At 30.0% G+C, this 60948-nt stretch overlaps 5 protein-coding genes across 11 annotated transcripts; 2 read left to right on the top strand and 3 right to left on the bottom strand.

The window, feature by feature from the left end:
• Positions 1–864: 864 nt before the first annotated feature.
• Positions 865–2352, bottom strand: LOC110609593 (ankyrin repeat-containing protein BDA1). Its single transcript, XM_021749287.2, has 2 exons — positions 1766–2352; positions 865–1684 (listed from the first exon to the last, which is right to left on the bottom strand). The coding sequence occupies exons 1-2, from the start codon at positions 2330–2332 to the stop codon at positions 914–916; spliced, it is 1338 nt and encodes a 445-aa protein (XP_021604979.1). The 5' UTR covers positions 2333–2352; the 3' UTR covers positions 865–913.
• Positions 2353–4513: 2161 nt separating this feature from the next.
• LOC110629672 (ATP-dependent Clp protease proteolytic subunit-related protein 4, chloroplastic) lies at positions 4514–11561 on the top strand. 2 transcript variants are annotated; one of them, XM_021776759.2, is made up of 8 exons: positions 4514–4864; positions 5498–5701; positions 5824–5879; positions 6620–6746; positions 6874–6951; positions 9961–10074; positions 10149–10260; positions 11307–11561. In XM_021776759.2, exons 1-7 carry the CDS (start codon positions 4589–4591, stop codon positions 10218–10220), a joined length of 927 nt encoding a protein of 308 aa, XP_021632451.1. In that variant the 5' UTR covers positions 4514–4588; the 3' UTR covers positions 10221–10260; positions 11307–11561. The 2 variants fall into 2 exon arrangements, with proteins under 2 accessions (XP_021632451.1, XP_021632460.1); XM_021776768.2 differs by having other exon boundaries at positions 10149–10265.
• Positions 11562–14219: 2658 nt separating this feature from the next.
• LOC110627041 (expansin-like B1) lies at positions 14220–15708 on the top strand. The gene is made up of 4 exons (XM_021773265.2): positions 14220–14413; positions 14522–14628; positions 14963–15274; positions 15365–15708. The coding sequence occupies exons 1-4, from the start codon at positions 14287–14289 to the stop codon at positions 15554–15556; spliced, it is 738 nt and encodes a 245-aa protein (XP_021628957.1). The 5' UTR covers positions 14220–14286; the 3' UTR covers positions 15557–15708.
• Positions 15709–16831: 1123 nt separating this feature from the next.
• LOC110629614 lies at positions 16832–24671 on the bottom strand. 6 transcript variants are annotated; one of them, XM_043956610.1, is made up of 5 exons: positions 24223–24671; positions 23750–23964; positions 23328–23451; positions 19481–22680; positions 16832–17044 (listed from the first exon to the last, which is right to left on the bottom strand). In XM_043956610.1, the coding sequence occupies exon 4, from the start codon at positions 22637–22639 to the stop codon at positions 19532–19534; it is 3108 nt and encodes a 1035-aa protein (XP_043812545.1). In that variant the 5' UTR covers positions 22640–22680; positions 23328–23451; positions 23750–23964; positions 24223–24671; the 3' UTR covers positions 16832–17044; positions 19481–19531. The 6 variants fall into 6 exon arrangements, with proteins under 6 accessions (XP_043812545.1, XP_043812543.1, XP_021632390.1 ...); XM_043956608.1 differs by having other exon boundaries at positions 19481–23451; XM_021776698.2 differs by lacking the exon at positions 23328–23451.
• Positions 24672–34696: 10025 nt separating this feature from the next.
• LOC110629577 (GATA transcription factor 26) lies at positions 34697–41771 on the bottom strand. Its single transcript, XM_021776612.2, has 8 exons — positions 41189–41771; positions 38891–39262; positions 37700–38138; positions 37196–37268; positions 36766–36869; positions 36157–36343; positions 35929–36043; positions 34697–35260 (listed from the first exon to the last, which is right to left on the bottom strand). Exons 1-8 carry the CDS (start codon positions 41226–41228, stop codon positions 34956–34958), a joined length of 1635 nt encoding a protein of 544 aa, XP_021632304.1. The 5' UTR covers positions 41229–41771; the 3' UTR covers positions 34697–34955.
• Positions 41772–60948: the final 19177 nt, after the last annotated feature.

Genomic DNA, 60948 nt, shown 5'->3' with positions numbered 1-60948 from the left:
ATAGTTGCTTTTATATAATTAATTATGTTTGTGTTGAGATAATAAATATTATTAATGCAATAGCGTTATGAATATATATAATTAATTAAGTTTGTGTACAGGTGTTGAAATCATGAATATTATTAATTATAATTGATATGTTTGTGTTGAGATCATGAATATTATTAATGTACACGTGTAGCGTTATGAAAAATAAGAATGTGATGAAAAAATAAATGGTGCTATATATAGCTGAATTTCTATATCCACTAACAGATTACCAATAGACTATCCGTTGGTATCAATAACAGAAAAAATTTGTTATACATCTAATTAATTGTTGTACTCTACTGTAACGGAATAATGATAGAAATTCTGTTAGTATCTGTAACGGAATAATGATGAATATTTCATTAGTATATATGACAGAATAGAATTTCAATTAATAATATTTTAAAATTATTTAGCAAGAATGACTGCGATGAACAACAAATTAGTCATCCATTTTAATAACTAATGGAACTTTCCGTTGGTGATCTGTTTAGGCACCAGCAGATTTTAAAATGCCGTTAGAAATAAAATTACCAACAAAGTTTTTTATAACAGATAAATTTCATTAATAATCCGTTGGTAACTCGAATCAATAACAGAATTGTATTCTTCATTATATGAATTTTTGCAGTCCACATTATAATAAATTAAATTCTACAAGTTATTTAGAAAAAAAACTAACCACTAAAAAAATTTATAAATAAATATTTACATGTATAAAGAATTAAAGAATTTATGTTTGTAATTAAATTTACAAATGGACGAAATATATTAGTCAAAACTCAGTAGTATTACTCTAACCAAACAATAAAATATAAATCATTTCTCATAAAATATTCATAAATTACTAGGAAAACAAATTGACAGGTGATACAAAACAAATTTACAAAGGAGGACATTCTAAAGAAGCTGGTGAAGGTTTAAGGAGAAATCTCCAAAGAAAAGAAAAGAACTTAGACGAATTATCACGCATTTGAACAGGATTTATAGAAAACACTTGATACTTCCATTGATATTTTCCCACCTTGCGTTGTTGTCGCTTACGCCGATGAGCCTCAAATGCCAGCAGATGAACACAACCCAACACCAACCCAATTAACAGAAGCAGGGACAGTGTGGTCTTGTCTAAAGATGGGAAGGTGTTAAGCAGTGAAACAAAATAGGAACATGAGATGAAGAGAGTAGAGGATTCAAGAAAGAAAGAAAAAGGAAGCCCCATAACAAGAACAATGATTGTGCACACAGATGCACAGAAGGCTGAACTGTTAAGAAGTGCAAAATAAGAACTCTCAAAGTCGCTCATGATTATTTTCCCAGCTTGATGTTCGTCGACGTTATCCTGCCAATATCCGCCAGGAGGGCTGAGTACGGCTTGGTAGGTAGCTGTTGCGATCAGTACAGCTACAACAAGTATTATGCTGCGAGTGTCGACGGTGAAAATTTCTAGGCCTTGTGAAGCAACTGTGAAGCCCAAGTATTGGTCTCGTTTTCTGATGAGTGAATTCAGAAAGCTTGAAACGAGAGACGCACGACGGAGGATATCTCCCATTTCGCCATTTTGAGATTTGGATTGGCGTCTGAAGATGTCCATAGCGGTCATATCGTTGCCATTTTTAGCGTGGTTATCAACGTTATTGATTAACAACTCCACAGCCTTGGTTTAATCACAAGATATAATTAGCAGATTAATTAAAATTAATCAAACATTTGAACAAGCTGTGTGGATTGTTTATACCTTTAGGTCATTTTTGAGAACTCCGATATGCAATACAGTGTTCCCTTCCTCATCCTTCCAATTTAGGACATCTTCCATATTTTTCCGGTGAAGCCATCCAAAAAGAAACTTAAGAGCTTGCAAGCTTTGGTGTTTGACAGCAACATGAACAGCAGTCTCTCGGCGAACTGTCAAATCTTCAATGGCTGATGGACAAGCAAGTAGAAATTCTTCCAAGAGATCAATGTCTCCTATTTCCGCTACAAGGTGCAACGAAGTAATTCTGTCCTTCCCTTTCACCCTGATGAGGTTGCTGTCCACTGTTGCAAGGCCTCTCGCAGTTCCATTGTGCCCATTTCTCAAAGCCAAGTGCATGGGGCTAAGGCCATCTTCATTTAGTTTGCAAGCAAGTGATGGCTTTAGGCTTGCAACTTCCATAGCAAAATGATTTTTGCCAGCCCTTGCAGCTACGTGTAGAGGAGTATCAGCTATGAGTATGGTGTCTAGATCCTTCAGAAGATGTGGATCTTGTGCAAGCAACTTATATAGCACGTCGACACGTCCACTTTTAGCAGCCTTCTTCAACATTTTTTTCTAGTCGATTACAGTCTTTCAAGATTGGCAAAGATAATGGTTATGCAAAGAGCGATTGAATATAAATTAACAAATTAAGAATTGATAGATGACATGATCAGCCTCGAAAATTTCACAAGACAATTACGCAGGCTATGAAATAAACGGTAAAATATATAAATAAAATATATTCATATCTAATACTGCACTTTAGTTTTTATTAAGTTTAAATGAATTAAATACTCGCAGAAAATAATTAGTTTGGTGTGAATAAAATTTAATCTCGACTAATAAATTTAAAAATACACTTAATTATAAAAAAATCTCAATAAATAAATAAATTAATTTTAATTCACAGATATTGAAATTATTTTTAGTATTAATAAGTTTCTAATTCAAGTTCAGTTATACTAAAATGATTTAAAAAAAAATAGCGAGATTAGCTTTGAACCGGATATCATTACGAATGAATTACGTCAACTCACAATCATTTGATTTTTTTAACAAAAAAAAGAAAAAAAAAAACTTTAAGACAAGAAGCATATTCCTCTAAACACAAAAGAAAAAAAGTCTATCAGGTATCGACCAAAAAAATTGTTTAATTAACCTTAAAGATGATAATGAAACAGATTCTACTTCTTTAACAGCTGTAAGAATCATTAATTTATAATAATTTAATTTCAATTAATTTTTTTAAATAAAACAGGTATGATATTGTTTTAAAATAAAAAATTTTAATTAAAAAAAACTTGTTTTTCATTCTAAATAAAAGAATTTATTTAAAATTTTCAAAATAAATTGTTTCAACCAAAGTTTAAAAAATAATTATAAAGTGAAAAAAAAAATATTAAGATGGGATGTATGTATAATTACGAAATCAGGTCATATTTAATTAACCAAAATTTTAAAATTTTATAAATATATTAAAACAATTAAAGAATCATTTTTGCCTCTGAAAATTAGAAAAAAAAATCTAATTAATTTTTAAGTTATGTATACATGTCTAAGTATATATTGCACAAAGACGATAAATATATTGGGAAGACCGAAGTATTGATAAAATAATTAACGCAGGACCAAGCTTTTAGTTAATTAAACAAGGTAATAAGTGGATATTGGATTGCTCGCTATAAGCATGCCAATGAGACATACATAATTGGATATTCCTTTTTCTCACTGTATAACCACGATTACAACAAAAAAGAAACCTAAGATTTTTTGTAATACTACACCTACCTGCAACATGGTAAGGGTATTGATGCCGCTCTAAATCTCGCCATCATCATTGGATATGAATTTATAAAATAAATCTCTCTAATATTTAAATTAATAATTAAATTTTTTTCCATTAAAATTCATTTTCATTCTAATTTTTAAAATTTTACTAGAAATTTTCTGGTCATTTTGAGGAGTTTAAATTTCACTAAAACTTGTTTACAAGAAACTCTCGAAAACATTCAAGATTGTAGTGAGTAAATTGATAAGATATTTGGAATGGGTAGCGCGTGCAGTATTCGGTTTAAACTGAAAAAATTGACCGAATCGAATTAATTTTAAATTTTAATTTGATTTTTTATTCAATTCAGTTCGGTTTGATTTTTAATTTTAAAATTTTCAGTTATTTCAATTCGGTTCGATTTTAATAAAAAAAAATCGAAAAAACCGAATTGAACCGATTAGTGATAATAATATGTTATTTCAATAATATAGAGAAATTAAATTATATTAAAATTAAAATATTTTAATTAAATTTTAAAATATTAAAAATAAAGTGTAAAAAATAAAAAAATTTTAAAAATCAAAATTGATCAAATCGAACCGAATCGAATCGAATTAGATCGATTCGGTTTGATTCGATTTCTGACCAAAATCGATTCGGTTCGATTTTCATAAATACTAAAATTTTGATTTTTAATTTATTTTATTCGATTCGATTTTAAATCAAACCGACCGAATGATCAGCTGAGGGATATTGTCTATCCCGTTGTCAAAACTTTTTTTTTTTTAATTTCAAATGGGAATAATTCTAAAACAAAATGAATTCTAATACTTTTGAAGATTCTTCAAAATAAATAAGTGAATAAACTCTCTGCTTATTTGTGAAGATATCGGGCTTCAAATTTGGGCTCTAAGACAGTAATATTGGGCTTTGATGATTGGGCAAATAGGTGATCCATTGACAAGCAAAAACCCATCGGCAGCCAATTATGTTTCTGCATCTTCTTTCATTTCAACCTCTTCTCCTCTCTTAGCACTCAGCGACTGCTGTCAATGGAGTTCGCAACCGCTACAGCATCGAGCCTCGCGCTCCACACGCGCATGATAGCATCTCCAGCGGCTTCATTACGAACCTCAAAGTCCAACCGAACCCTAGCTTACTCTTCCTCATCTTCTTCTCTCAGAACTTCTCTCTCAACAAGCTTCTTCTCCCCCTCCGCTGTCGGCGGAACTGCCATTAGTGACTTCTCCGGTATAAAAATTCGACCTGAATGTCTCAATCCGGCGTCAATTTCCAGTTCCAAAGGCAAAAGAAGCGTTGTCACTATGGTGAGTTCAATTTTTAGCTTCTTTATTCCTTTTCTATCCCTTTGTTATCCATTTTATCCCTTTCTTCTCTTCCCCTGATGAACAAATTCTTTGTTTTTTGGATTACTGCGTACTGTTTCTTCTACACTCCACCTAAAGACTTGGGAGATATTTTCCACTCTGAGAAGTTAAGATTATTAACCTCATTGTTAGGTTGCAGAGCTTGTATATGGTCACATAAAATAAGACTGCACTCGAAGTTGAGAAACATATGTATCTCAAAACATCGCATGCCAGAGCCTTGAAGGGGCTGAAAATTCATAAAAGTTCCTATAGGATTTTTGGGGGTCACTGTCCATCAAAGAAATAATTGGGTTTAGCATAGTGTTTTTACCTGTGATTGGACTGAACCTATTTACTTTCATTTTCTTATCTTCGTTGATCTCTGATTTGAACCTTATCTGAACAACTGAGTAAATCAGTACAGAAATGCTCTTGTAAGCTTGATAGGTCTTCTGTGCATTAATTCGTGATGTCAATTTTTTTTTCTGTATTCTATATTATATGGTGAATTGAGATCTTTCTTGTGCATGAAGTCTGAAAATTTTCCACTTTGCAAACATTTGTTTGTTTATTTGTCATTCATCTTGGCAGGTTATTCCTTATACTAGGGGAAGTGCGTGGGAGCAACCTCCTCCTGACTTAGCATCTTACCTGTACAAGAATAGGATTGTTTACTTGGGAATGTCCCTTGTGCCTTCTGTGACAGAATTAATACTTGCAGAATTTCTTTACCTTCAATATGAGGACGAAGAGAAACCCATTTACCTCTATATAAACTCCACTGGTACAACCAAGGTTGACCTTCTTCTTTTATTTAGCTTTCTTTTTTCTGGGGTGTGTGTGTGAGCCCCAGAGCTTGTTTTTTGAGCTAGTGTCTGTAATTGATTATAACATAACAAAAGCTTTTTGTTTTTCAGGGTGGTGAAAAGCTGGGTTATGAGACAGAGGCTTTTGCTATCTATGATGTTATGGGGTCATAAGCTTTATGCCCTTCCACAAAATGCAATTCTTTTATTTGAAATTCTGTTAAGCATTCATCCTTAACCCCAACCCCCCCCCCCCCCCCAAAAAAAAAAAAAAAAAAAAATCTCTGCATTTTTCTGTCTAAATCATGACGGGATCTCATGGTAGCATGGAGACGTCTGACCATGAAATATTATGTGGTTTGATTTGTCATTTTGTCTGATCTAAACTTTTGAAGGATATTTTACTTTAATGTAACACATGGTTATTCTCGCAATTAAGGATTGGAATGATTTATCCAAATCTAACTGGGATCCTGATAAGATTTGCCTTCAACACTAATTTAAGCTAAGTTGATGTGTATTAGATGAAGGACAACTTTGAATTAATATGTAATCATCTTCTTCCTATTAGTTGTGGCCATATGCATGTGACTTCACAGTCTATTCTCTCTCCCAAATTTTAGATACATGTGCATTAATATAATGCATCTTACATCATCGTACAGGGGCATATCATGAATTCTTTACTTATTTCAAACTGACAAATAGTGAAACAAAAAGACTTAGTTCTGATATTAGTAGGGAGTAGGACGTATATGTTGCAAGATATTTCTCATGACTCTGCGATAATTGTTTATTGATTCCCTTCATCTGTCTGTGCTCTATTCTATTTTGTTCAGTAAATTTACTGGAAAAATAAGGAGATATTGTAGTCTATTTTGCTTGTTGCTGACTTGTTTTGCTGCAGGTATGTCAAGCCACCTATATTTACTCTCTGTGTTGGTAATGCTTGGGGTGAAGCAGCTTTACTTCTGGCTGCTGGGTCAAAGGGAAATCGTTCTGCTCTTCCTTCATCGACTATCATGATAAAACAGGTCTTTTCTTGAATGGTGGTATTTGATGCTGCAATTTGTTCTTTTAATATGTTGCTACCAGATATTTCTTATACGAAAATCTCTCATTCTTTTTGCTTTTCTTTTCTCTTCTTCTGCCAATCTACAGCCAATAGGGAGGTTTCAAGGTCAAGCAACTGATGTCGACCTTGCAAGAAAGGAAGTCAAGAATGTGAAAGCAGAATTGGTAAAATTAATAATGGTTTTGGTGTTCCTGTCTAATTAAATAGTACTCATTTAATTATATATTTCAACCTCCAGAATACCACACTTGCTGAATGGTAGTTGTTTATGGGTAGGGTTTGGTCATAATTTCTAACCAGTCTGAATGATTACCATAAATAGATTATGCCACAATGTTCTTACATCAATATATGACAATGGAGAGAGATATTTTTGTTACATTATCTTTCTTCTTTCTACTACAGTTGAATGTCTTCAAGAAGAGCCAAGGCCTTTTTTTTGGGGCCTAATGAAGTGGGAGTAGGACTGGGACCGAAAAATGTGGGGTTAAGGCAGAGTGGGATTTCATCTCTATTTAGCCTGAGAGATACTTGTGCTGTGCTTGTTCAGAAGGAAGGAAGATGAAAGGAACTGTATTTTGACTCTATGAGTTGAGATACACTTTCTCCACTTTATGCATTTAGCTTATATTGTTGACTGGATTTCTTCCTTCTACCAAACACAGCCTAACTATCTTGATTATGTTGGTGGACTGGATCAGGAAGCGTGATTTTGCCACAAAGGGCTTTTTATCTATTAACCAAGATTAGTATTAAGATCATGTTAGAATGTGAGTTGTTTCTTCATGCCTATCCTGATCACTATTTAGGGGTTGTTTGGTTCAATTCTATGTCTTAAAATTTTTGTGGCGTTCAATTGAATTTCATGATTTGTGTATTGGTTTGAATAAAGGCTAGAATTCAATTTTGTGGAATTGGTTATAACTAAAATAAATGCCTATTAAATTTGATGGAATCTTAAATGAGTTTCATGATGTTTACATAAAAATATTTTTTAGACTAAAATATCATTATGAAAATATTTAATCTCAATAATTTGTCTCTTATATTTATTAGTTACATAACTTTTCAAATACTATTAATTAATTAAACAAGAAATTTATCTTATCTCTTCTTTTTTCAGCTTTTTACTAATTTTTTGTACTTGTTCACTTTCTACTTTATAAAATAAAAATTTACTTTACATTGTTTATGTTGTTATGTAAATCTCTTACATTTTGATATGTGAGTTTATTTTATGTTTATTAATATATCATTAATGAATTTATACATTTCTTAATTATTTATTATTATTTTATATTATTTATATATTTTATTATTATTTTGTATTATTTATATTAATATTATTTTTTATATTATAATTTATATAGTTTATTATTATTTTTTATTTATTTTAAAAAATTTTATACATAAGATTCTTTGGTAGAGTAAAAAATTATAATTTTTTAATTTTATTTGAGGATAGTTTAGAAAATGCAAACAAATGAATTTTTATTATGAAACTAAACCAAACATGAATTATATAGAATTCAGTTGTACTTTACAAAACTTTTATTCATGGAATTGAACCAAATACTATGTTATTGGTTGAGAAAAGCATAGATATTGGAATCACATCAGAAAGAAAAAAATAATAATAATATGGCAAGGAACTTTCAACCACATACAGCAATAGCCTATAACAATCTTTTACCTTTCAGTCAAACAGATATGTGATTAGTTCACTGCAATTCCCTAATTTTACATTTCTCGCTCATCGTCTGCATCTGGGTTGTGCATCGCAGGTTGCATTGATCTTTTTTAGGATCCAAATCACATGGTATGTGATGCAGATATCTCAATATTGTGAACCCATGTCTTGACATGAGAGAAAAAGAGGGTATTGAGAGAACAGCTTTAGGAAGGTGAAGTGATTGTAGGACTCAGACATGGCTTGATCTAAGATGAAATCACCATTTATATAAATAATGTCTGGCTTAGATAGTGAGATTACTGTTATATTGTTGGTCTTGTGTGGTTGGTGAAATTGCACAAGTTGTATGATAGAGGCCATGGTACTGCCAATGACATTGATGGCAGTCTGAACATTCTCAGAAAGGATAAGAATGCAAAAGGGAAAGATGAAAAGAGGAGACTGAGGAGATAGTGCCATTCTAGAGCCTAGCCTAGACCTGAATATAGCTAAGTTAGTGTCTGGGCTTGTTGACCAGGGCCTCCATGTTTTGTTGAGCGCATCTCTAATTGGAACTTTCATGATCTTTTTTTCTTTCCTTTTATTTAAGGAAAAAAAAACTCATTGGCCCTTGAATAATTTCAGTTAATTCAAGGGTTATGTAGTTCTATTCATTTAATTTCACATTTAAAGAAAAATTGAAGGATCTTGTTTAATACTGTCTTTTTATCCATTTCAAATGCAATTATGCATTCAATAATAATTTCATTATTGAAATTTAGACAAAATAAATGGAAATTTGTCTACTTCATTGGCTCTCTTACGAATGATAACCTAATAGTAGGACTAGGAGGCTCTATAACCAATATTAATAAGTGTAAACACATGTCATGATCCCAGTAAGTAGCCTAGCAACTAAGACCTACTAACTAAGACTTGCCATATATTAATTGATGTACCCCCTCCCTGTACAGTATAGAGAACACTGCATTCCCAGTGTGTGCCTTACATTAAAGCTTGGCCGGTATACTGCTTGTAATGCAAGTGCTTAAGCTATGTTTGTGTAAATCTAGAGAGATGAACAACTTGTATCATTACCTTTCCCTTTTAACTCCCAAACCTTACTGGTGGTTTACCTTAATTCAAGGACTTCAATTTGGAATTGGAACAGTTGTCTGTAGAAGATGTTGTCTAGGGCTAACCAAGCACCACAAGTACCTCAGATCAGATTGCAGCTAGAAACTATCCTAAAAATGCCATCTGCCGAGCTCACATTTGAAAATGATGCTGGAAATGTTCTGCTCAAAAAGCTTTTAAATGTCTGTACTCTGTAGCATTAATTTCATAGATTCTTTCTGTTTCCCAATTGAATAGCAAATTACCTTGGGACTTATATATATTATGTATAAAAATCTGCTATCACAGCACAATATATTTATTACATTTTATTAAACAAATTATCATACAGGTCTTTTTCTTTTAAAAAAAAATTGTCTTGCAGGTCAATCTCTTGGCAAAGCATATTGGAAAATCACCTGAACAGATTGAAGCAGACATCAGTCGCCCAAAATATTTTAATCCAGCTGAGGCAGTTGAATATGGCATCATAGACAAGGTTGGTCGATAAAGTTATTTGATTTTAGTTTGTTTTTAAATGCATCACTGTTTGCTTTTCCTTGTTTTCTGCAGGTAATATATAATGAAAGGAGCCCTGAAGACCGTGGAGTTGTTTCTGACCTTAAAAAGGCACAGCTTATATGATTGGCAGAAGTTTCAATTGGTGATGGTTGGGAGTAATCAGGTAAGGTACATCTCCAAGTCATTGTCTTTGGATCATGTGAAAATTCTTTAAGCAAAAGAAAAAAATTATTGTTGTATAATATTATGAATATTAGTTCATCAATTACATTCATCGCTTCCTTTCTTAAAACGAAGTGTATGAAAATTCTCTACTTTTTTCCTTAAGTCCTTTATGGCCTCTAGCTGGTGCAACATGTACACTACCAGTGAGCCGACCAGAATATTATAATGATCTACTGCCCCTGTTGAAGCTGCATCCGAGCAATCTTGTGGGGTATCTTTTAATTAGAACAAAAAGAAAAACCCCTAAACTTTGAATCTCAAAGCCCTAAAACTTTGTGAACCTAGTCCTTCAAATTCGAAAACCTAGAATTCATGAACTTAACACGTTCTTCTTTTTCTTATTCTTCATTTCCTCCTATAATTGCTGTTCTAAACCTGTTTCAAGTCCCTCTATTTGAAATCAAAAAGTAAAAAAATAAATAAATAAACTTTGCAGACCTAGAAACCCATATCAGCATAATTTACCGATTCTTCCTCCTTCAATCAACTCCCAACATAGTTCTTTCCTTTTCATTGTCGAGGCCTTATAGAACAGAAAAACTAATCGTTTCTTTTTCTTAGCAGATGTTTTATATTCTTGATATTCTTCCCTTTTTCCAAACAGATGTTTATAATGTTCTTAAATTTCTTTTTTTTTTCTTTTAATAAAAAAAATAATAAAATAATTCTTAATACTTATGAAAATCTTTTATTATTAAAAGTATAATATTTTACTATGATAGGATTAATTTACACATAAAAGCAAAGTTTAGGGGATTATTTGGCCAAAAAGCTAAAAATTGACTTGTATAAACCTCTTAAAATAGTGCAAGGGTGTATGTGATTTTTGTTCCGATTTGGAACTGCTCTCTCTCTATGTGTATGTGAATGTCATCATTGAATTTATCACGAATCAATAAGCTCATTCTTGTTCAGCATGTCAACTGTAATTTTGTATTTCTGTTATTACAATTTTTTTTTCCAACTCTTCTGGAATGTTGTTAGGTTATATGTTAATTTGCATTTGGCTGAAGCCAATCATGTCGAATTGATGGGAACACAAGGGAGCCGAGAAATGGAATAATTAATGAGAGCAAAGTTGTGGATAAGCTTTTTTAGCTATGGGATCATGCTGTTTCAGTGGTTAATCAATACGTACAACGAGCATCGATTGTAACAGGATGGATTGCAAAAACTATGAATGTTGGACGCGTCTAATTTCATGTAGATCCAATTTAATTGTAGCTACTTAGTTTGTTCCTTCTCTCTTTTTGGTGAATGGCTGAAGCTTATAATATTTGGATAGCTTTGCACCATAATTTTGATTCGAGAATGGAAAGCAAGGGGTTTAAACCCACCTTGGATTTTTTTTTTTTTTTTTTTAATCAAAGGTAATATTTCATCGATTGGAAGAGAAGAGTACAGCACTTGTGGCCTGTTGATTACATGTAAACAAAGGACTAAGGCTCAAGCAACACAAGACAACAGAGGAAAGCCCACTTAAACCCTAGAAACTGCAGAAACTACTTGACCGAACCAAGGATTTGGGTTGACCATGAAACTGCGTCGCATCCCCTCTGTGTGCTCTGGTTGCCTGAAGAGTCGAACCAAGATGACCAGGACCAGGTGGAATTCCATCAACTGCAGCCCCTAATGCTCATTGAAGACCAAGCGATAACCACTAGCTCGCATGAAAAAGGCCCATAATTTGAGGTCGAAAAAGCAACTCAAATCTAGTTTTCAATAAAAGAAGTTACCAATATAACAGATGAGATAGACCTCCAAATTGACACAACCATCTACCCATGGTCAAGAGGACAGGAGAATGGATGATGCGCTAGCCCGCATTTTAACGCTTATTTGGGATCGTAGGCATTTAATTTAAATGCTTTCAAACGAAATTAACTTTAAAAATTAAATATGAAGTATCTAATTAATTAAGGTTATATAAACAAACAATAAAATTAACAGATAACATTCATTTAGAAGTTTTCTAGTAGGCATAAAAACAAAAAATAAGAATCGAACATAAAAATTAATGAATAAATTATTTATTTTTTTACAGAGATAAAATAGTAGTTATATATTATTATCAAATTATAATATTTTTCACCATCTTTATAAATAGAGTGATGGTTTATTGAGTAAAAGCACAATTTTCATAGGTTTACGATAGTCAATTAGCCAAAACTACGTAGATTTGAAAATTCATAAATTTTATATTGTAAATTAACAATTAAGACCATAAGAGTTATATATCATTATTATATATAGTTAACTAGAGTTAAAAGTATATTTAGATGAATTTAAAAGAGTAAATAAATAATACCCCACATAATATATGACTAATTTAAAACTAATTAAAATTATTTTAAGAGTTTGGCTGAAATTGTAATAAAGATAAAAGATTAGGTATGAATTTAAAATGTTTTGTCATAATCGTGATTATATAAAAATTTAGACTTTTATTTTTAACAAGCCTTAAACCCATGCAGTAGTGTAGTTAAAAAATATGGAGAGAAAATATGTCTTAAAAGAAAGGATAAGGCAAAAATAAATATTTGCGAGATAAAATTGACATGATGAATAATTTTTCTTTTGTTCAATTATACGATCCCATAATATACGATTTAGAAATAAAAATCTGTAAAATGAAAATAATAGTGTTATGGGTCTATAAAGATGCCTTCGATGGAAACTTTTTAACTTTGTATACTTTATAAAAAAATAATAAATATAATTATTTAAAAATTAAAAATTTATAAAAATAATATTTTGAAGAGAAGGGTAGCTCGTAACATAAAATTGACATATAGTGTTATTTTAATATTAACTATAGCTATAAAAAAATGTTAAAAAGTAAATTTTATTATCCAATTTATAGATTTCTTCAGAAGAGAAAAAAAACAACTTGGTAAGATATGTTCAAAGTGGTGGCACCCCAAATTTGCCCCGTCTTATCCAAAGGATTGACACGAGGGACGGCTACTACTTATATATATATTTCTGGTACAGTGTAAAACTGTCTACATAGTATAACGATTGAGTCGTATAATTTTTCCCTCCTTTAGTGGTTTCTTACCAAACAGAGAAATGGGTTAGTGGCGTCAAAATCCAATTGGTTATAGCCCACTGCTTTAATCCAATGAGCTTCAATGGAAATGGCTTTCTGTGGATCTTCCAATTGCATTTTGCCCCGCATCCAATTTCTACTTTTTACAGCAATTATTGCTCATCTCTTTCCAGGAAGAAGCTGAAGATATTATTCAAGAATTTTTTGTTTTTTTTGAAAGTCATGGTTGCTAGCCCACTCTACTACAGCAACCTAAGCAATTTATCTTATCAAGCATGTCTACAAATCATTTCCATATAAATCAAGACTAGATTTTTATATTTGTTTTCATTTTTGCTCATGATTCTTATGTTAATTAATTATTTATCCCATTTAAATATGTGATGTAAGAGAATTTTAAAAATTAGGCCAAATATATCTTGTAGCTGCTAATTTTTTTTTAAGAAAAAATAATTATTCTTACTTTTTTAATTAATATTTAACATCCCATTTTTGTAAAGCATAACTATTTAATTATTAAAATAACTAATTGAACCATATCCACTCTTAGCATAAACCCTAATTACAACAAGTGCGTTCAAAGAAATCCGATTTTAAATAGAAAAAGTTATAATATAAAAATTAAATAAGAAGTTGGCAGATTTTTGGGCAATGTATCTATCCACTTGCTGATACCCTAATAATACCATGGTCAATTGCAGGAGCCTACATGTATTGAACACATCACTAATCACAGTCTTCTCTCCTACTAAGCTTAATTATAAAAATTTAAAAAAATATAAATTTCCTTCTAAAGCAGCCTCAGTTTCTCACCTATAAATAAGGGATTGTAATTCCATAGCTTCCCATCTCATAACCTTTTCTTCTTCTTATTCTTCATAGCTTAATTTGCTGCTGCTTCCCTTTTAAGCTATGGGGTCTAAATATGGCTACTGCCTTGTTTGTTTGATGGTGTTTCTGCCTGCAATGTGTTACTCCCAAGATTTCACATACTCTAGGGCAACTTATTATGGTAGCCCTGATTGCTTAGGGACACCAAGTATGTAACTTAATCCTTGCCTTGCCTGCATATTCAATTGTTGATTTTAAAAAATTTTATATCAAATTCTATGATGCTAATTTATTGAAATTTGCATGTGTAATTTAGCTGGAGCTTGTGGGTTTGGAGAATATGGAAGGAAGGTCAATGATGCTAATGTAGCTGGAGTTTCCAAGCTCTACAAGAATGGCACTGGCTGTGGCGCTTGCTACCAGGTACAAAATTTAAACATCCCAAATCTTTTTAAAGCAAAATACATCAAAATCACTTCACCACTAGATTTATATAACAATATCATAACAGTAATTACAAAATTATTGTATTAATACTACTAAAATAACAGTTTGACATAGTTTAAAATTATTATAAAGAATATTTAAATTTATTATATATATTAATATATTTTAATAAATAATTTACTTTATATTAAATAATATTAATTAAGGAAATAGTTATTTTACGGACATTATCTTATATTAGCTACACTAAAATAATTAACAATTCAACATTGGTGTTGATAATGATGGTTTCTATTTAATAATTATTCAGGTTAGGTGCAAAGCACCAGAGCTTTGCAGTGACGAGGGAGTGAACGTAGTGGTGACGGACTACGGCGAAGGAGACAATACTGATTTCATTCTCAGCACACGAGCTTATACAAGACTTGCACGTCCAAACATGGCCTCAGAATTATTAGCATATGGTGTTGTCAACGTAGAATACCGGAGGATTTCTTGTCGGTACGCCGGTTACAACATCTTGTTCAAAATCCATGAGTATAGCAGATATCCTGACTACTTGGCCATTGTCATCATGTATCAAGGAGGCCAAAATGATATTGTAGCCCTAGAAATATGGAAGGTACGTTCATCCGATATTCAAATTCTAGACTTCACAGTTATAAAAATAATTAATGGGTTAAAAATTTTTATTATGATGGGGGTGGTGCAGGAGGATTCCAAGGAATGGGTAGCCATGAGAAGGGCCTTTGGAGCAGTGTTCGACATGGCGAACCCACCAAAGGGTCGGCTAACATTGAGGTTCAAAGTGAGTGCAGGGCAGACATGGGCAGAGGCAAGAAATGTGATCCCAAATGATTGGAAAGCTGGGGTTGCATATGATTCAACAATTCAGCTCACCTAAATTTTGGTGTCAGCTTGTTTTAGTAAGAGCGTTGGTTGTTTCTCATTAGTTGTCATGTAAGCCAATAAGAGCACTGTTTGCCATGTGTTTTTTCAAGGGGTTGATGTACTTTTTTATTAATTTCTGATATGAATGAATCAGCGTACTTATCATACTTGTGCAATATCTTCTTAATTATTCTTTTAAAATATCATTAATTTTAATATTAATCAAAATAATTTAATACTCTTCTCATAATTTTTATTATTTTTTTATCATAAAATTATTTTTTATTTTCTTTTTTTATATTATAATAACATATAAATTAACTATTATAATTTTATCTTATTTCAAAAACAACTTTTCATTAATTATTATTTTTTTAAATGAATATTCAAAACATCTCTTAATATTTAATAAAATTTATTATTTTAAAATAGATAAAATTAAAAGTTAATAAAAAATTATTTTTTTAATATGTGAAAAAAATAAAATGTACAAAAACTTACTAGAATAAAATATATTTTAAATTTAAAACGATTAAATTCTTTAAAAGGTATATTCTTTTATTAAATTACTTCTTTGATGTAAACTGCATATTTAAAAGTAAATATATTCTATAATAAATATAAGATAACACTATTACTACACTATTTTAATAATTAGCAATAATTTGTTATATAATCATTCCATATATCATAAGATGAAGAGATAAATAATTTTCAATGAATATATATTTTTACATAAATATAAGAGATTTATTAATTTAAATTATGTTATTTATTGACTGCATGAAATTTATTTCATAATTATAATATTAGTTTTTAATCGCGAGTCCAACGAGATGCTTTTAAATTATTGGAATTTTCTTTGTTTTAGAATTATTGTGATTGAGATGTTAAGTTTAATTTTAAATTAATTTTTAATATATTTTAATCAATATTTTATAATCTATATATGATATAATAAATATATTATAGTAAATATAAAATAAATTTATATATTAAAAAGCATTTTATCATTTTTTATAAAATTAACGATAATTTAAAAGAACAATTGAATGAAAGCAATAAAAAATAAGAATTAATTTTTTCCTTAACGATAAAAAATATATTAGATTAATTCAATTCAAATCAATTTCTCCGCTCAATTGAAGTTTTTAAATTTTCAATTCAATTTTTACAAAAATTTAAAGTTAGATTGTCAGTTTATTCGGACCTGAACTCGGTGCAGAGTGCTCTTGCATATTCCAGAGTAGATAAAAAAAATTAAAAATTAACTTTCAGAAAATCAAAATGGGTAGGCAAAGCTCTGGAGCTTCTTTCTATTAAAGATGACAACGTATATACAACACCCACTAACAACAAACAACACTTGACCTTTGCAGAGAGACTAAAGGCTACATTAGTACCTACCAGCAAATGATCTTCTGAACCACTAATTTAATTGGCCACAACACATGACAACTAAATGGAGTTGCGGTTTGTTGGTCTGCAAACATGAGAATCCCTGCACAAATTTAAGCACCAGCATAGTAAATATAATATGCACAAACTAATTCCAGCATGAAGACACTGCATACATGAAATCACATACAATCCCAACACAAGAAACACAATCAAGAAGATTTAGGCCCCACTAATGCGTGGATGGAGACCCTTCTGCAAGAGAGTCCCTTTCCAATTTGACGTCAGCAGATGATTTTCATTAATACTTTGATTATTAGTAGGACTAGGAATGCCATAATGCTTGAATATAGTAAAAAGTACAATATCCTTGGTCAAAACTTGGCTAACACCAACCCTAGTCATTAGTAATAGCTTACTAAGGCCTATATATATAAATCAAATCAATAGTTCCTTTCTGATGAGGCCATGAGGGTCATTAATTTAGTTCACTAAGGCTCATATCAAGTCAATAATCTCATTTGGATGAGGGACTTGGGTATCAAGATGTTCGATACACACACACAGGAAATGCATATAGACATACATCTTATATCAAAAGGGAATTACTCGTAAAAAGAAATGCATATAGACATACATCTTATATCAAAAGGGAATTACTCGTAAAAAGAAATGCTTCAAAAATACACACTATAAGAGATACATATATACAGACAAACAGCCAAGCACACTGTTACATGGTAGACTTGCAATTCCCTTTGAAACAGGGAAATAGGCAGAGAAAGAGAGAGAAGTAGAATAGGCTGAGAAAAGAAATAGAAAGTGGAGAAGTAATAGAGAGAATTAGAGAAGAGGAAAGAGAAGTAGAGAGAAAGAGTTTATCTTTGATTCCTAATGATTTTGAGTATCTTTATCTTTATAAGTTTGTTTCAATTTATACTACTTTAGAAGCCACAACTACTTTCTAAAATTACAACTGAATGCAGAGACTAATCCAATACTTCTTTATTCCTTACTCATAACATTCCCCGCCCCTTGAAATCATTCTTGTCCTAAGAATGAAGAAAATGCTGAAAATTGAAATGAATTTCTATTGCTTCTTTCCTCAGACTTGGTCTGTGAAAATCCCACATAGCAGCTTTTGCTGGTCAGTTAATCCCCTGAATTTAGAACCCCAAATGTTAAATTACAGCACGTGCTTTAGCTGAAATGTTCTAGAAAGTTGGACTAAAATTGTGGGTGATTTTATACTCTTTATTGACGAGGATTTTTTTTTTTCCTTTTTTCTTCTTCAGCTGAAATGACCCATAAAGCTTAGCTGAAGGTGCTAAACTTTCTTCCTTTTCCCTCTCCAAATTTCCCATGCTTGTCCCTTCAAGATCACAATAGAATTTTATGTCATATCCTTCTTCCTTTCTCTTCTTGCTATTTCCCATTTATCTTCCATAAAAATTCCACGATAATAATCGCTATACTCACCATCTTGGCTCCAAAAATACAGCCACATGTTTCCAACACCCACAACTTTTGTAATACCTTTATCTTTCTTTTCTCCAAGAACATTTTCAAGAATTTTAGTAGCAAAAAACTCAGTTTTGGGACTGAATTGTGCAAACATTTCAGATTCAACTAATATTGTCCTCATTTCAGACTCTATTTGCCCATCATCACCATCTTCGTCATTTTTCTCCTCATTGATCTCACTTTATACATTATACATGTCAACAAAAAGCTCCAGCTCACCTCAATGGCTTTGTCTTTCTTAGAAGTTTCACATGAGACATCTTGTTTTTCACTAGGCTTTTCAAAAATTTGATCTTCATTAATCAAGACTGCAATCTTTTCCCTTGTCACTTGAATTGATTGCTCAAATCTTTCCATTTTCTCATCTAAACTTTCTATTTTCTGAATCAATTTTTCAAATTTTTGTTCCAATTGCTCCTTTTGTTCTTCTAATCTTCTATCTAGAATTTCTTGAACTCTATCAAGAAAAATTTATGCCAAAGGGAAAAGAAAAACTGGAGAAATTTCAGGTAAAAGAAGGTAAGAAAACTCAGGGAAAGAAAGAAGAGAAACAGAGGAAAGAGGGGAAGAAGGAAGAAGAAAATCAGATAGGAGAAGAAGAAGAAGAAGAATAGAGAAATAGTATAGGAAAGAACCTGGAATTGAGGCCTCCAAATCATTGGCTCTCATACCATTTGCCACATGGAAGACTTGCAATTCCCTTTGAAACAGAGAAATAGGGAGAGAAAGAGAGAAGTAGAATGGGCTGAGAAAAGAAATAGAAAGGGGAGAAGTAATAGGGAGAATTAGAGAAGAGGAAAGAGAAGAAGTAGAGAGAGCGTTATCTTTGATTGCTAATGATCTTGGATATCTTTATCTTTACAAGTAATTTCCTATTACTACTATTTTGGGTGCCACAACTACTTTCTACATTCTATAGTTACAGAGACTAATCCAACACTTCTTTATTCCTTACTCGTAACACACACATATTTAAATGGATAAGTACTTATTTCTAAATCATAGAGCAACTTACTTCAGAGTAAAACACAGCTGCTTCCAATCCAACTCTTTTTGCTAGACAGCCTCAATACATCCTCCCAGTGCATTCTGAAGAACCACAGTAACAACTCTTCTTCTTTATATTGCCATCAGAATCAAGAACCTGATCTATTGTGTAATTGTAATGATATGTTAGCTCTTGCAAGGGAGGAATATTCTCAGCAGCAAACAGCATTATGTGAGGAAATCTCTTGTCCTCGTGATCATAGAGAACATTTTGCGCATAGAGATTAGGGGAACAACTATGATTGATGAATCTCCCCACGTTGCCATACTTTGCTGCATCAATGGTGAAGCTGCTTTCCTCCATAACTTCACAAGAACTTGGTCGCGTCCCAGACAGGAGGTTTGAAAGTCCGTCCCAGAGAGAACTGTCACCACTGTTATTTCCAATATCAAATAAATACTCATCATTGCCAGTTCTTTGCTCAGCTTCCTTCTCTTCAAGAATCTCTCCAGCATACTCACAGATAAAACTTCCTGAAGGGATTGAATTTAAAGATCTCACACCCCATCCCCTTGATTCAGTTTTGAATATTTCAAGCTGGAACTTGATACCATTCTGGCTGACTCTATTGTAGCAAGAAGGAGGACACTTACAAGAAGGACCACACTCATAGACCAAAGGTTTTGCTTCAACAATGGCCCCATTATGGTTGTATGGGATCTCTCCTCCATTTTTTGCCACACAAGAACATTTCCCAGTTTCAGAGCAGCCATTAGTACAATCACAGCCCCTGGGAGGAATAGGGGAGCACCAATTACGGTATATGACATGAGTGATGTATTCAAACAATGGAGGCTTCTCATTGTCTGTGGTGTTCACAGCACAAATGGGAATTAACTCTTTACCATTTGAGATATCATCTACACAGAGACCCTCTCGTACTTTAAATTTTTTGGATTTCTTCACCACTTTCCAAGCAAGCTCTGGTTGACCTGGTATTCGATCCAACCTAAACTTGAAGACAAGTTTGCCATGTGGCCCCATTTCCTGCCAACACTTCTTCACCAAATATAGTCCATCATAGACGTATGTCCTAGTCCTTGCACTGGACGATTCAGAAACTCTTGTTTGACCACGAATGACCCTCACAGGATTCTTTGCAACCATACTGTTCTTCAAAGCAAGATTACCTCGTTCAAGCTTCTGATCTTCAGGTTCCTTATCTCCACCCTTTGCAATCCCTCCTGAACCCGTATATATCAAAACATCTGAGTCATCCATATCATCATCGTAGCCCCCTGATGCCACAATACTTGTTGCAAGGACAGTTTTACCCTCCTTCACATAATCTATACCTCCTTGAATTTGGCGATGAAGACCAATGACATTAAGCTCCACCCTATACTGAAACTCATCCCCAACTTCAACACCTGGAACAGAGCCAATGATTTTCTTGTTTGTGTTTACAAATTTCCCATTATTTTTAAGAACAGTAGCTGCAACTAAATCAGGCCTCTTAATATTCTTCATCTTAGACTCATCTTCCTTAACAAGTTTCCTATAGACAACTTGGAATAATCGCAATGTTTCCCTAACTTTGTTTCTGGTGACAAACACATCATTACCATTGCCTTTACCGCTCAAACTGCTGGGGCAGGAAGGAGGAAGTGTCACGTCAAAATTATGAGAACTCCCAACTGATTGAAAATCATCAGGTTCATCTTTTGTTTCCCATACAACCATCTGATCAATACCTTGATAAGCCTTGCCACTAGGAGATGAAATCTTATTCTTCTTCATATGTTCCACTCCAAAATTATCAACACTGTCCTTTGTCCTGACAGCAGATCCAGATATTTGTAGCACTGTGCAATCATTTTTCTTCCCTTTGCCTTCATTTGTATCACCTACAAAGTTTTTAGGTTTATGGGCCATTTTTCCCTGTCTCCAAGGATCATTCCCTGAAGCCATAAGACCCTGTACAACAACCCTCTGCAACGGAAACTCTAAACCCTCAATATCCTCCTTTAACCTTGTATTTGTACAGCCAGACAAGCTTAAAAGCTCTCTCCCAGAGATTTTCTTCTCCATCTTAAAACCAAAATCCATCTCTAAGTTATCCTCGAGACCTTGAATACTCCTCTTTCCTGTTTCAGGGACTGCCTCAGATTTCAAGTCACACTGATTTTGAATGTTTCCTCTAGGAGATTTGATGCTTTCCTCTAGTGAATCCTTCTGGATCTTCTTCATCTCACAAGAAGCTCCATACTCGTCTTGATTTGTCATATCTATAGCAGTAGGTCCTTCAGATTTGACTTGAGTACTATCCGATCCAAAACTAGAAACATCCCTGGCCAATCTGTGCTTTTCGGCACCTCCATTTTGAACATTTTCTCCCACTTTCTTCACATCTGTCTTCACTGCACAATTAGTGAGCTCTTCTTCAACACAAGACTTCTCTTTACCAATATTCTTTTTCTCAATAGAAGCAAATATAATATTTCCACTCTCTTTGATAAGTCGTGGAGAATTTCTTCCACAAAATGGAGGGAAGTCTCTGACAGCTGAAATTCTCCTCCGAGGAGGATAATTTGGTGGGACCAGAGATTCCACTGGACCAGAAACATCTACTTTAAGCATATCCTTTTGCACATCAACCTTTGCATGTTCTAAAGATTTTAGTGTTTCAATATTTCCTGCATCATTCAAGGTGTCCGGAGCCCCTGGTGATGGCATCTTATCAGGTTTTATATTTACTGAATTAAGCCCACCCCTTGGATCAGATGATACTACAGGTGCTTCTGGCTTGGATTCTTCGTGATTTGTTTGCCTAGGCATCACAGGAAGATCCAAATTTTCCAGTACTATGGGAGATTGGGACTCAAGCCTAGTTCCATCCCCAGATGCATCACCACTCCTCCCCTGGTCTACTGAATTCTCAGCTAGACCAATACAAATGGCTTCTGTATTCGGTCTCGGAGAAATTCGCAGGTCAAACCGTCCACACCCAGGGGGAAAGTCCCTAACGGCTGAAACTCTGCGCCGCTTATACTTAGATAAACCAGCACGAGAATCAGAATGACCATTTTCCATTAACAGTCTTCCCGATTTTCCCTCAGAATGACTGCAGTTGCTTAGTGATACCACACTTGTTGACTCTATTTGCAGTGTATCAGCAAAACCCATTCCAACTCAAGAAACAAATTGATGAAGTGCCCAGAAACAGCCTAAGACAAAACAATCATCAATAGTACAAAGTTAATTGCAGGAATTTATTCGACCTGAAACTAAACCTCTGTTTGTGACAAAGGAAACCAAGAAAAAGGATGAGCATTTATTCTCCGTAATCTTAAGAAGTAATCAGAAAGAAGGCCTCATGTGAAATCCCATGCTCAAGTCCCACTGGGATGGAATGAACTACATTTGTTATTATGTAGCCCAAGGCCAAATCGGCCCTCAAATTGAACCAAGGGAATAACAAAAAGAAAATGATAAACATGTTAAAAATGTGTGACTTGGCACATAATCAAACTGTATTAATTTTTCAGGTAAAACCCAATTTTGTAATGCACTGTGATTGGATGGAGTGTAAGGAGATGTAAAGTTATTAAAACATCTCCAAACACAGATTTGATGGGTTGAAAAAGAAAGAGCTGCGAAGGTTTGAACTTTCCCTTGTTAAAAAATTTTGCTCCCAAATAAAACCATTACTTCACAAAGCCATACCTAGGGATGTAAACGGATAGAGTACCCGCGAAATTGAGGGTACCCAAATCTGAACCCGATTATATGTAAAATTCCCAAATCTGTTTAGTATTTTAATTTTTACTACCTATACCTGCTCCAAATCCATTTAAGGATACCCGCATGATACCTGAACCCGAACGAATGGGTGAACTACTGGCGGGTTGAGTGGCTGAAGAAGGTTGAGAAACAGTAGTAGCTTTACAATTCACTACAGCTTCGGATAACTATTAAACGTTGACATTTTAAATATCCTAAATATGAAGAACAATAACATGTATTAGCAAACAATATATATCCACAAGAAAAAATAACATATAGTAACTTAATCAACAAATAAATTTATTTAAGTCAATACATAACCACAAACTAAAATAATCACACCAGTTCACCTAGTTAATTCTAAACCATGCTAAAATTATAATTCAACCAGCATTAAAAGAAAAGGATAAAAGCTTTATCAAAGAACTAATAAATATGAACTAAAGCGCATGGAAGGACATAAAAAATTTTCAATGCAGCCTAATCTATAGCAGGCGCAGCATTTCCTACCTTGATGGTGCATGGCACTAGTTTCTTCTATTCTTGTAAGGTTGTGCTATTAAACAATATAATTGGTGCCCAGTCTTGGTTATTGGTAAAACAGATGAAATCATTGATCCATCCATGGAAGGGATGCCTCCATCTATGAATAAGGCATCAGATACAAAATTTGATGATTCTGGTGCTTCTAGTGAGGTGATAGAGACAGAAGATGGGACTGAAGTCTGGTAACCAAAATTTATCACAGAAGGTAATAGAAATTCTATGATAAATGGCAAATTTACAATGACAATATTTCATACAACAAAACAAAAAATCTTGATGATTACTTAAAAAATCTTTAACAGCAACTAAAAATTTTTTAACAGTAACTAAATAATCAGATTAATAGTCCATATATTCTAAAGATCTTTACTAGCAACTAACAGATCTTTAACAACGCGCAGTTAAAAAATCTTGATTATCAAATTCTGATTACAAACCTGAAGAGAGTTACAGTCAAATCTTGATTACTAGAATAACCATTCAACGAAAGAAAGAAACGCCGACTGGGGAGAGAAGGAAAGGATTTGTCGCCGACTGGGGAGATAGGGAAAGGATTTGTCGCCGACTGGAGAGAGGGAAAGGAGTTGTCGCCGATTGGGGAGAGGAAAAGAGATGTCGCCGACTGGGGAGAGAAAAGGGGATGTCGCTGACTGGGGAGAGGGAAGAGTTGTCCTCGACTGAGGAGAGAAAAGGAGATGTCGCCGACGCCGACAGGAGAGAGGGAAGGGTTGTCTCCGACTGGCTGCCGGCAGTCTCGGCACTCGGCAGTGAAGTTGGGGAGAGAGGCGTCGACTGGGAAGTGGGAAGGGAATCAGAGATGGATGGCAGCTGTATCTCTGTGGAAGTAAAATTGAAAAGGAATTAGGATTGGTTTGGGCTTTGGGTGGGTTGGTTAGTATAGACATTTTTTTAAATATTAACTTATTAGAATAATCATTTATAATTTAAATTACTGATTTGATAATTACAAGTTTACAACTTAGTGTATATATATTGAATATATATATATATCTTAAAAGTAATTATTTGATAAAACTAAAAATACTAATTAATTTTAATATTTATAAATTAAAATTAATTATTATTATTAATTTTTTTTAAAATAGAGATAAAAAATTATGAGAGTAAAATCTAAAATCTCTCATATTTACTCAAATATATTTACTATTAAATATATTTACTATCAAATTAAATCTGTGAGTCAAATTATTATATTAGTTATAATTTGAATATTAAACATAATCAATATATTTAATCGTTATTATAATCTATTAAAGAGTTAAGCAATAATCACCCATTGATTATAAATATATATTATTATTTATTAATTAATCTAGATATATAAATAGAGTTGTATACTCATTTAATGTTTATAAATTAAGATGAATTATTATTATTAGTAATAATTTAAAAACTCAAATTTATTTTAATAAAAAATTTTATTTTTTTGGGAAAGAAAAAGAATATGAAAGTGCAAGCGGAATTATAATTTATAAATACAGTGAAAAATGCTTTCTCGATGCATGATAGATAACAACTAAATGCAACAATAATCCCTTATTAAAAAAATAAAGTAGATATAAATGTGCATCTCAATGTTTGGCTTCTTAGAAAGTTCGTCCAACAAATAAGATTTGACAAAAAATCAAAAATCTAATATGAAATTATAAAAGCAAAAAAGAATTGATACATCGGATGATCACTTACCGAGTAATTAACAGCGTTGCTGGCTTAATTTTTACAAAATCCATGACCGGAAAAGATACAATCAGAGGAAGACAGAGAAAGAAGAGTGCAGGTTTTAGGCTGCGGATGAGGAGGCAGGAGTTGCAAATGCCCAGGGAGAGAGCCGTATTGTTTGGGTTTTGATGCAGCTCTACGCTGCTGGAAAGAGTGTCGTTGCAGCGACTGCGCCTGTAATGGAAGGACTACTCTGGCACCAGCTATAATTTTTGCTTTTGATCGGAAGAATTCTGCACTCGTTGATAATAATCTCCACAGCGATTTTTTGGATAAATACAATTTACCTCTCATAATTTAATTAAAATTATAATTTACTCCCTGTATTTTTAAAATTTACTTATTATATCCTTAACATTTAAAGTTCATGACATTACAATCACTGTGTTAAGTTTTAGTTAATTCTTTTGAAAATAACCAAAAAGCCTATTACTATATTTTCAATATCAAACAACTAAGTCCTTTAGACTTATTATATCTACTATTTGGTCTCTAATTTATTTTTTTTATCATTTATCTTATTATTTTTATAAATTAATTTCTAAAATATTATAATTATTTATAAATAAACACCTACAATTTACAATTTTTTTAAAAAAATTACAATTTAAACTCTAAAAATTATACTTATCTACAAATAAGACCATTTTTATAAATTAATCTCTAAATATTAGAACTAGTTATAAATAAATCCTTTAATTTCTGGATAAACCCTTTATAAATGTACACGTGTCATTTAAAATTTTATCGACCAATTTTTAATTAAAGTAAATTATATTTTAATTTTAGTAAAATATATAATATAATTTATATATTTATAAATTTAGTTGTAAATTTTTTATTTTTATTAATAAAATAGATCCTTTAATTATATTTATTCCTATATTTTTTATAAATTGATTTTTAAATATTGTATTTGCTTACAAAAATTACTTAAATTTTAAAACTAATCTCTCATGTTTTTTTTTTAATTTTAGGATTTTATATTTCACAGTAAAATAATATAATAAAGTTAAATCAAGAATCTTAACATATTATGTATCCAAATTCAAGTCTTCAATACTCTTTTCAGTCTAATTTTTACATTTTTAATCATTTTTTTATTTAATTAGGGAAAAAATTACAGATTTTTTATTTAATTTTTTCTTTATGGTCTATCACCTATAAGATATTAAATTTTAATAAATAAAAAAATTAATTTGTAAATATAAGAAATTATAAATAACTATTATATTTAGGAATCAATTTGTAAAAATATAGAGATTAATTTGAAGTGAAAATATAAAGTTTAAATTAAGAGATGATCTTATTAATCAAATAGAAATTTAAAGGCTAAATTTAAAAATTCATGGATTAATTCATAGATTTTACTAAATATTAATAATTAAATTGTAATTACTAGTGATATATAATGGTGTTAGAAAAAAAAATATAGAGAATAATGAGGTAATGAGACTATAGACTCAGATAGGCAAAGCTCAATGAATCTCAAAGAAAAATCTCTCCTCATGCAAAGAGAAAAAACAAGTTTAAATGTTGTCATAGTTGTGTCACAGTTAAATATCGAAATAAATTAATAATAACATCTCTTTCTTAAACTATGTCTTAAAAAAATCGTCATAGATTTGAAAATTTTAATTTAAATGAGAATCACTCTCCCCAATATACCATAAGTTCATAATTTTTTTTAGGAAATATCTTTTTTTTTTACTGTGGAATCAACTAATGGTATAAGGTTACATTCTCTTAATTTTATCTTTTTTTTTTCTAAAAAGGAACTACTGATATTTAATGAATGGAAAAAATTTAAATCCGCAATCTCTCGAATTTTCAATTACAATTTCTGTTTGGTATAATAAAAATTAGAAGATAAAATATTGATTAAAGTGTCATATGCGATTTTATATAAAAATAAATTTTGTAACCGTTGGTTAAATAAATAGTATATAAATTAAACATAGATATTAACTATAAAAACCGAATTCAACATTAATTTTCACTATTTGCTAATTTATAGTTGATGCATGAAAGAATTTGTATGTGGCTATTTTTAAAGGAAGTTTTTTCACATTTCCCATGTATGATGAGCATAACCTTTTGTGTTTTCTCAAAAAGACATGGAGAGCTTGCAAACTAAGACTCAATCAATTTAAGAGTATTATGTGAATTGACATGTAAATTCACTCTAATCTTGATGGGGAGAGACTCTCTCTTGAGTTGTTTTGTTACTTTTCGCATTTTCTTCATCACTTTCATGCACTTTCACTTGCTTTTTTTGGACAGGACAATCGGTCTTTCTCCTTTGTCTAGAGTATAGATTTTCCCTATCCATCTCTAAGATACGGTTTGTGAATAAATAAAATATGATTTTTTTTTCTCTTTAATAGATTTAAACTTAAATCGAAATATTTCTTTTGGATTTATATTTATTTTCCCTTTTTTATGTTTATTGATAGTGTGGTTTGTTTTCTTGTAAGCATACGGAACTTAAATGGTTTTATTAAGCGATCTCATTTACATGGTCTAAAAAAACAGTATATCATTCCCTATGAAACTTTACATTCTCAAGTGTTTTCACCTTATTCGTCGTTTGCGCTTTAAATGATATTTTTTTATATTTCAGTCACGGAAGAGTATTTATCTTTTTTGTGATGCTTAGATTTTCAAAAATTTTACTTCATCTTCTTATTTTGGATGATCAATCTTTTAGGTATGATAATGGCCAACGAGCTCTTTTTTACACTTATTTTTATGGTTTGGACAAAAAATTGGTTTTGTCCTTTGATGTTTTTTTTTTTCTTCCCGATATTTGGGTTCCTTTTAAGTCTCTAGTTGTGTGTGTTTCATTAGTTTTCTTTGTATCTTTCTAGAGCGATTTCTTATACCAACGGTGATAGACTCCAAAAATCTATCAATTTCTCTATAAACTAAATATTTTAGGTTTTGGCATGAGTTTTTTCATTGTAAGCTTTGGGTCGTGAGTTATAAGACTAGACTCTTTCATTTTTTTAGCTTATTTTCTTTAGCTATGAAAACATCACATATAAGCTTAAGCCCTGTTTTTAAGTCTTAATACAACCTCTTCTTTTAGTAAAATTAAAATAAGTGAATTGTCCATTCTCCTATAAATTTCGCTAATTGTAATAATAATCCTTTTAGTATTAGAAGGGAAGATTTGAAATCACATTCTCCGGTTATCACAATAACTAAACGAACTAACTATATAATATAATAAAATTTTCTTCTACACTTCCATTTGGTTAATCTTCTGGGATAAAAAAAATTATTTCATTTAATTTCCAAAAAAAAATTCTATTTAATAATAATTACTTATTGAAAAACAAAATGATATTTATAGACTTTCAATAGATAATAATAGTTGTATTAAAAAACTAATTTAATGAAATATTGAATTCTCGTTGTCATCTTAATAAAAATGCCTAGTTTTGAACCTTCCATGCAAAATTAAATTTTCTTTCAACGTGTAAAATTGAGTGTATCCATTTCATATGAAAATTAAATTAAAATTTTTCAAAATATTTTTTTATTAGATATTCTTATTTGGTTTTACTGTTCACATAAAATTAATTTTTTAGAATTTATGGCGATAACTTTTTACCATGATATTTATAAAGATCGAATCTAAATTTATCATTTGGACACATTGTATAATTTAAATCGATTATTATATTTATATCGCATAAATTAAAAATAAAGAACATTGATGCAAAAGGCTGAAGAAACAATTATATCAATAAGAAACCATAAATGCAATTCCATTGATTCGTCTTAATGCCTCTGAATCAGCACAAAGTCTCAAATTTTATGGTAATAAATTAAAAATTCATGAAAATAATGAAAATTAATTTTATAACCACGCAATCAATTTCATTTGCATAGGTTATTTAGAGAAATTAAATTCCAAAAATCAAATAAACATAAATCAATAAACAAGGCAAATATACGTCCCTCTTCATCGAAGTACGGAGGGCACCATTGTCATTCACTTCATTTGTTATGTTTTTCACGCCATTAACAGCGTTTTCAGCTGTGTTTTTGGTGTTGTCAATGGTATCCGTTGATGCCTGAGCAGCATTTTCTGCATGATTCTTAGCGTCATTGACGGCGGATGCCGATTCTTGAATGACATTTTCCGCGCTCTCGGAACCACTTTTGACAATGCTTCCCGCTTGGTCAGAGGCATTCCCCACAAGATCCGAATCAGATGAGACATTGATGAAGGAACAAAAGATGGTGAAAACAAAGGAGAGAAAGAAAATATAGAATGAAAATTTCATTGAGGCATCCATGTCTGGTGGCTTCTAAATCAAATTTCGTAAACCAAGGGAAAAGGGATAGAGTTTATATACGAAGGGAATGGATCTTGTAATCAAAACTTTAACTGCCATTATTATATATATATAATTATAAGGAGCTTTATAGTTAATTATGGATTTTACGAGATTTATGTTCCTTGTGGACAAGGAAAAAGAAAAATTTATTATTAATTACGATGAAATTTATATAAAATTTTATTATAACTAATTATTTATAATATATAAAATCAGAACATATGAAAAATATATTATTTAAAAAAAAATGGAGATGGGTGCACCATAACCAACAATATCAAGGTTCCATCTTTACGAATAATTCAACAAATCTGTTTCTCCAATTTTCTTTTCCTGCCATGAAAGTAAATTAAGTCTTCATATTTATTGGTTAAGATGACGGTGGCTTTTAGAATTATTTTCATTAAAAATAAAATAAAATTTATGAAAATGATGATATGACATTTAGAAAAAGTAAAATTTTATTATATGTATTGAGTGGTTCACATCGATTATTTAATTCGTACTGATAGAGTTATGATGTAATTGGCTCTGTTCTCATAAATCCATCACATTTAGTGAGTTAAATTTCTTTTTGATGAGTTCGGACTCTAATTTATTCGATTGACTTGAATATAATTTGAATTATATGCTAATAATAAATCGGCTTGCATAGTTAATTCCAGTGGATTTTATCAACTGCAGTGCAATAGTCATAAGAAACTTTGTGAAAAAACTTCCTAAAAAATATAAAAAAGTGACATTTTATAAAAATATAAAAATTGCAGATTTTTTATAAGTAAAATAATAAAATAATATTTTAATTAATAATTATTATTATTTTATTATTTAAATAAAAAAAGTAAACTGATTGTTATTAGTTCAATATTTTTGTTATATTGATTGATAAGAAATATTTACTGATATATTTTCAGATGTCATTATTCAACATTAGCCTAATAAGATTAGGGTGCGCCCAATGGCCCAAGCCCAAAAAAGAGGAGAGGAAAAATACGACATATCGTTTCAAGGAAATAATATAAATAAATGTAAATGGAACGGCTTTCCACCGTCTATTTCATCACTACCGTTCATGACAAAAAAGGGCGGGAAATCCAAACGATCATTAGAAAAAAAAAAAAAAACCAAATCAGAAATCCCCAACCCTAGAAAATAAAAAGCGCGGGCGCGCGCAAAAATTCTGCACTCTTTCCATCTCTCGAACTCAAAACCCAACCTAATTTTCACAAAGATGGAGGCCAACGATCCTTTTGCTTCGATGGCAGCGCTCTGCCACATTTCTTCCTCTCAAGAAGAACACTTAAGTCGTTGCCGGTTTGCAGGTGAACCGGAGGATGAATCATTTTTCAGCGACGAGTTCGGCGATATCCCCGTTGCCTCCACTGGAATTATGATTGTTTCTCCTCCGGAATCTCTTGAGGAGAATCGAAATGAAGATAATGTCTCCCGCGACAACGACGTTTTCATTACGCCGCCCGAAGAGTCCACTTTGGCAGCCTCCCAGGAAGAGCAGCAGCAAACGGTCGCCATCAATAATCGTGACAATCGGGTGGTCGAGGGAGTAGCAAACAACGAGGAAACTGCGACCGTGGATGGTAATTATGCGGATGATTTGAGAGCAGTTGATTTGGGAAGGGATACGGATCTAGGGTTTTCCACAGAGATGGAAATGACGGAGAGGATTACAATCGATTCAGGTTCGCTTTCATCTCCTGGTGCTGATCGAGATCATGAGAATGAGGTAACTCGCTGCGAATCCATGAACACTGGGATTATGAAAAGAGAATTAGCTTCAAATGATGGTTTATTTGAGTCTCTAATGATAACACGAAAATCTGGGGATAAATCTGAAACGGAGAAAACCTTAGCCAGAGTAGAGAAATCTATTGATAAATTGGAGTCTTCATTGAAAAAATCTAAAATTTTGGATGAAAATTTGGTATTGGATACTTCAAAAAATACTTTAGGCACAGAAACAGAGAATTTGGGGGAAACTGTTGACATTTCAGATTTAGAGGGCTTTAGTCCTAGCAGCTGCTTAAAATCACTGCAAAAGAACCAAATTGAACACGAAGACGATGACGGTGATAGGGAATTTCATGGAGATAGCTCTGCAAAGAGAAAGCTGAATTTTTATACCGAGGCATTAGAATCTAATTGTGAAGAAAATAATGCTGTTCTAGATATTAGTGAAGGTAGTGCACGTGGAAATAAAGAGATTGAAGATGATGCTAATAGACTATGCAACATCAGTGAGAGATACTCAGATGGAAATTTTCCACAAAAGCAGAAAGAGGGTGAAGCTAAGAGCATTGATGATATTGACAAGTTCAGATATGTTGATCCAATGGGTGTAAATAGATGCTTAGATGCAAATGTTCCAGAAAAGCAGAGTGATGATAAAGCAAAGAACATTGATGATATTGACAAGTTCAGATACGCTGGTCCCTTGGGTGCAAATTCTATGGCAAAACAAAGGGATGTTAAAGCACATCGTGAGTTGCCCATGTCTTTGTGCAGAAACAATAGCAGTGTAAGAGGAGAACCGGTGCCTGATGATGTTATGCGCTCAAGGAACTTTAAGGAAGTCACAATATGGGACGTGCTAAACATTCTCCCTGAGGACGTAAATTATGATCCTAATCTAGCAAATGTGAGCGTCTTGGAGGCGGCAAAGAGGCGCGGGATAACTTTTCCTTAGGTCTTCTTAGCAGTTAGCACTTAGGAGCCAGATTAGCATAACAAAGTGGAAGTTGATGATGATAAGAATGAGTAGGTTTGAAGTGGAAGGGGTCTTCGAGGGATTTTGCATGGTTGGTTAGTTTTTGAGACATGAGCTGTTTATCTTACTGCTTCTATATCTGCAACCTAGAAGTCTTTATAATGCTTACTTGTTTGCTGGACTATTTTGTATAGTAGATGTTTCTGTAGCTTTTGGAGCTGGCTGTAGAGGGTTACTGTAAGGAAATATTTTGTAGCATGTCTTGTTAATAATATAGTTTTATGTTGCAGTCACCATTGATCCTTGAACGAGTTTGTAACTTGCAATTACTCTTGTTCCTTAAAATGAGTTGTGATTCGTACAGTAGATGTTTCTATTTCTCCTGCTTCCTCCTAATGCATTACAATATTATGTATTTACATGTATATTTGGAAATAGTAATTTGTCTCAAATCAAGCCTTAGTTTGTCGCTTAACTGAGCAAAAAGCCTCTGGTAAAAAAGTAACCTTAAACATTAAGATGACTACTTTTCGTCAAGGAGACATGGTGGGATGGCGAAAGGCACTCCTCTTTTCCATTGGGTTTCCCCCTGAAATCATGGAAACCTACAAATCTATAATTTTTTAAGGATTAGTCTATGAAGCAAGATTAGTACGAAAAGTTTATTTTAATGCCTGCGGTAGGTAAATCTATATTTGCAAAAGCAAAAATCTTTTGACTTCCTTTTTTAAAGATAGCAGCAGTATGGTTGGCCCACTCTGATGCATGCATTACAACCTGTGCTATGGGATGATGGTGTTATGGGTATGTATAGTATGACACTGACGAATCTGTTGTTTTCTAAAGAGTCGTGTGCAGCTTTTCAACAGATAAGGTCTCCACATTAATTTAGGTTGCTGGTTGTTTTCTTATTAATAAATTGAGTGTATTTACCATTTACATCCTCATTAGCTTCCCAAACAAGCAGTGTAAAAGGAGAGGAAATATCATGTTTTGTTTACACTATAGGCCCCAAGAATGGACAGCCTTACCAAGCATAGCTGTGATTTGTGACCCATTTTCAAGCATATTTTCAGGGATGTCAACATTATTTGGAGATGGATGATTGGTTGATCCGTCCCACTGGGAGAAATTATCTGAACTATATTGGATTTAGGAAGGCACGTCCCCTCAACTACTGGAAGATCATCACGTGAAGATTGGATTTAGGGAGCAATTATTTTATGGTCCATGTTTGATTGGATTATTACTAAACTCATTTGCTTGTTTACTTGCCCAAAAATCTGCCGTGTGGATATTGCTTTTGATCAGTTTATGACCAACTATTAATATTTACCTTTGGGAAGCAGATGACCATTCAACAAGGGCCTGAGCTCCACATTCATTTCATGAGGATGATCTTTTGATATCTTTCTTTTCACCAAAAGAGAAGAAAAAAGTTGTGCCCGGATACAGGCATCAAAGACGAAAATTTGTGCACTAGACAGATGATAAAGTTGCATACTTATTACCTTCTAATACGGGGAGTTGGGAGTTGAAACTCCTATTTCATCATAATTTTTTAGTGGTATATCCTTCTTTGAATTAATAACTCTTGCCAACCAAAGTCTTCTTTGAGAAAACTTTCAGGTTTCAACCTTTCATTTATATCCACTAATTCTAAAAGCAAAAGACAGTCAATAGTAATTGAAACTTGGAGAACTCCCTAACAAGCTCTAGTTTGCTTTCCATTTTTGGTTCAGTTTGCCAATTGCCACAGCCAATTGCCCTTTTCTTAAAGATCATCCCTTGACATGAAGCTTTAGAGAGACGGTATCAATTCCCCTCTTAATCACATTTAAAAATCCTATTCTGAAGATATGCATTTGCCCCTTCATTTAGCATTTGGCGATAATCTTATCAATGGGATGCAAACAACCAATTGAACTTGGCTGGCATCCCCCAAAACGCAAAAAAACAAAACCTTATGTCAACTTTCTTCACATGCATCTCTCAAAAGATAATCTCTCCTTTATTAATTTTTTTTTTCTTTTACTTTACATTTCTTTTATATATTTCCCTCGGCAGCATTATGGAATTATAGAAACAAGATGCAAGGACTAAAACTGCATGAATGACTCTTGAAATCACAATCCCTTGTGCACTTTTAACTATATATTACAATCTGTTGTCAACCTATACAAAAAAAAAGCCCCATCCATATTCGTCCCTTAGCATACCAAAGTTTGAAATTATCAAATGGAAAAAAGCAGCAACCATCAAACCTCATTCACAGATTGTAACCTAATCACGGAATTCGGCAAAAGGTGAATCTATATAGACCTACTGACCAAAAGTACTGATTTTTCAAACTTTGTCAGGGACGGACTAGATGTGGGTATCTTGAGCTATTGCTGGTGCTTGCCTGCTGTCCAAAACTTGAAGTTGGGTGAAGAAGCTCTGCCTGTGGAAATGAGCCATTTGATGGCACATGCAGTAGAAGATCCTGATCCGAACTTTCATCAACATAATGGAGAGAATCCAGCATGAGGGAGCCACCATCAGGAGGCAAGGCAAATAGGCTTCTCGGACTAAAGCAAGAGCCATCATTGTCCATCACTTCTTTGTTTTCATATGTAGTCTTCATGTTAATCCTCTTGGGGCTCTTCATCACCTTTACTTCTGATGAAAGAAAAAACTTAATTTGAGAATAGTTCCAAATGAAATTGTGAAAATGGTTAATGCAAATGCGATGAGCGAAGAAGATAATCGTGCTAATTTTCCCAACACACAATTCTAACCACTACTGCCAAGCATGCATGGAGTACAAAACAAATATTAGAAAGAAAGATGAAGACAATTGGCAAATGCCTACAAAGAAATAAACAGGGATTATGTAGTGCAAGTGTGTAAATTCTAATTGTAGTTGGCGTGCCTCCATGTGCGAGCAAACTAATGAACTCCATCTATGTGATATAAAAGCTTTATGAAGTGGAAAAACAAATTTAATGAAATAAGCCTTACTCATATAAGTAGTTTTCACAGCTCAGAGAACTTGAACTGATATAATTACAGAAGAATTAGGATCTCTCTCTCTTTCCACAGTCATAGTTCATACACCCAAATTGCAGTGTAGGTTGAAAACAATTAATTTAACTCGCCTTATTAGTATTAACATAAGCCAGTCATAAATAAATGCTTTTTCTTTAGCATTTTGAAGCAAAATTTTTTCATTACTCAACCACAAATCAGATGTCAGTATCAATAATCAGTAGTTATTTGCTTCTAAAAGAAATGACAAAAGAAGCCCCATTATATTCAGCAATATATCCAGCATTAAATTGGCTCACCTGGAATTTTTTGACCTACATTGTCACGTGATCTCTTGGCAGCAATTGAATTACTTGACATTACTACATTCAGTCCTCTTCCAACAAGAGACTTTCCAGTAGAATTTTTACACTTCTGCAGCCAAAAAGAGATTATAAGTAGGAATACATTGTAGACCCAGAGTCCCAGGAATAAAATTATATACAACATATGTAAAGACATTCCTAAACTGGAAAAGCAATTCAAACCTTGAGTTCATGATAACGCTCCACCCATTTGGATTTCGACAGATTTGACAATGTCAGCCTTTTCAAAGTATTACATTCTTCTGCCTTCGCTCCTGAAAAGGAGAGATCAAAGACCCCTTCCACAAGCAGTTGTTGAAAGAAAGATATATTCTCCTTAAATTGAGGGCTATCGAACATGCTTCTGATGCTGAAAATGGAAAATAAACGATCGTTAACCGTAGAACATAATTTCTTGAAACCCTTTCAGTACAGTTATAATAAAGTGCAATGTACATAGAAGGTGACAGGATCCTTTGTTCACATCCTTCAGCTCTATCAATAACACAATCATACGCGTACAAAACAAATAGAGCACCGTGCATGTGAGTAGCAGCAGAAGCTATATGATCATTTGAATTTTCATTGACCAGCCTCTCCTAATATATATTTTGCAAGCTAAATGCGATGGGAATAAACTGGAATTATTTCAGTCTGCAGATCTAAAAACAAGCATTGCTTTGATCTGCCACTGCATAATAACAGCATAAGTAGTGGCTTGCCTGTCTCCTAATGGAAATACCACTAATTGCCTCACCATACTCGCACATAATAATGGAGCACAGCACTAACCTATCTGGAAGTTTGGCAGTATCAACAAGAGGTAGATATTTTAGCAACTGCTGCTGTTCTTCATTAGTCAAGTATTGTGCAAACTCCTCAAAATTAAGAATTTCCTGTGATAAAAAGCAAAATAATCATTATACACGCTCACCAAGGAAAGAAACATGCCTGTTGAGGACATCTAAAAATGGAATCTTCAAATAATTAAACAGACACTAGTGAAAAAAAAAACTGCATCATGATCAGGAAACATAAGGAGGCAAGTGTAAAATCATGGAATTGGGAATTAGAACAACATATTTGAACCATTCACCATCTCCAAGAGTATGTGTAGTAAATGATGCTTATTGTGCTTCATGATAACACCATGTGAAATTTAGAATATCTTCAAATTACAATCAAGTTTGTAAGAATTGACCCCATGAAAACCATAACTTACATTTAAATCCACATCACACAGTGGTGAATTATGATTCCCCAGGATTTGTGCCCTTTCATGATGAGACTTATCCCTGGAATTCCAAAGAGCAGAAAATGTGTCAAACATAGCAAGAGTAAGATTTTTAGAATCCTTCTCCAATTGTGAAGTAAGAAATTTCCAAGTGTCTTCTCTGTTTTTTACCTTCAATCATCCAGCCTTTAGCTTTTCCATGAATATTCACGATAATATTAGATAATCACTGCCAACAAAATTAGGTGGCAAAGAAGGGCAAATTCCTTTTAAACATTCATAAAGTGTAATTTATCCATGTTAGAGAACTGTCGCATGTATATATTTATATTTAAAGTTCTCAGTTAATTCTAGGATGTGGTTATCATAGGAACTTCATTCTTGAGTTAAACATTGACCCCATGTTTGTATCTTAAATACATGACTGGCAAAGATATGTCCTTCCCGAATATATGACCTTTGCAACTTTGAAAGTACCCAGGGAGGAATTACCTCTTAAGTTGCTCCTGTTGCACTTGCATCCCTGGTCCAGTAGGGTTCGTAGCTTTTTCAATCACAATACTTTGTATATTAGAATTTATGGTTTCATTATGTACAGGAACCGTCACAGTTTGCGAATAAGCCTCGCTTGTTGAGTATTGTTTGTTCTCAACAGATAGGGAGCTAGCTTCAGATTCCTCATCTCGAGCTATTGAGCTTGGATGTCTAATGAGAACACTTCCATGTCCTATCTCAACAGAAACCATTGGTGTTTCACTCTCAAAAAGCAAGTCCTCTTCAGAAGATCCAGAGAAACATGAAGACTGTTGTTCATGCCAAATAGTATATAAATCTTTAGTAAGTTTCTCAACTGGAGATGGCTTTGTACGATTAACACAGGTCCTCTTCCTAGAAGGTACCATTGTGTCCCACACAATTGATTGGGCTGGACCTGTAAAAGCAAATGAAAAGTATTCAATGTCAACATTGCTGAGCACAATGAGGGCACAAACTTGCATACGGTCTTCAACGATTGAGCCATAGAGGCTAGAGCCCCATAAACTCTTACAGTGACATAGAAGTAGGATTACAAAGCATAACTCTTCAGAATAAGCAAGTCAAGCGTACCATAAGAAGATGCACATCCCATTAAATAGTAAAAATGGATTTCAGCTATTTCAGATTATATCTAGAGCTTCAAATAAGATGTATTGTTAATACACTGGCATATTTATAAGTATCATTCCAAGGGGTCTTAACCATGTGGCTGTAATTTAAGTAAAATTAACAGATATAGCAGCCAGCTTCCAAATACCGAAATCCTAGAAAAGTAAAGGAGCCACTTATGTTCATTTAGAAGATCACAGACACTTAATTATAATTTGCTGCTCTCACAACAAATATGCCAGTTAATTTAGAAGATCACAGACAGTTAATTATAATTTGCTGCTCTCACAACAATAACATAATCATCCTTTTTTATCTTCTTTCTTCCCTTGTCCAAACTTAGCACTCCTTCCTGGATTCATTTTACCTTCCACCATGGACCGCAATCCTGTGCTTTAACAGGCATTACGGCAGATCAACCATAATATGCAACTACTACATCCATTCAGTTTGATATATGCTCAACTACCGCACTTATAAAACACTCTTGTTTGCTCAATCAGAGCAAAGAGAGGATAATTTTAGTGAAAGCCCAACCTGTCAAATCACTTGCATCCGCACTGCCAAATTGTGCACAGCTCTCAGAGTTGGATATGGCTGATCCAGAGCTTGATCTATTACTAGTATCTTCATCTAAAACCTTTCTGTAACCCTGATAGTAATCAGGGGCAATCCGACCCACCACCCCATTATCATAATTTGCCTTTCTTTTGAGTAGTTTCACATCTTTGTTCTTGTTTATAGATATGCTCTTCCCTCTAGATACCCTGTGATCCTCATAATCATCAGGGTCTGCCCGAGCATGCAGTGGTGTATAGTTTGCAAGAGTTCCCTTTGTTCTCCATCTGGATCCACAAGCATTGCACAGTACTGGCTTCTCAGGAGGCCCATTGCGCCAAAGAGGTGTGCCTATTGCAAAGCCTTGTTGTCAGCAACATGTATAACATACAAGTTTATGCACAATAATATTAGAAGATGTGACTTACAATAATATAAATGAACAAGAGGGAACAATGATCATTTGAAACTTCATAAACACAAGCTAAGGTACTGGAGAAAAAAAAAAGTTTGGCATATCTTCAGTAAGGCTATAATGCCAGCTTTTATTGAAGAGAAGTGTTCTTTTAGGGTTGCATATTTTCACAGCCAAGCATCGAATGGACTCCAATCTAACCTATCAAACCAAACTAAGCTTCGGTGGAGGCTTATGGCTCTATTTATAAAAAAATAAAATAAAATAAAATAAATAAAAAACAACAACAACAACAAAAAATCTATTCCGTACATGCTTGAAAATAAGCATAAAACTAAGGACAAAATTTGAGCTTAGAATAAAGCATTGTCCATCATGACATGCTGATTATAGATATTGGAAAGAAAAACTTAAGGAGTTGTTAAAATTCTATGTTATAAAGGCAAATATTTTTATTCTCTCTAGTTCATACAACAAAATATTTGAATTGACACTATTCTTAATGTAAATGAGTGAAATACATAATTCCACTTAGCCACTTCATTGGAAGTAATTATGTAGCAAGTGCTCCATTATAAGGGCTTTCGTTGCCAAACAGAAAGAGCAAAATAAACATGAAGTCAATGGCATAATGACCAATTGATAATAGAACCACAACTTTCTTTATTATTAGAACAGCTGACATTCAGCCATGGTTATATGGTCAAGTAGCAGACACCATTTTGAGTCAGAACAAAATCAAAAGAAAGCTGCATTGTTCTCAGGACTTTTCTTTGAACTCATTAATACTTAACATGAGAAGTATCTCCCATAAATTACCTAGCATACTAAATATTTGTTTCCTCTTCACTTCTGAGTTCCAAAAATGGAGAAGGAACACCAGACAATATAAGCTATTGACAACTGGAACAAGTTCCTGATTCCTTGTTCCGTGACCAATAGCATAAGATGTTCAACTTGTGGCTGTGAACACAAATAGCACAAAACTAAGTCCCATGGATTTAGCGGCAGAAAACTAAAAAAAAATAAAGTTATCTCTGTAAGTTTAGATTTGCAATCAGTATAATTCCAACAAGTGCCCTACATCATGCCACTTCTTTGACTGAAGTCTATGGGAGTGATAAAGGAGTTGTGTGATCAGATCAAAATTTAGAACTGCTTCACAGTATGACAACGAAGAGAACCCTTCAAAGAAGTTGAATTGAATAGCTGTAAGGCTTTAGCATGCCCCAGAAGAATGTCTATTAATGAATTGGAGAGTGATGTTTTTGCACCAGAGAGTGCCTACACAAGGAAGAATTCCAATAATAACTTAATGGAATGGGTGAATGAGCTGCATCTTCTCATTGAATATAGTTTCTGCAAGCAACAACAAACAACAACTATAGTTTGACTGGGTATTTAGGTCCACTAAAATCCTAAACAGAAATAGGAGGCTATCACCAATAAAAGATACACTGCAATTGCCCAATATTCAGCAGCCTCCGCATTCAATTAGCAAGGGAGATGTGTTCAGAATTTGTTAGGAGGTCAAACAAGAAAACACCAAGCAAGATTTAAAGGTTTATAAACACAATAACAAACCCAGAGGATAAAACCAGTATCATAGAGCCGAAGACACCTGTTTTCAGATTTCATATACAAACAGAATAGCACACAAGCACAGCTCATATTCCCAATTTATTATCTTTGTCCAGGTAATCTCTTCCTTGTTGCTTAGAGTCCTTCTGTTCAGTATATAAATATTTTATTTTTCCAAACATCTAAAATCAATTATAGGGATTTATTGAAAATTAGTAAAGTAATTCAAGAATCCAAAATTTTCTTGCATATTCAAAAAAATTGGAGAAACAAGAACTCACTTGTAACTCCACAGTGACAGCAAGGCCCTTGCTTGCCCATCTCTCTCTCTTTTCCTTAAGTGAAGAAATAAACTTTTTTTTCAAAAAAAATATATTACAGAAAGAGAAGAAAAACCAAAAACTGATTATATTGACAAAAAGGTTAGAAATTTTTCTTTTAAAAAAAAAATCAAAATTCTGTAAAATTTTGTTTGTTATCTTCAAGGCTTATATAACACAAATAGTTCTGAGTCTATAAATAAGGCTCTTCTGCAACAAACCCAGAAACAGAGTTTGCAAAAAATAACCAAAAAGCCAAGAAACCCAGAAAAGTTTCTCTCTTAGAGTTGAATAAAATTAAGAAAACAGCAAGAAACCAAGCAAAAAATCAACAAGAAATGAAAATATTTTGATGGGTATTTCAGCTGGGAATCTGTACAATCCAATGGAGAAGAGAAAAGACCATTTAGGGGAATCTCACAAATTGCTGTGAAAAAAAAAAAGAAAGAGAAAATGTGAAATGTGAGCGAGAAAGAGAGAGAAATGAGAAAGAGAAAGGGAAAGAAGATAGAAAGAGAGAGTATAAGTGTGTATATGACCTCTTATTGTGTTGTATTGTATATGAAGGTAAATGTTGGAGCTTTCTTTCCCTTTGCTTTATTTTGATGTTATTGAAAGATTTCAATTCTTTTTTTTTTTTTATAATAAATTATTCAATTTTTTAGTGATTTTTCTTTTTTAACCATTAATGGTTAGTGATCTGTAGAGGACTATTATTTGCACATATCTTTGTTGACTATGGACTTTTCTGTTTTGTGTGTTTGTGTATATTTTCAAAACCTCCATAAAATATAATTTTGAACGATAATTAATTATTTAAATTTAATATTTTATTTTTTAAAAATATGTTTTATCAACTTGATTCATGGGCTAACTTTTTTTTTATGAATAAGAGATTGAAAATATGAAAATTCAAAATTTTCAAATCAATTAAATCTCTTTTTAATCAGCTTAATACATTCATTATAAATAATATTAAAATATTTTCTAACAAAATAAAATATTATTTAATTGCATACTTTATTCTAACATAGGCAAGTGATGACATGATGTTGATAAATATTGAGTGCGTCTTTCCCATGGAAGCAAAGTTTAAGTAGGCCTTAAAGTCACCACGCCAGCGCGATGATTCGTCCTCACAGACACATCTGCAGCCATTTGATTTGCTTAAGCAATGTCAAATTGGGACCCACCACATATGGTATGGCCTATGGGCTGTTTGGATTTGGATCAAAAGGCAATATATGGGGCTGTCATGTACTGTAATAATAGGAGCAAGTCAGTTTATCAATAGGACTCTAAAAAGGGCCGAAAATGAAAAATACAATGCTTTGATTTTACAAATTTATTGTCTAATTTCAAGATTCTCTCATTTTTATTTATTAAAAATTAGAAGATAAAGCAAAGTAAATTAATAATGACAAAACTGTTGTCTGTAATGCATAGTGGGCATCCATGAATTTGGCTCATTTTGTTGCCTTTGGAATTGGCTTAAGCTTTGTCAATATAGGGGAAACTTATCCTATATATCTAATAAATAATAATTTCAATTCAATTTTTTTATGAAATTTTGTATTTTAAAAAAAGTTAATTATTTTAATTTAAAAAATTCTTAAATTATAAATTAAGCTAAAACTTGTGTAATGATTCAATAAATCGATTTTCTTAAGTGTGAATTATTATGATTTTGTCATAAAGATTTTTTATATGTATAAAATCAATATCAAACTCAGTATAGCTAGTATAAACTTATAGTTTGAGTATTTATTTAAGTGATAATTTTTTTTAAAATATAGAAATAACTATTTTTTTAATTAAGAAATTTAGTTTGTATTTAATAGTAATCAAAAGGGAAAAAAAAGTTTATTTCAAGCGAGATAGGTTATAAGCTAAACAATAGAGAATTGATTTTGAAAAATGAATTAAAGTTTGCACGGTTGCTTGATTAAAATTGAACTTAATCGAAGGAATAATCTCTATAAAAATTTTAAAAATTTCTCAACTATATATTTTTATAATTATACTCTTAATTTTTGTTTTATAAAAATATTCTACATTAATTGATATAAATATTGGTATATAAAGATAAGACGTGTGATCAGTGATACTCAAGACCATTGAGAGAAGGAAGATTCAGACATTTTAGATATTAGTTTTTTGTCAAAACTTTTAGGAGATATAATAATTAACTTTATTTTCTTATTTTATAAAAACTAATGATCACATATATCAAATCACGCATTCTTACACAATTATTATTGAATTTTAAATAATTCTTTACGTTCGCTTTTCTCTTTATTTTGTTGACTTTAGTATTTGAGTGGCTATTATAGACGTCTAATTATGACAAAATTTTATTTCAGTCACATCACTAAAGGTAATTTTACAATTCTACCATCCATTTAAATTTCCATTAAAAATAAATATAAAGATAAAAAAATTAAAAATTAAACTAAGAAATTTAATTAAATCAATAAGAAATTTTAAATCAATAAAAAACTTTAATTAAAGTAATATTTTTTTCTCGTAATTAAATCTCAAAACCTAATCTCAAGCAAATAACACAAATGCAGATATCACTTTATTTAAAACTTTTGATTGTTAATTTGGAATTTTTTATACTGAACTGATTTTTTGTGTTAATTTTAAATGAAAATGTTAAAGGATAGGTACTTATTTTGATTCAAAAAAAAAAAAAAAAAGGTACTTATCAAAATTAATTATAGCATTCGAAGTTGTTTCATATTAGCAATACTTAAATTCCTCTTAAATTCAATTAAAAATTAATATAAATTATCTAAATTTTTCTCAAATTCAATTATTGTTATCTAAATAAAATTCGAACTCATTTATTCTTATATATTTTAATTAATAATTTTTATAAAAAATAGTTTTCATTAGTAATTTTTTATTTAAAATTTTTAATATTTTTTAAAAATATTTAAATTTTAATTTTTAAATAAAAAATATATAAAATTTTATAAATATTATTATAAAAAATATATTTTTATATTAAATTAATTATTTATATAAACAAATTTAAGTGTTCTAAGAGTTCGGTCAAATTAAATATCGAAAGTAGCCAATCTATTCTGATTTTTAGTTTTAATAGAAATATAAATAAATGGTACAATTCCATTTCAAAAAATTAATAAATAGTATAATTATTAAAAAAATATTAACATAAAATATTTTTATAAAAGAAATTAATTATAATTATAATTATAAAAAAATGTAAATTTAAAATTTTTATGGAGGTTTCCTATTATTAACTCAATTTTTAATGAAATCGAACATCAATAGTCAATTTTTAATTAATATTAAAATACTATCTTCTATCAATTTAATAATTATATTTTTTATATATAATTAATCCAATTTAAGTATTATATATATGTATATTCTTATTTACTTTTATTACAAAATTTAATTATATTTTGTCAATTAATAAATAAATAGATTCTAAAATCCTTTTTCATCTTCTCTTTTTCTTTTCTTTTTTTTTTACATTTTTTTAAGATTTCTTTTATAAAATATATTGACTATTTGTTGTTTAATACTTTGGATCCACAATAGTTAATAATATATTCATTAATGATGGAGGAACATTTTATATTTCAAAAATTTCAACATAACTTTATAGAAATAAAAATCAATCAACTTTTATTCAAAATATTTTTTTTTACATCTGGATAAATCTGAAAAGTTTTGAGAGGTCTCGGGAGGAATAATTTCTCCCGATCTACAATTTCCAGAAAAACATAATTTTTTTAATTATTTATATTTATACTATTTCTAAAAAATTATTTTGTGTTTATTTTTTTACTACATATGAATGTGCTACTGTATTTTCTATAATATATATTAAAAAAGGAATGGTTATAAAAAATAATTATATTAATATTTAGTAAATATATTTAGCAAATACATGAAATAATGCTTAAAATTCTAAGCTAAACATATTTTATTGATATTACCTATTAAATACTATTGGTAACTGTTATTAATCGTTGGTTGGTAGTTAGTACCTGATAATTGATTTTGTTAATATATTTTAAATATTTGATAAATTATTTTTTACTATTATAATTAATATGTAAAATGACCTATAAAAGTATATACTAATTTATTATATAAATAAAATAAATATAAAATATTAATTAATTATATAATATATATAATAATCATAAATATAATTTTAAAATATAATTATTTTTTATTATATAATAATAAATATTATAATTATCTTAATTATTATTTATTATGTCTTGTAATTTTAAATAATCTATTGATATAAAAAATTTTAAAAATATAATATAATATAAAATTTTTATAAAATAAACAATTAAAATTTCTGTTAAAAAGTGAAGGGGAAGAAAAAACCCTTTTAGACGGTAATGGGTAATTATTCATTTAGAAGGATAAAAGGAACATTGACCCAGCCTTTTAATTTCACTTTAGTCAATCAAGCCAAAAGGTCAAGGCATAAGTCACGTGACTTTGTGCAGTTTTATTTATTCAATTACGCATTGTCCATATCCTTTAAATCCCACTTGCCTTTTTTTTTTTTTTTTTTTTTTTTATTGAAATAGACAAACTAAAGTTGCTTTAAGCCTACCACATCATCACATTAAAAAATTTAAAATTATTCATTAAACTCGCACATCACTAAAAAAATCATATTTCCTAAAAATTTAAAATCAAATTAAATTTATTATTTCTTAAAAAAATTCAATGTATTAAAAAATTTATAAAATTATAAATCTCATTCTAAAAATATAGTTTGTGATAGCTATTTTATCTAGTAGTCATCATTAATATAGTCAAGGTGGTTTTCAAAAGAAAATGTTTAGTGAATGTTAAAATTTTAATTTCATGGCATGCAATGACAAATTTACCTATTATTCAGCTTATTCATTAGAGTAAATTATAATTTTTAAAAATAAATTAATTGTATGTTTTGTATTTAATTTTTTATTAAATTAAATTGAATTTTAGAGATTTTTGTTTTATAAACTAAAATTGAGTAGCTAAATGAAATTTAATGATAAAATAAAATTAATTTAAAAAGTAAATCATTTGATTTTTATATGATATTTAAACTAAAATTTAAAAAAGATTATGACCGGAAACTTGCAATAAGAAAAACCTATACATATATATATCTGAATTTGTAGGCAATTGATGAAATTACTCATAAAATATAAAGATTTTTTTTTTGTCAATAATCTATATGGGGTTGGAGTTATCAAACGTGATGAAAGTGAAGAGTAGATGCATGATTGAAACCATGTGGTACACCGCACTACAGCAGGAAGGTTCCTCCGCTCCTTTGTTTAGCTTTTAGTTGTGAAAATAAAAACAGAAGCCGTCCTTGATAGGGCACAAGATACTCACATCTCGGTACAACCGATGAGCACTCACCCCTTTTTTTTTTAATTAGTGGTAGCTCATCTCCCTTAGGCACCATTTTTTTACACTATTTTAATATAAAATATTAAAATAACACAATATTATTTCAAATTTTTTATATTATTTTTAATATCAATAAAAATATTTTATTTATATTTTTTTATTTAATATTATATTATATTATTTAACTTTAATTTTATTTATATATTTCACTCAAAAAATTTATATAATTTTATATATTCATTTTAAATATTTATATATTTTACATTTTCATTTAATATTTAAATATTTAATTATATTATAAATAAATAAAAATATATTAATTTTTTTTAAAATGTAAATTGAGAATTAGGAAAGTAGAACCTAAAATCTCTCAAATAGATTCACTCAGATACACTTTACCACTAGATTAAGTATTGAGTGCATAAAAATATATTAATTATAAAATGCATTAATTAAATATTAATTATAAAAAATATTACTTAAACATCAATTATAAATATACATTAATTAAACATCAATTAACAAATTAAAAATAAAATAGACTCATACATATTAAATTATCAATAAAAAAATACAAATTAATTTAAATGATCATTTAAATTCATATATTACTCCCACAAATACTCTATTAATGCGTTACAAAACTCAAAATGAGCATCTTTAAATTTTAGTAATTGAGAATATATTAATTTAAATATTATTTATAATTGAGAATACATTAATTTAAATTAAATTTAAATAATTATAAAAATATAAAATAAATTTAAAATATAATAAATCATGAAAATGAAAAAATATAAATTTAATTAAAAATATATATATAAGTTTTAAATTATATTATAAATTAAAAAAAATTGCATTACTACGGTATCGTGCCATATTTACCTGACACGCAGTGTTAGAAATAGGCTTATAGAAGACGAGGCTAAACTATTTTTGCATTAAATATTTTTATTAAAATTTATATATAATTAAGTATTATTATATAAATTTTGATAATAGTTGATATAATTCAAATCAAATTACAGCCAAAAAGCTATTTGAAAGGTATCAAACTCAAACTACTGATCCAAGTTATGAAGTTTTCAGAGGTTTAGGAGGTTTTGAATTCAGATTTTCTGACATCAATAAAATCACGAACCTTAACTTGTATTTTATGAAAGTAATGCTAATCCAAAAGGGACATTATATCTCATGTCTATATAATATTAGATATGATTTCTCATTTTAGTCTTTGCTCAATTTAAAAAAAATTACTTTTTAATTCTTAGGATATAGTATAATTAATAGATTTATTTCTCAATTTTTATAATTCAATATTTTTATTCTTAAAATTTAATTCTATCAAAATTTAAAATCCCTCTATAAAAAATTTATATTAAGTCAATGATTTACGCCTGGTCAAAGGAAATATATTAAATATAATCTCAAAAACACCTTTATCAATAATAAAATAAAAAAATTATTATTTACTCTTTATAATATAGAAAAATTTGTTAGTTAGTTTTTTTATTTTAAAAAATATATTAAAATATCTCCGATATTTTAAAAAATCTACTAATTAATCACTCTATTAATTTTTTTCGTTAAGCATTTTATTATTTAGTTTCTATAGTTTTAAAAATTTACTAATTGATCACCCAAATTATTAAAAAGTTTATTAATTACTCCATCCATTAAAATTAACGGAAGGACTAACTTGTAAACTTTTTAAGATATATGGGATGTGTTAATACATTTTTTAAAACCGAATAATTAATTAGTGAATTTCTCCATCTTATAAAATCTAAGTAGTAATTTTTTCAATAAAAATTCCTTCTACCTTAATTCTCATATTTCTTTCATCTAGTTCCCACACCTTCTTCATTTTTAATGTGTAACCCATAACCAAGGCTACAAAATTTGTATGTTAAATAGCCATCTTGCAGTAATTGGGAAGGAGATGTTGGATCGGCTAGTGACACGAGCAACCGACGACGCAAGCAACAAGTAATTGGGAAGGAGATGGAGGATCGGCTAGTGACACGAGCAACCGACGACGCAAGCAACAAATGATGCGAATGGTTGGAGACGCAAGCAGTGAGCAACGAGCGAATGAAGATGAAAGCAGTGAGCGATACAAGTAGCTGAAGACGCAAGCAACAAGTGACATGAGTTATTGAAAATGCGATCAACAGTGATACGAGTGGCTAAAGATACGAGAAATGAGCGACGCAAGTTGTTGGAGATGCGATCAGTGAGTAATGCGAATGGCCAAATATGCAAGCAATGAGTGACGCGAATGGAAGGCGCATCGAATGGCAAGCAATGGAAACAATTAGCTACTCGAGCAGCGGACAACTGGAATAGCGAGTAATGATGGACATCAAACAGCATGACAAAAGCATCTTCTATTGAGTTTTAATTTTTAATAATTTAAATTTTATATATTTTAATTTTTATTATATTTATTGAGTTTGAATTTTAAATTTATTGAAATTTTTATTTATTTATGAAGATTGAATTTGAGATTTTCTTATTTGAATTTTGACGAAATTAAATTTCTCAAAGATGAAAGCGTTGGGTTCAAAAAATAAAAAAATAAAAATGTTAATTATATTATATCTCAATGATGAAAAAATATATTTTTTTCTTGATTTTTATTATATTTATTGAGTATAAATATTGGATTTATTGAAGTTTTTATTTGTTTGTAAAGATTGAGTTTGAAATTTTCTATTTTTTGCTTTGATTTGTAAATGGAGTTTTATTGATTCAATCATTTGAGAAAGGGACCTATAAATTTGCAGGAATTAAATTTTAAAAATTAAAGTGTTGAGTTCTAAAAAGATTAATTCGATCATTTTTCATGTCACTAACGGCATTTTTGACGGAGAGACTTCTAATTTTGACGGGGACCTCTAATTTTGACGGAGGGTCTCTAAATTTGACGAAGAGATCTCTAACTTTGACGAAATCAAACTTCAGAAAGGGGATCCTTTTTATCTTCTAAGAATATCTTTGCTCACATGCACACAAAGAATTTTAGCCTCCCTGAAGTATAACCTAACTTCATTATTCTCATTTAGTACTGTGATCACTGACTTGAGTTCATTTACTTTTCAAAAACTCTTTTAATCTAGCCAAGTATTACAATCCTATCACCTCTTAATTTCAACATCATCAAAAATAAAGATCAATAAAATAATATTTATTTTAAAATTAAACAATCAAAGAAAATAAATAGAATTGTCTCATCATTTTCTAATTTTTTTCCTTGAAATTCCCAAAAAATCCTCTCACCAATGGTAAGTGGTTGCTTGTTGTTGATGAGTGGTAGAGGTGTGTGTGATTAGGACTTGGTAATGAGATCATTAAAAACATACCCACCTTTTTTAAAGAGGGAAAAATGGATCACCACTCTATGTGGTGTACACATGTTGAAATTTTCAATTTGTGAGAATACTATTTTAAATGTCATTATTAGCAATGTCATCATATGTATTTCAATTCCATCTATTCTCAATATTACATTTCAAGGAGACAAAATCAAATCCAATTATTATTTTTTTAATTATGAAGTTTTAAATTTTAAATCTTAATAAAACAACATTAAATAACAAAAATTATTACTTCATTCAAAAGTTTTTTTTTTTTTTTAATTTAAATCATAGAAGAAAGAGTTTTCCTTATTTGAATTGAGAAAGAGAGCCATCTTTTATACAACTCTTTTTGTTTTTTTCTTCTACACATTTCAATGTATATTAAAAAGTAATATAGAGAGAGGAGTATTAGAGAAAAATTTTGCCATACTCCCTTCTTATACTGTGTTTGGATGAAGTGTAAATATATTTTATATAATAAAATAAAGTAATGGAAGATAAAATATGAAAAACTCTTTAAGATTTGAATTTAGTGGATGAGGTTTTTGAAAATTTTAAAATCTCTAAAAACCTTACCTTTTTTATTTAAAAAAATTCATCCTAAATATGATCATTATTTTAAAAACCCTTACTTTATCTACTACAACTTCTTTCCAAACATAGTGCTAATGTATAAATTTTACCATTGATTCATTCTGACTTACATAATAATTTATAATATATTTTTTAAAGAAAAAATTACTATTTAATTTTATAATACGGAGAAACTCAGTAATTGATCTTTCAATTTAAAAAAATATTTTAAAATATTTTTAACATTTTAAAAGTTTACTAATTAGTCTCTACATTAATTTTAACCGTTAAATATTATAAAAAAATCTAAAATATTCTCGATACGAAAAGACTAATTAATATATTTTTTAAAAATTTAAGAGACCAACTAATAAGTTTTTTAAAATTATAGAAATTGAATAGTAAAATTATTTAAAAAGTTCAAATTTTAGGAATTATGATCGAAATAAATTGATATGAAATTATGTTCAAAACACAGATAATAGTAGCAAAGAAATCAGTTGGTAAGATATTTAATTTGAACTAGAAATTATAATGCCAAAAAAAATAAATATGTATATATAAATAATTTAAAAGTTTATTTGATTTAATAATTAGGCATAGTTAATAAATATTTTTTTTGAAAATAAAACTATTTATTATATTAATAAAATTTCATTAAATAAAGAGGGATATTCTCAAATAGAGATACGATTATTCCTAATAAATTTTTTAGCCAAAATATGAGCCATTAGAGTAGTATTACGATAAATACATTTAACAGAAAAAAATTTACAAATCATTCAAAATCAAACCATTACATAAGATAATTTTGCAAAAATATTTTTCAAGTATTTGTTTAAACCCTTATATAAGATAATTTGGCAAAAATGTTTATATTTCTTTTTCATCTCTGGAGTATAAATTATTGAAATCTTTCGAATAAAACTACGAAAAAGAGTTTTGATGAGATAAAATTCGAATAAGATTTTAAAACTAATACCATATTAATAAATAAATGGTCAAAACTGTAATATATAGACAGTTTATGTCAGATTTTGCTTTTTCATCGATTTTATTTTTATTTAAATTATATTATTTTTAAAAATTATTAATTACCAAATTTTCGTATTTTCAAATTAATTTTTTTATGTCAATTAGTCACTTATAATCATAAAAATAATATATAAATATAAAAAAATTTTACAAAAATTAAACTGATTATAAGTCAATAATCATGAAATTTTGAGTTGGAATTCTAATAAAAATTAAATTTATAAAAAAGATATCAAGATTTGGGAATCCACAGGTCATGGGATTGTCTCCCTTCTTTATTAAAAAAAATAATATTCTTATATTAATTTAAGAAAAAGATGAAGAAAGAGAGGAAGAGACAAAATCAACTTATACAAGTGATGTTTGAACATGTTTAATTTGAGTGCACATGAGTGATTAGGATTAAACCTTATCTTCTAATTAATTAACAAACGACTTAAGAACCTTCAAATATGGATTTCACTCAAAGTGGGAATAATCACAAATACTTTTTCTTCAAAAATAAAAGTAAAAAATTCGTATTTTTGCTGGAATAGCTAGGCTGATAAGACTTGGAAAGAATTAACTCTATACTTTGTCTTTGTGTAGAGTATTTTTTTAAAAAAAATTTCCAATGTGTAAATATTATATTTTACTATTATTTTTTTATTTATTTTAAAATATTTTATTTGTAAAATATATAATATAATAAAAAAATAAAAATGTTAATTGATATTTGGAAATTAAATTGATGACGTGGCCGAAAAAGAATTACATTAATTGGTTTAAATCTGCAATGAAAAAATGTGAGATGATGGGTGTGCATGACATTTGGTCAGTATGTATGCTGAACCGAGAGAATATAATGAATTGTTTAGAATTTGAATGATGTAAGAAAATAGTATACCTGTATACTTTTATTTTTATATTTATTTTTCTTTTATACTATAAGAAGGTAAAGATAAGCTTAGCATTTTCTATAAATCCATCAATGATGTAGCTAAATTGTTGATAAGTGATCTCGCTAGTTAATTGATCGGAAATTTCGTGATTGCAAGTATAAAAGGGATCTACTAGATTGTAGCGATTAACCATAATTTTTTTATGAAATCTTGTCTTATAATTGAGAGAGCGAGTTCTAATAAATTGAACTGACCTAATCTGATACCGATTTGAAGCGCCGGAGTTTTTTTTTTTTCAATTTTAGATGCTATCATCGTCCGGATCTTTTTTTTATACGGATGGAACCATATATTAATTTATTAAATTTTTATCACGTAGATCTATTTTATAGTGAGAAATCAATACCTACTTTGAATGATTGTTGAAGTTACCTACTTTAAACGATTGTTGTATAACTTTCATTAATATAACTATTAGATAGTTAATAAATATTTATAAATATTTATGTATAAAATATATATAATCAGTATTATATCTTATAAATTATATTTTTATTATTTATAAATAATTAAATATTGAGAAAAAAAAGTACATACTACATTTAGGTTATACTTATTATCTAAAACGTTGACAAAAAAAAAGGTATATAAACATTTAAAACAAAGTATGGCACAAGAAATTTGAAGGCTTATTTCATAAGAAAGAAATACTATCAGATCCTAAACTTTAAAAAATTTACTATTTTATCCTTATTTTAAAATCACTCAATTAAAATATCTATATATTATATAAAATTAAACTCTTTGATCATTCTGTTAAAAAAATATTAGGTTGAATATAAATTGTTTGTTTAATTTTGAACTAAATCATTCTGAAGTAATTGAAGGGTAAAATAAAATATTATTATCAAATCAAATTGAAGTAATTAAATAAAAAAAATTTGAAATATAATGGTTTAATTTGATATTTTTATTATAATTGACAAGTGATCAACCTACCAATTACCTACCCCATGTTTTTCAACGCTCTAAATGAGAAGGACATTATTGAGTGAAAATTACATTCTAATCCCTAAATTTAACTTAAAAGTTTAATAACATTCTAATCTTTAAAAAGTTTCATCTCAAATCTCTAATGTTAAAAATGGAATGAAATTAATATTACATTGCTGATAACGTTAAAATTAAAAAAAGGGTATTATTGGATTTTTTCTTAATAAAAGTCAGTACCTAACTTAATTTGTTAAATTTACAAAATGATAAAAATTCAAAAATATTGAGATGGGACATTTTTCAAGTTGAAAATGTATAAAATTCATAATTGTTATAATGTTTTTAAATTTTAGGGTGGTATAAAATTTTTTAATAAAATATGAAGAGTGTGAATATGTGTTTGTTGTAAACTTTTGAGAGATGGTATTTATGAAGTCATGCTTATCTTCAAAAACTAATTAATGCAAAAAAAAAAAAAAAATTAATGCAACTTCTAACCAATCAACATATCCCGTGCATTATTTTTTTTTAATCTCATTTTTTTTTCAATAAAATGATACATTTATAGTAAAATCTATAGAATTTTTCAATATTTATTATCTAAATCCTTCCATACAAAATTATTTAAGCAATTTTGACCAATAGGTGATGAATTTGAAGTCTTTATTTAGAAAATAAGAAATGGGGAGTGTTGTTGAAAATGGGAGTAGGGCCGTGACTGAGAATGGTTGGATGAGGTTGGAGGTGTGAAGAGGTTCATGAAAAAAGACAAAGAGGGGCATAAAAGCTAATGCAAAAGGTCCCAGGAGTGGAATAATAACGTGTGTGGGGGATTGGGATTGGGATTGGGATTGTAATTGGTGGGGATGGGTAGTTGTGAAGAGTGGCTAGGCACCCCCAATCAATTGCCCATTCATTTGAGTTCACTTCTGTTGCGCCATGGCTCATGCCGCTCTCCACACCTACCCATCAGCTATTGTCTTTGGCAACCCCATTTCAACTTCTTTATATATATATATAAATATACACATCCATAATTAATTATATTTATGGATAAAATTATTAATTAATTTATATATTTTTTTGGGCATCAATAATTTTATTTAAATTCAATTCAATGATTTATTTTTTAATAATACTTTTTTAATTTAATTTTTATATAATTTTATAAATTTTTTTAAAAATAAATTATGTAAACAAATGAATAATATAAAAAAAGGAAGAAAAAGAATTTTTTCTGAAAAACCAATGCACAAACAGTCACAATTGGCAGGGTTGCATTTTGTCTTCAGAATTTAGACCCGCAAGAGATGGGAAAAAAAGAATCACATTTGACTAACTCAATTTTTGTATTCACCTCTGGTGGATAATATCAGTTGTTTTAATAATTATTATTCATTTTAATTGTCATAGTTGTTTTAGTAATAATTATTTAAAAGTTAAAATAAAATAATTTTTTACTACTCTTATAATTTTTAATATTAATATTTTAATTTAATAAAAATATTAAATATTACCTAAAATTTTTTTGCTGAATAAAACCTTAGAAAAATAAAGCATTCAGATATTTGACCAAACTTATAAGCTCTAAAATTTAATTCATCCATTTGTTTATTGTAATACAATAAACTTATAACTATAGAAAAAATAAGTTCGTCCTCTTCGGCTTTTTATTTTGGTGTTTATAATTATCTTATTTATAATCTAATTTGACCAATTAAATTATTATAATATCCTCATTAAAAATTTAAAATTACAACATGATTAATGAAAAAATAACTCATATTCTTTTTAATCATTTGCATAATATATGTGTTTATAAATTGTCAAATTAATAAAAAAATAACTTACAACTCTTTTTAGTCGCATCATAATATAATAAATCACATCAATATAAACTCATTACAATCATCCTTTATAAAATTTAAATAATATTTAATTAATAATGGGTGCTCCTAAAAATTTTATCTTAAACATAACATATTAATAGTGTCAGACACATAAAATTGGTATTCTAATCTTTCCTTATATAATGTCGAGAGCGTCGATCTCAATTTGATCTTCTATATCCATGATACATAGAATATCATATCATATCGGTAGAATTAATGAGTCATTTAATATTCAGTAACAATAAAAATACAATCGTCATATTCATGATTTAATGCATAGCAACTTACTCAAGTATATACGACATTTATGATGTATAAGCATGTTTAAAATATTTGATTTGATTAAGATAAGAGTTTAATTTAGTTTTACTCACCTTTGGTGGACACCGGCCTCTCTCTGAAGTAATTATCTTACTGTTATCCTCTATAGTCTTACAAGTTCGATCCTACGCATACGGACTTAAACGAGAGACTAACATAATTTTTATAAATCTTAAAACTATTTCATGATACCCCTAAAAGCATATAAGAAAATACATAAAATACTATCCAAAAACGATTGTACCAGAGATTTTGGTGGCATGTTCGGCAGTCGAACTTGAAATTTTAGAAACTTTTTTAAAAGTACTTAAAAATTCATTTTACCCTTCTAAAAAGTTTTAGTCTAAAATTCTAAATTCCAACAGAGATTTCACAAAAAATTTGAAATTTTAACACCAAAATTTAGCAAAATGTTACAATTTTACCAACAATTTAAAATTTTAACACCAAAATTTCGCAAAATGTTACAGTTTTTGTGGTTTGCGTTTGTATTTAATTGTTTTTTTTTTATTTTTCTTTACTGTATGCGCAAGTGAGACATCTGGATTAGTATTTTATAAGGATTATTATGGATGGAGGCGATGGATGTTGCAGAGCTGATTTTCAAGCGCATCCTCTCTCTTTCTCTTAGCTAGTGACCAAGATTTAGAGGTTGTTTTGTATTATGAGGCAATGGTTGGATTCAATTATTTAAGACCGATCTTCCCTTTTTTAAGCATTTGGTTCATCAATTTCATTTGATTCGACCTTACTTATATTTATAACCGTTTGATTGTGGTGTTTCTCCTTGGTTTGAAAGTTTTATAATCATATTTGTGCATTGTTTTTGCTTTACTATTGGTTCTTCATTTCGTTTGCTTAGCTTATGCCTTTTATTATAAGAGTTAAATGTTTTACATTGCTTAGCTTATAACTTTTATTATAAAAACTAAGCGTTTTTAATACAATAATGCTATCAACGATGGATGGAGGTATCATAGAAGAAGAGAGCTGCGTATTTTTGCTTATACTTGTTCGAATCGAATACGCTCCAATAGATTGTGATTTTAGGATTGAACGGTATGTGTAGGCTTTATTCTTTGGCTCTGAAAATCCTTATTTATTGTAATGTCTATTTATTAGAATTGAACTTATCTTTGATATATCATTAAATTTTTTAATACTAACTCTGAAATTTTTTAAAAAAAAACTAAAAAACATCTCAATTATTGTAGCTATTGATCTAAGGCATTCATTTTTACGTAAGATTTAAAATAAAAAGGTTTAAAAATATAACAAACTATATTCACATTAATAAATTGATGGAAGAAGTTTTATTTTATAGGATTCATCTAAGATGAGTTTATATATATTTAGGAAAAAGAGAAATGAATTTTTAAAACTACATTATATGTATTATAAATTTTTATTTTTATTAAAATATTTTTTTAAAATTAAGAAGAATTAAAAATTTTCATTTATCATGTTTTGATTGTAAGAATTTAAATAAAAAATAATTGAATTGAATTGTTAAGTATAAATTTTTAATTTTCAAATGAGAAGAATAGGGATCAAAGGAGAAAAATTAAGTTTTGCAAATAAAAAATAAATAAATAAGAAAACTAATTTTTTTTTTGAAAGCAAAATAAGAAAAATAATTATAATTTTGGATTAAAAGGGAATGAATATATTCACTCAAAAGGATCAATATGATGGTATACAATACTTGAAAAAGAAAAAAATTTTAAAAAAACTCATTATTTCATATAATATAATAATATTTATTTTCATTTGTTATTATAAAATTTTAATTTAAAATAAAAATTTTACTTTAAAACTTTAAGTATAATTTTTTACTAATTATTTATAGAAATATATAAAAACATTAATTATAATAAAAATAGTATTATTAATTTTTTGATCATTTATTTAATAATACATGGATTAAATTTTAAATTCTCGATCTCTGCCTTCATCGGTTCTGGTCTGAATCTGAAAAACATGGTGAAAATAGACACTGACAAGTGGAAGAGTAAAAAACTGAGAATACAAAAATTGGAAATTATATTTAGTGAGAGTGGAAGGAAGGAGAAGGGTGAGGTGGAAGATGCTTTCGGTTTTCCCTTTATATTGATATTTTCTTTCTCCATTACCCATTTCAAATTTCGATGCCAAATTTACCCTTCAGTACCTATTATTATCTTTCTCTCTTTCTTCAAAGGTGAGGCCACTTGATTTGATTTTTGTTTGAAGAATTATATATCTTATTATTTTATTATAATAAAGTCCATTACTAATTATTTAAAATTATATAAATCCCATTTTTTAATATTATAAATCCCAATGGTGAATTTGTTAGGAATTATTAGGATTATCAAAACTCCTAAGCCTTTGAATTTGGCAAAGATGTGTAAATGGAAAGTGACCCATCCTAATTCCACCTTTTTATTGGGCCTTGGCTCTCATGGGTCCAAACCAGAGTTGTGACTTCCAATTAATAAAATAGTATTTCATTTTTTTCACATAAATTAGAAAAAAAATAATCAATTTTATATTGTATTTACTAACCCTCCACTCTTTTGAAATTAATTATTTTTTTGATATATATTAAATAGGAATATAAGATTAGAGAATGAATAAAAGAGAAGCTTATAGCCTAACAAGTAATATTTAAATCAGTAGGTAATGCTTAGTTTACAATAAAAAAAATATTATATTTGTTGAAAGAGACAATATGATGGAGAAATTAGAATTAAATTAAAAGTATTTGAATAAGCAACAAAGGATTATCCATTACTGTGGAATTTGAATATTCCATAATAAAGCTTAGCTACTTGAAGATAAAAAGAAAGGATAAAAGATAGGAAAAAAAGTTGGAAAGTAGGCTAGGTATTCTCATATGAGATATGGTCGGTTTGATTATGGTGTTGAAATTGACAATTTAGTTTTCAAATTTTTAACAATTAAAAAAAAATAAAATATCTAAAATATTTTTATTTTTTAATACTAAAACATTATAAGGCAAAAGAAGAGCCACAAAATCTGATTCAAGCCCAAAGCTCTATATACAATAACCTTAGTCTCTAACTGGAAAAGATGGATCTGTCACAGCCGTTGCCACTGTTGGGACCAAATATCAGTGGGAAGCTACATGTTGCTCATCTACAAAGAAGACGACCTTTAAGAGCGCAAGCAACAAATCCATGCAAACAGATGTATTTAAACATAGAAGCCTATAAAAACGGATAAGCTTTGCCAACAAGTCATCTATACCTGATCAACCGTCCAACACAGGAAAGCGGCACATGAACCCAGAGATATCAGCATCAACCTAAAAAATGTTACCCTCCTCAAGGTACAAGTAGATCGAAGACTGAGAAAGATATGCAGATGACATTAAATAGAATGAGGAAAGGAGGTTCCAAGAGTCTCTCTTCTCTCGCACAAACACAAGTACTCCATAGACAAGATTAGCCATTGAAATCCTTAACCCTTGCATGCAAACATATGACAATAACACGTAAAAAATAAGAAGAAATATCATATTTAAAACACCCTCCACCATCTACTATCAATGAAAAAAACAAAGTGAAAAAACAAAACAAGGAAGTTGAGCCTAAAGGAGGATAGTTACTAAAACAATTACTACTTCAAGAAAGGAATCATCTCATCTGAGCTTGTTGCTTGGTAGACGTGGATGAATCAGCCCTCATTTGCACTTTTTTCTGCTTCAGCTCTTTCAAGCAAAGCCTGTGTTTGCATAGCCTTCATCATCTCCCTCATCGTCTTCTCCTCTGGCTTAAAATACTCTTCAATAAAAGCCTCCTGCACATTAATATGATAATATTTCAGTGTATGCAAGAATCCCATATACAGGGGAAGGCTCATGACTTTCTTGTTTATTACATATAAAATTGGAGTAGACATTGCATTCTGAGATCAGCAAGAAATGTACATTTTTTAAAAAGAAGTGAGAAGAAAAATACAGAAGAAGATGCAATAAATCCAGTCTTTTGAGGTGTTGCTGCCTTGTCTTTGGCCTATGATTCTAATGGACACACTATTTCTTGCCCTATAAACAGAAACTTGACCCAGGCTACACTTGGTAGAACAGGAAGACAAGAATCTTGACCTATCAGGTTATTCAAGACCAATGTGCCTTAGCAGAACAACTTCTTCTCTTATACGTAAGGCAATTAAGTCCTTGTACATTGTATTTTCTTATACAATCATTGTGTAACACAATATATTAAGAAATAAACAAACATATTAATTTATAAAATTAATTGTATAAACAAAGAATATAGCAATTTGCTTGCAAGAGTAAAGGAAAGAAACTAGAATTTTGTTTATTCACCAAATTAAAATGACTATCGTTTAGCATTACTGGATTAAAGGTTAACAAAAGATAAAAATTTGATGACATGAGATAATAATACTAGAGGTGGCATGTCTTAAAAATTGAGAGAACTTTATTTTCTTGAATTAAATTTCAATAAGTATTATGTAATTTTAGAAATTTATTAAATAATATAAAAATATACTTTTTCCAAATCGTTTATTGTTAATATTTAAAATTATCAATATTGTATAATATAAGTAATAGTCAGTTAAATTTATTTATTATAAAATAAAAATAATTTTAGTTACATACTAATTCATTAGTTGAGAATAAAAAAATTTCATAAGAAAAAGTTCTGAGACTACACACACACATGCACAACTATTAAGTTAGCTCAGTTTAAAAGATCTCTAATGAGATCTTGGATTGACTAGTCAAACCAGCCAAATCAAATAGGTTATACCGGTTGGATCGGCTGGCTCAAATAGGTCACACCAAGTCACTTCCTTATCTTGTCAGATTATAAATCCGGATTAATTTGAGGTTAGCAAAAATAGATACGAGACTTGAAAGCATCGCGGTTAAAGCCTACAGACCAAAACCATGGACCAAGTCATAGAGGATCAAACCCATTGGGTAGCCAGAGATCATTCCCTGCAATTTGGTTTAAATCCCTTCTCTCCATCGATTGAAATTATTAAGTTTTTTGAAATATTGAATTATTAATTTTAAATCGAAATGAAATCAAAATTTGCCTAGAGATTTTCTTTCACCTCTAAAGGGCCCCTTTTTTTCATGACTTGATGAGCTGATATGAGGTTACAGTTATATACATTAAGTTTAACCCAGTAATTTTGAATTCTATTTCTAATTGGCTTCCGGCAATTGTCTAACATATGAATTATCTATAATTACCAATTATTACCGA

This window comes from Manihot esculenta, chromosome 1, assembly GCF_001659605.2.
Source record: "Manihot esculenta cultivar AM560-2 chromosome 1, M.esculenta_v8, whole genome shotgun sequence".
In the NCBI taxonomy this organism is placed as follows: Eukaryota; Viridiplantae; Streptophyta; class Magnoliopsida; order Malpighiales; family Euphorbiaceae; genus Manihot; species Manihot esculenta.
Note: the sequence above shows the minus strand (reverse complement) of the source record. Positions and strands in the feature narration are given on the sequence as shown.

Bases quoted from the DNA above. Each gene is read 5' to 3' on its own strand.
- LOC110609593 (XM_021749287.2), bottom strand. From the start codon at position 2,332: ATGTTGAAGAAGGCTGCTAAAAGTGGACGTGTCGACGTGCTATATAAG. The intron at 1,685-1,765 runs GTATAAACAATC...GATTAAACCAAG, and splicing joins TTCTCAAAAATGACCTAAAG to GCTGTGGAGTTGTTAATCAA.
- LOC110627041 (XM_021773265.2), top strand. From the start codon at position 14,287: ATGGGGTCTAAATATGGCTACTGCCTTGTTTGTTTGATGGTGTTTCTG. The intron at 14,414-14,521 runs GTATGTAACTTA...TGTGTAATTTAG, and splicing joins TGATTGCTTAGGGACACCAA to CTGGAGCTTGTGGGTTTGGA. The intron at 15,275-15,364 runs GTACGTTCATCC...GGGGTGGTGCAG, and splicing joins TAGCCCTAGAAATATGGAAG to GAGGATTCCAAGGAATGGGT.
- LOC110629672 (XM_021776759.2), top strand. From the start codon at position 4,589: ATGGAGTTCGCAACCGCTACAGCATCGAGCCTCGCGCTCCACACGCGC. The intron at 5,702-5,823 runs GTTGACCTTCTT...TTTGTTTTTCAG, and splicing joins ACTCCACTGGTACAACCAAG to GGTGGTGAAAAGCTGGGTTA. The intron at 6,747-6,873 runs GTCTTTTCTTGA...GCCAATCTACAG, and splicing joins CGACTATCATGATAAAACAG to CCAATAGGGAGGTTTCAAGG.
- LOC110629577 (XM_021776612.2), bottom strand. From the start codon at position 41,228: ATGGGCAAGCAAGGGCCTTGCTGTCACTGTGGAGTTACAA. The intron at 38,139-38,890 runs GTTGGGCTTTCA...TTGCTTTTACAG, and splicing joins GGATGCAAGTGATTTGACAG to GTCCAGCCCAATCAATTGTG. The intron at 37,269-37,699 runs GTAATTCCTCCC...TTGGAATTCCAG, and splicing joins CAACAGGAGCAACTTAAGAG to GGATAAGTCTCATCATGAAA.
- LOC110629614 (XM_043956608.1), bottom strand. From the start codon at position 22,639: ATGGGTTTTGCTGATACACTGCAAATAGAGTCAACAAGTGTGGTATCA.